Genomic DNA, 71,397 nt, shown 5'->3' with positions numbered 1-71,397 from the left:
CGCCTTTATCATGCACTTTATTTATCACTCCACTCTTCTTAAGGCGAGTTATTTGTGTTCGGGGCGTAAGGCTCCCAGGTTCATTTTAAATAGGTTTTGTAAATAAATGTGAAATTCAGCGTGCCTTGTCGTGCCCATTTCTCCAGCGTTTTGTTGACACCGTTTCTTCGAATTCTTCGTGGCAGCTCTCCTCTCCAGGGAGTACGCTGTTTTGATCCGGGGCGGGATAAACAGAAGGAGGGGAATATGAGGCAGAGGTAAACAGGCCAAAGGGCTGCTGCGGTTCTAGAGAAGCCTCCTCTCTCCTTTAGAAGAGAGTGAGCCAGAGTGGCCAGCAGGTGGCAGTACAGCAGCATCCCGCTCAGCAGAGAGAGGTGGGGGGGGGGAAACAGCAAAATGCAACACAAAGCAGCCCCTCACATGCATATTGAGCTGAGTGACCCACTCAGGAGACCTGGACAGTGATGCTCTCAGAGCAGTTCGACACTCGGCACACCGCTAAGTCACAGCTGCCGTGACAGAATCGGGTCAGAGGCATGTGTCGGACTAAAAATAGGCCTTCCTGTTTGAAGAGGCGTCGCTGTGATTTAAAAGAAACTCTCGAGTCTGCAGAAAATGGACGGGGCGAGAAAAAGGGGAAGTTGATCCTTTGGTGGGGGATGATGGAACGTCACCCAAAAAAATCATCTCTGATTGTTTCCCTATACTGGAACACTGCTAGAAATTAATCAGAACAACTGGACTTAGAATCAGCACAATTATTATTATTATTTTTATTTATTTTTATTATTTTTTTCTGTATAAAAAGAAGGTAAATTTAACAAAAAAAAAATAACAACAAAAACAGTAAAACAAAATAGCAAATTCATAATTAACATTAATTAATTAATGATTAACATTATTATTAACATTAACATAATTAACATTAATTAACAGCATTAGTTAAATTATAACTTATTATCAAAATTATCCATCCATCCATTATCCATACCCGCTTATCCATGTAAGGCGGTTATGGCTACAACAATACTTTATAGGTAGTCACTTTTAATTAAATTATGACGTATACAAATGTACAGAAGCTCATTAACAGCATTAGTTAAATTATAATTTATTATCAAAATTATCCATCCGTCCATTATCCATACCCGCTTATCCATGTAAGGCGGTTATGGCTACAACAATACTTTATAGGTAGTCACTTTTAATTTATTTAAATTGTGAAGTATACAAATGTACAGAAGCTCATTAACAGGAGGATAAGAGATTGCTTTCAAAAATGTCTCAAGCTAGAATGGTCTTCCTTAAAGGTGCATAGAGCAAGTTTTAAAGTTAAATAATGTTTATTCTCTTTCCCATACATGCCCCATATTGCCCGACGTGTAAAATGAGTTATCCTCTATTTACTGCAGTTGCTTCTATAGGCTGGATTGGTCCGTTCATGAGAGAGTGATTGGCGCCGAATCCTCAGGGCGTGCAGGTGGGTGTGATGCGCTGCACGTTCTCGTTCACCCGGCTACTTTGTTGAGTCTCCGCCGTAATTGACGCATTAGTGAGAGAACACGAGTTAACTTTAGTATTTATAACTTTCCTACCTCAGAAGACATTACGCCTCTAAACAAAAAAATTGTGCAGCTGCAGATGCTTTTTATGCTTAACACTGGTGTAATTTCCACTTGTCGCCAGAGGGGGGCAGACTTCTGCAAAAATCCCTAAACTTACGCTATGCTCCTTTAATATAGGCTCAGTCTGAAACTGAAGCTCAAACTGAGCAATAGCTACCAAGTCCAGCTGAGTAATAAGGATGCCTACAGTCATTCCTTTTCACCCGCAAGTTTTATTGATGCAGAGGATCCCTTCAACCACACCCTACGACTGTTTGTCCTGCTTACACCTCCTGCATTTTGCTTCATCAATTCATCCGTTTTGTCCTCCATGTTGAAATGAAATAGTGACTTAGGCAAATAACTTTTTAAAGCAATTGTACCAAAGTGTAATGTTACCCGCCGCTATTCTGACAATAGTTTTGGGGAAGTTTGAATCCTTCCTCCTGATAGAACTGCTGTCTGTCCCATTTTGAAGAGCAGCCAAGATGAATGGGACTCTGTGTTACCTCACATTTATAGCCCAGGGCATCCGCTCCACAACTTCAAACAGGTAAAGTTAATTTGAACAATGCTTCAGTTACATGTAATTAAAAGAAATTAACCGCCATGGCCAATGCAGATTTTGATCAGGTATTTCTTTACATGAGAATTTCTCCCAACAGAATCAATGCCTTTTAATCAACGGTTGGATTTTTTAAAATAAATTTTGCATTGTGAGATTTTGCTGCAAACAAACTATTGCAGCAATAGTAACTGTAACTCTGGAGTTTATTTTAAGGCTTCTAAGGTGGTGTCAACGAACGCAGCAATGAATTTTGCAGCATAAAATGAAAAAAAATAAACCTTTGTGCACTACATATAAAGTTTGGTGCGTCATGCAGCATCTTGGGACCATGCTTGGAACAACTTGGAGCTACATGAATATCAGTGGTTGTGGTTGAACGCTGAGTGTCTGGGCCTTGACCGACGCAGCAGCTCAGTTACCTCTGCCCATCCCTGTCACTTCTGAAACATCAACCCAGCCCGCCCCAGCTGTCTCCAGGCAACAGGGTAGCCACGGAGACCGAGTCCTTTGGATTAGCCGACCTGCAGGAAGTGATCCTGCGGTCGGACAAGGTAATTATGGGTTGCTTTCTTGAAGATGCTGGCTCGCTGTCTGGCTGTTCCTCAATGCAGCTCCACGTGCGCGGCCTCTTGTGGAGGGAAACGTGTGCACGCAATGTGCCCGGGCCTCCGTCCATAATGTTCACTTAAAAAGCCTGAAAGCCTTTTCTTCGTGTCTCTCTCTCTCTCTCTCTCTCTCTCTCTCTCCGTCTGTCTCTGTCACCCACTCAGTCACATGATCATGAAATCATTTTATTATGAAACCCGAAAACAAGGGAGATGTGACAGCAGCTTTCATGCTGAGCTTGGATATAATTGAAAGCGCAGCGGCTTGAAATAGCTGCGCATAAAAAAAAATAAAAAAAATGGCTGCACACAGGAATGCTCACACTTTTCATGCTGTTGGTAAACTAACAGCTTGCAGGGAGATCTGTGCTGTCAGACCACTAATAAGACCACAACCATGCATGTTGCCAGGCTTGTTTATGATTCTTAGTGGATTTTTTTTTCTCACACTTTGCTTTGATACCTCTAAATAAAATCTATGGTAACCAGTGGCCTTCGGAAGCCAATTATTTAGTAAATGTACCGCCCATGTTTCAATTGTGTAATTGATTCTGAGCATAAACCTCCCTGAGGGCCTCAGAGGTTCGTTGGAGAACGTTAGAGAACAAACAGCATCATGATGCCCGGGGAACACAGCAGCCAGGTCAGCAAGAACGTTGTGGAGATGTTTAAAGCAGGGTTAGGTTGTCAAACAATTTCCAAGCTTTGAAGATCTGACGGCTCTGGTCAATCCATCGTTCAACAATGCAAAGATCATGGCACAGCCGCAAATCTATCCAGATTCCTGTTCCACCTTAACTAAACAACCCATGGGAGAGGAACACTGGTCGGAGAATCGGTCAAGAGGCCCATAAGTCTGGAGGAGCTGCAGAAATCTCTTGCTCAGCTTCACAAATCCGGCCTTCATGGAATAGTAGCAAGAAGAAAGCCATTGTTAAGAAAAAAGGTCATAAGAAATTCTGGTATAAGTTTGCCTCAAGCCACGTAGAGGTCAGAGTAAGCATGAGGGAGAAGGTGCTCTGGTCAGATACGATCAAAAACGGAACATGCCAAACTCTATGCTTGGCAAAAAACTAGAGATGTCCATCACCCCTGGTAAAACACAGAGGAGGCAGCGTCAGGATGCGGAGAACCTCTTCTCCAGGAGCTAGGAAACTGGTCAGAGCTGATGGGAAGATGGATGGAGGGAGGAACAGCGGCATCTAGGCAGAATGCCGATATGACACTTTTAGCAAGACGACGTGCCTAAACCTTAAAGCCAGAGCTGCACTGGAATGGTTTAGATCAGTCGGTACCGACTTCTTGCACTTTGCACCAGACATGTGGGCACATTTGTGAAGTGGACACATAAACATATTCACATATTGGCACATTAATGCAAATGTACACATGTAGGCAAAGGCCTAACAGAAAACCTCACTAATTAAATATTTCTCAATTAGAAACATATTGCTTTTCCTTCCTAAACTAATAGCCTGTTACATTTATATATATATATATATATATATATATATATATATATATATATATATATAGATATATAGATAGATAGATAGATAGATAGATAGATAGATAGATAGATAGATAGATAGATAGATAGATATTTTTGTGCAGGGTTCCAGTTTCAGATTTTAGCAGCTTTTCCAGAGTTCCTTTTATATCAATATCCTGCTGGAATGTTTTACCTTCTCTCTCTGAAGCAGCAGGAATGCTCTTAGTGGAGGGGTGTGAGCAATACCGGCCAGTTTACACAACTGAGATAAAGGGTCCACACTGGCACCGGGGAGAGAAAATGTGCTAAACAGCATGACGTAATCATGCTGTTTTGCATGATTACGTCATGCAACCCCACCCCCAGTCAGGTCTGGATTAAACCATACCCATGTTTTAAGCAGGGTCCAGACATGAATGCCATTAAGAATCCAGGCTAGTAAGACTTTAAAAGCAAAATTTGGGGCTTGCAAAGCAAAGGAATGCTGGACAAAAAGGCATGCCACACTATTCAGATTTTTATTTCCATATTTCCATGCCTGTATCGTTTTTCTTGCGCTGCGCAATCATGCAGTACATTGTGTTGGTCTATCACATAAAATTCATGTAAAACATGTTGCAATTTAACAAAATATGAAACAGGTAACATGAATAATTTTAGAGAAGCACTTTAGTTTCTAGGTTTAGTGGGGAAAAAGCAGACATAATTTCATTGAGTAAGAATGAACGTGTTGAACATTTACTAATCCATAGATGTGCAGAAACACAGGACTATAAAAATCTTTCATGTGCCAATCATTCAGTCTAAGAAGAAGAAAAAAAAATCATTCACAGGAAGCCAACCCTCTGGTCTGATCCCAACCATCATAGTTTGCCTGTGAGTGACTGATGATATTTGCAGTCCAGGCGTTTATTTTTACCCACAAAGGAAGCAATCAGAGTGACATTTGCACAAAATAAGAGACGCGAAGGAGAGTTAAATCGGAGCCAAGTCATTCTTCCGGCCCACGTTCGTGATAAGTTCACTCATCAACATACCGCAGATCAAATAGCAACAGCCATTTTCCAAGAACTCCGAAAATGTTCTGGGGTATTATGCAGCGAGGGCCCTTCACAGCACCGTGCAGCTCTCGAATTACACCAAAAGCGACAGACTCTAATGATTGCAGCATTTAGATTCTGACTGAGTGCATCAGGAAAGGCTAAACAGTCCCACTGCCTGCCAGCTGGCTGCTTGTTCTGTGCAGGCACAGCGCAGGAAAAAAAAAAAGCTGTTGATGTGATGATTTCTCTTCATCTCGCAGGAGGAATGAAAAGAACCCAAGGAAGCGCTGGTGCTTTTCTGTGCTGATTCATAGGAGGACATTTTAAAGTGCTACTAATTAATAGAACCCTGCAGGGCTGGTAATTTCTCCCTCATTGCTGAAACTAACGACCCCACTGAGCTGACTCTGGCCTCTGAGCTACTTCCTTTCACCGAGCAAATTTCCATATTTGGCTGCTGATTTTTGCAGCATGTCCTTTGCCTCCTTGCTCATCAGATAACGTTTCAGACTCCAACGTACTTTAATCTGGCACCGCTCGGCCAGTCAAGGTTTGACTGGTTCGTTGGGATTCCTGTTTTCTCTCCTGTTTCCTTTTGGGGTTACTGCGAAACAAAACAAGAGCGGTGCAACATCAGGTGGTGCAAGAGTTGCACACGGCCAGAAGCCATTTGCAGACAGAAAGGGCGCAATTTCCTCCCAGATATCGCTTCAGAATTACCCTCAGTTGGGTAGGAAACCGACTCTCTCTCTCACAGGAGAGCTGGAAAAGTCATTTTTGGGTTGAATTGTCACACAACTGTGTACAGAGTGTGGAAAAAGTATTCACGCCCCTCACGCTTTTCCACATTTTTTTCCCCCATTGCATTCATTCGTTGTGTTTTTATGGGATATTATGAGATAGATCAACACAATTTAGGAGATAATTGTATAAAGTGGAAGGGAGTGGATTTACCTCCTCAGTGGTAGCTATTTTTTTTTTTCCAACAACCTGTTACAAAACTCATTCACCTCACTTACATCACCAAACATTCTTCTGGTGATTGAAGAATTATTTGGCTTACCAAGAGACAGATATGGGCTTTGTGAATTTCTCTGTTTTGACAGCAATGGCTAAATTGCATTTATTCCTTTTTAATACTGAACAATTAGTGTCCACAGACAGTTTTGTTCATGTATTTTCCTTTGACTAAAGACTCTTAGATGCTCTGACTGGAGTAAGTTTGAACAGCAGCAGGCTATTTTCACTTTAATCATCATTAAAAGGAGTATTTGGAAGAAAAAAAAAAAACAGTGCCTTGCAAATGTCTACCCTTCGTATATCATCATGTAACAGCCACGAACTCCTTTGTATTATTTTGGGATTGTATGTGCTGGACAACCAAAAAGTAATGCAGGTTTATTTATTTATTTGTTTTTGCAAATGAAATTTTGCAGTGGGACGTGCATTCGTCGTCCCGATGCCTTTGCAGATCCACCTTCGGCTGCAGTCACAGCTGCAGGGTTGCTCAAGCTTAGCCGCACCAGCTGGATGAGCGCAGAGTGTCCAGTCTTGCCACAGATTCTCGCTCTGCACTTTGACTAGGCCATTTTATCACAGGAACATGCCTTGATCTAAACCATTCCATTGTAGCTCCGGTTTAAAAGCAGTGTTGCTGTCTTCCCTGTCCCCGCTGAAGAAAACCGTCTTCCTACAGCATGATGCTGCCACCTCCACGTTTCATCTCAGGGACTGTGTGTTCAGGGTGATATGTTGTGTTACTTTCGTGCCTCTCCTGTTAGGATTTTTTTTATACAATGTTTTTTTTCTCATTTTTCCTCCATAAAGGCAATATTTGACTTTTGTAAGGCCCTGAGATGGGAAACAGCTTCAACAATGCCAGGATATACTCTACTGGACATCTTTATTTTTCTAGTGTACGGCAAAACAAATTCATCTTTATGTTAAAATCTTTCTGCTTCAGCGACCAGATGCAAAACACTGGAGGACATATTGTTTTTATGTATCTCACAATGTTTTGCTCCAGCTCTGTTTAATTCTTGAATGTATATTTTTCAGTTTCACACATGGATTTATCCTTCACATTCTCTGAAACATCGGTGATGACTTTTGTTTCAGGTTATCTCATCTCTCCTGTGTTAGTCTGCACGGCTGGCGCTCCCTGGCAGCCATTGAGTTCTCATTGTGTGGCATGAGCAAACACAAACTTCGCGTTAAACTCTGGCTAAACCCACGGTGTGAGCAAACGCCTGCAAAGAGACGCGGACAGGCGAAGCACCGACCCCTCACTTTGCAAAGTCAAATGTGGAAAAGCTTCATCAGGTGAACAACAAAGCCTGTTTATATAGGTTTTTTTTATTTGTAAAATATCTTTCAAAAGCCATGCACCATTTTCCTTCTATTTCACAATTTTGCAATCCTTGCTGGGTCATCACATACAATCGCATTAAAATACAATAGAGTCTGCTGTTATAAAGGGGCAAAATAAGAATAATTTCTGTCGACATGGTCACAAGTCATTACTCCAGTTACTGTTTAAATTAACTTATCAAGTCAAAATGTAAGTATTGAATGATCCAAAGGGCTTTTTTTTCCTCCCCAATTTTCGTTTTTTCGTCTAAAATGAAACATAATGACATTTAAAACTGGGGTTTAATGTATCTGGCATGTGTTTTTTCTCTTTGCATGAGCTTTATTTTATTTTATTTTATTTTATTTTATTTATCCACCGTGTGCAATCCACAAAGACATAATGTAGTTATGGTTGTTTGGAGCTGAAGCCTAATGCGTTAGAGTGAGAGAGGCTGTGTGCTCATTGCAAAAAAAACACAGTTTATGACGAACGGTACGACAAAGAACAATTTTTGTAGGAATTCAAAATGTGCAACCCTAAGGTTGTCATGATTCTCAGTGGTTTGATTTCTTACTTTTAGGTTCCTGGGGTTCTTACAGCACTGTTTGTGTTCTCTCACTTTATTTATTATCTACAGATTTGCGTTGCTGTCATTAGTTAGTTCTCTGATCCTTATGGTTCTAGTAGTTGTTCTGGTTTCTGTTAAATCCTTATTTACTTGCCTGCCTTTAGTTTAGCTAGTGCATTGTTTAGTCATATTCTGTTGATCCGTTGTTGGGTCCTGTTTCCCTCCTGTCTCTGCCACCTCATTGCTCCATCTCCCTCAGCTCGTTATCTCTCTTTTCTTTTTCTTTTTTTTAACGTGTCCTGTCTGGCTGTGTAGCTTTAAGAATTATTGTCTTAATGCCAATGAGAGTCCAACAGATTTTACTTTCACAAGTGGAGCCTTACTGCTTTTACCATAGGGCTCCGCTTGATTTGTATATGCAAGAAGCTTTATTAGATTTTATTTAGGGACTATTTCATATACAGTGGATACAGAAATGGGAAGGTAGAGGAGAAAAAAGAAGAGAAAAGGATGAGAAAAGGGGAGAACAGGTGAAAAAAGGGAGAGAAACAGGGGAGAGCAAGATCATTTTGCAATATTATATTGTTCTGTCTTATTTCTGTCAATTGGGCTAATAATTCCTCTATTTAACCTGCCAGTCTCCTCCCTTCGTCGGGTCGTCTGTTATGCTACACCTGTTTTTTCAGCTCCTTGTGCCGTGCCTGGTCCTTGTCCTCACATACATTGCTTGAAAGTGAATTTAATAAGTCTTGAGGCTCTCTAATATGCGGCTTCCCAGCTCTTGTCTGCGTTTCGATCATGCTTCAAACACCTCAAACCTGACAAAGGTGAACCGATGTTCAGCGATGTTTCCATCAGAACGGACACATTTGAGTCCATTGCCCTGAAACAGATGGTAAAGCTGCAATGGCTATTGTGCTTCTACCCACAGATGGTAATAAAATTATACTGAGGGAAGAGCTTATGGGAGCTGGTCATCATCTTTGGCTCCAGTTGTTAACTCGTAAATCCGAAACCAATCCTTAAAATGATGAGAGTGTGTCTACTAGTTTGGACTTTTTTGTTTCCAGAGCAGCACTTTGTCTCATTGTTCCAACCAGCTGGACTAAGTGCCACGAGCCAGGGGAAAAGGGTTGCTAGTGATTACGTCTGTTCAGCTGGTGCACTGTTCTGTTGAACTAGTCGCTCATCTAATTTTCTAACAAGCTGAGGGGTTTTATCTCTGTAGAAGTTTAATATGTAGACACTCAGCTTCCCACGTATAGAGTGCAGGCGACCGTCTTTCAGGAGGAGTGAATGCTGCAAGTCCATGACTCAATGCAATCTGATTTGCAGCATTCTGACTTTGGAAAGCGCCTTGAGATGACGTGTGGTAAAACTGAATTTATACCAAACTAAAGAAATAAAGTAGGTCCTCTGGAAGGGTCCTTCTTTGTTGAAACGTTTCGTCTCTTCTCCAAGAGACTTCTTCAGTCTGTGGAGTTGTAGGTAAACTCAGCCTTATAAGCAATACCTTCGCATAGTGGCTCAACTAGTTTAAGCGTGGCAGTCAAAACTGGCTGTTTACATGTAAAAGAGAACCATGACACTACTGGCCGATCATTACTGCTCTGAGGGCCACCAGGGGGCTGAGTCCTGCTCCCAATAACAGCATTGTAAGAGGGTACAGTTGGTCCCGGAGGCCTCCACCCCTGTTTAATGACGGGCGGTTTCTCTTCACAAAAATTGGCTCCCTTACTCCCTTTTTTTGGAGAATGTCTTCATCCCTGCAAAGGTACTGCTCATAAGGCTGAGTTTACCTACAACCCTTCCGACGCAAGACGTTTCCTGGAGGAGAGACGAAACGTTTCAACATAAAAAGTACCTGTCCAGAGGACGTACCCAATTTCTCTCTCTCTTTTTTTTTTTCTACCTGGATTATTGAGATGCATCAGCACAAAACTGAACTGAATACCGTTATTGACACAAAACATCCACGGTTTGCATCAGCTTCTGCCCACGTGCAGGAGCTGACACGGCAAGAATCTGCTGAGATGTACTAATCAGTCTGTCTTAAAGATGCATGTGATACAACTGAGGATGTAAGTGGAGATGTACCGATCCGATACCCGGATCGGATATCGGCTCCGATATTGACTACGTAGGTGTATCGGATATCTGATGACTGATGCCGATCCAGCATTCCGATCCAGTCATTTATTTATTTTTTATATCACACACAGCAACACCATTACAGCAATCTAGTCACTTCTATTCTATTCTATTTTATGTTTGCAACAGCGGCTACGCAGAGCACACAACTCAGCTAGCGGTGATCAAAACCAGAGCAACATGGAGCAGGTTCCAGACTGAACCAAGTCTGCTATTTGGAAACATTTCAAACATGATACGGTAACAAGTCCGACTGCAACATGCAGCATCTGCAACGCATAAGTTGCGAGGGGGGTGATAAGGTTGGTAAATACAACATCACAAACATAAATAAGCATCTCCAAAAGTATCATGTTAAAGAACATGCAGAACTTTTTTAACAATGTTTTTTTCAAGCCTGATAACTTCACTCACATGGCAAGGTACATGATTTATTCATTCAACAATAGTATCGGATATTGTATCAGGTATCTGCCGATACGCTTAGCCCAGGTATCGTATCGGATTGGATCGATGCATCTCTAGATGTAAGTCTGAATCTTTCAAGTGTATGATAAAAAAAAATCACAGTAGCAGATGCAAGCCTGCTCTACTACACCGAGACAAAACCCTTAGGATTTTTTTTTTATGAATAAAACATTCATTTAAGACAAACAAGCCTCTGGTTTATTACACATGCAGAAGAGATCTTTTTCATTTCCGGTGGACATTTTTTATCCACTCTTTCCTCTCATTTAGCCCTGTGCACCTACATCCGGCTCCACGGTTGCTACATTGCCACAATCTGCTTTGTCTGCAGTTTGTAAAGAGCGTTTTTATGTGCTTTCCACCGAATGCAGCAGCCAGCTGCCGGCAAAAGCAGCAGCCTAGGTGCAGTGGGAGAGAACATCTATCTTAGCAGATTTGCTCAATAATCCAAAGCTGTATCCATCACAAATGTCATGTTTAGCTCAGTTACTGGTAAAGCACTCTGATCTGGCTATTGCTCGGGGTTAACACATTGTGTTTCCCTGCAACTTTGCCAGCCTGATCCCAAGCATTAGCCAGCAAAAGACACAGCAAGGAAAAATTGCATTTCGCCTTTCCAATCTCTAAACTGTCTGTCATTGCCAAGCACATAGTTAGATCAGTAAAAGTGGGAGCGCTGCACACAAAAAAAACCTTGGTGAGATCAGGCAATTTGGCTGTGTTTTGCAGCTGTGAGTCAATTTTAGATGGATGGGAGGACCCGATTCCAGCACGTGCTCTGGTGCACACGTGACATCCTGTCTCTGACACCGTTCTTTCTGTGATCCATTCACAGTTTGGACGCCACATGATAAATCTGTAACCTGTGCACTTGTGTGTGTCTGTAATCCGCTGTGTGTTGTGTGGCCCTGTTAATGTATGTATGTGTGTGGGTGTGTGTTGTGTGTGTGTGGCGGTGTGTGTGTGAGTGTGTGTTAGGGTTTGTTGTGTGTGTGTGCTGTGTGTGTGTGTGTGTGTGTGTGTGTTCTTGTACTTGCAGCTGAGCAGAGCAAGGGCATTTTTTGCTCGTTTTATTAGCAAAGTGAGGACTTTGATGTAAAGTGAGGACCGAAAAAAGGTCTTAATTTGTTTCTGGGCTAGGGGTTAGGCTTAGGTGTGTGTCTGTGGGCCTGTGTGTGTGTGTAACATGGGTTTAGGTGTGTGTGTCTGTGTGCCTGTGTGTGTGTAACATGGGTTTAGGTGTGTGTGTCTGTGTGCCTGTGTGTGTGTAACATGGGTTTAGGTGTGTGTGTGTCTGTGTTCACGAGACAACCTAAGCTGTCATCTGGTGTGATCTGATTTCCTCCCAGCCGGCTGATGTGGGACAGTAGCCCAGATGTTGGAGAGATTACACTGCTCCCCTGTTTGAGGAGAGAAGCCCTGGAACCATTCAGGAAAAATAAGCCCACACAGATGTACTCATACACAGTGATTGTTTTTTTCCCCCCCTTTTCAGGCATTATGGTTCATGGCCGCCTTCGTGTGTTTTTGTACCTAAAGATACCAACTTCACTGCAGCTATGGCTGGCAGCTACTGCAGGGCTGGCCCAAGGTTGCATGGGGCCTTGAGCAGAATTTGTGTTGAGGCCCCTCCTCCCGTTAAGGGCAGCACCACCAGTAGCGTTTCAATACAAATTTGGTGGAATCTGGATCAAGGGACTAAGTTTGATTAGCTGAGCTTAAAAGCGATCACAAATAATTGGTTATTGTATGCTGAGAACAAACTGAGCTCAAACACAAAGACCGCTTAAACCCGTTGCATCTGATTGTAACTATGGCGCAAAAACTCTCTGGCAGCTGATATGGAAAGGAGACGGCGGATCCGTACAAGAAGAATAGTATGTCTAACGAGTTCATTTAACCATCTGCTTATGCCACTACAAGTGGAACGCAAACAGGTAGTTATGCAACGTGAATGCAGTGCATCGTTTTATTAAGATGATTTATCCCAGTGGTTCCCAAAGTGGGAGGCTTAGTGTTACTGGTAGTGTAATTGGTAGAAATGGACTGGAAAAATGGCCAATTTTGAGAGGTTATTTAATATATATATATATATATATATATATATATATATATATATATATATATATATATATATATGTATATATGTATATATGTATATATATATATGTATGGCAAATGCTGATTTCAGTTACACAGTATAATAATTAAACTTATAACAATTACAATTTAAAAGTGGTAGGTTTGTGATTTAAAGAAGCTTGCAGTTTATTTTATTGTTAAATGTTTCACTGCAGTTGCCTTTTTTTGTTGTTTTTCAAATGTCGTAAAGATTAAACGTTATGGGCATAGTTTAACATCCCCAGAAGGCGAAGGGCTGCTGTTTTGACGTATCCATTTGCGCAGTTGTGGTGGGATGCTATTGTTGCAGAAATGATTTGATCATTTGTGACAAACTTCCGGGTGTCCAGGGACTCATTCAACAATATAAAAGGGAAATCCTGGAAGAAAACCTGCTTGAGGCTGCAAAAGCCTTCCAGCAGGATCACAAAACACACTTTTCCTCACAAAGGGTTGAAGGGGTTGATTTACCTACGTGTGCATTTGTGTTTTATTGCTTTTTGCCCTGTTTCTGACTGCCTATTTAATGGACCTCCACAAGGATGGTTTGGCTTTTTAACCCCAAGATTACACAGAGAGGCTGGTATTTAGACAAGGAGGGCAGCTTGATCCTGACGAGTATCATGCGCAATAGAGAGACAAAGAATCAAAGACGCATTATGTGCTGTTTTATGACACTGTGAGGGTATATATGTAAGACAAGCGGAGAGAACAAACGCATGCTGGCATGTTTGTGTCCTCTCCTTGTATACGTGTTAATAAATGGCACCTGAATGGTTTTGTTCACTTAACTCTGGTTTTTTGATACTCGTTTTGCCACCACAGAGGAAGACAACTGCTGAGTATGACCAGAGTAACATTATCTCCACAGCAAAGCATGGAAGTTCAGACACTGTAATAATTTGCGGCAAAAGTAGAGAAAAGGGGAACAGGACTTGACTGCGATAAGAGGCCAATAGGTGGGGCCGCGTATTATAAAATCAACATGAACGGTCCTGCCTCAGACATCAAACTAAAGAGGGGATGTTGGTGAGACCCCCAGTGTAACATTGGCCTAAAACATACCACTAAAGAAAAAAAATGGATTCAGGTGATTACAGACATACTGTGTATAGAGCTGCAGTTGCCACTAAATAATCTTGTGTTATTTACCGCGTATCTTTGTGACGTTTTTGTTGTTTCTTTCTGCAGGTGTAGAAGCAGACTTCCAGCTGTTATCTTGTACTCCCCCTCTCCTTCTCTCCCTTTTAATGTGTCACCCCACCTCTCTCCCTACCTTTCTCCACTTTCATTTCCGTCTCCATGTTGATTTCATTTGAATAAATCCCAAAGCAAATTCGAATAAAGTTGTTTTGTTTTGTTTTTTCATGCATATATCAAGCGCCGCATTATTGCAAAAGCCGTAGTGCTCCACTTGTGAAAGTACATCCTTGGTACTCAAGCAAGTCTGAGAACAATACTGCCGGACAGGACACGTACGTAAAAAAAAGAAAAAGACTACAGTATGTATAGACAATATAGTAACTTAGCCTATTGCCAGACCTCAGTCCTTAAAGAAAATCTGTGGAGAGAGCTCCACAAATCTGAAGGATTTAAAGAGTTTCTGCATGGAGGAGTGGGCTAAAATGCCCCAAAAGATATGTGAAAAAATAAATATTTAAAAAGACGGTGACGAACATCTGCAATTACATTTCTTACTTGTGTGGTTGCCTGCAAAATTTTCTTCTACAAAGAAAAATACCTTTTCCTGAAGCTGTTGTCAAATTCATTACTACCTTTTCTGTGTAGCATTAACAAAAAGCCCCACCTCTACAAGAATAAGGGTGACCCTCTTATCCTCTGATATGAGAAAAGCCAACAGGTCTTAGACATCATTCACATCGTTTTATTGTAATAGATCTCTATCATATACATACAGTACAATATGCTTAAGACAGATTTTATGGCACGCCCATCGTACATTTTAAAGTTGCTGGTATTGCTGTGAGGTTACAGTAAAGTGACCACTTATATCCGTTTACTTAGGTAGAGACAACAGGTGGCTTTAACCTTGTGGGTAAGAAATGACGTTGCTACAGCAAAACACATGCACTGTCATCGGTTTATATATTCCACGAGGGGTGGGTCACACATTCAGTTACAAAGATCAACACTTGAGTGGGGGGAGTGTTGTGTTCTCGTAAAAACCCCTTTTGTTGTAGTCTTGGAATACGCTACAGCAGTGGCTACTGTGCTCCTGGACAAACTACAGGATGGACGCGGTTAGAGGATGCACCCAGAGTTTTTATTTTTATTTTTTATTTGTTTGTCCTTCCTCACATGAACTGAGAGTCACTTATGAGTTTCCGGAGCTGCATTTGCCGCATTTCAATTCCGCCTGATGTTCTTCTTCGGGCATTTAAAAAAACCAACAGCTCTGGGTTCACCCAAGACCTCGAGGATCCGGTAGGAATGATAGGATAATGGTGTACGAGGATCTAGCATTCAGGTCTCTACTGCGATACAACTTTACCATTAATACTACTGGTACAGAGTACTGTCAAGCTATTCACATATGTACAAAGTCTGCAGACATTTAACAACAACAAAAAACATTTAAAAGAAAGTCAGTGTTTCTGTCTGCAGACCATGTTCAAGATAAATAAAACCTCTAACGATGATAAAAAATATAGTGTGCCTCTGTCATGCTTAGGTGCTGTTATCTGTTCCCGCCCTGTATCTTTCCTCATTCGAAAGAAAACAGACATAACTTACATTTTCAAACAGAGTAATAAAAGATTGTCTTGAAAAATAAAAACACAATAAAAACAAACTGGAACAAAATCATGATATGTAACCCAATACTAAAACTCACCAGCTTTTATTTGTCAGCTTATTTTGGTGAACACTGTGTACGTACAGCAGAATCCGCGTGAAGAAGCACGGTTTAGAGTAACTCCTCTATCTGCGTCTGTTTTCTAACGTTACAGATTAAATACACCGTCAAGTTAAAACATCCCCATAGTGTTCTGTTCAATTTACAGAAAGTGCTTCACGTACTTACACACAGTCTCCTCCATGGAGACGTTTTCGTCTCCAATTGTGCAATTTTGGAATTCCCACCCAGCTAGCCACCATTAGGTGTTGGTCAAAACCAAACAAGAAAAACACAGTGTGAACTCATGACAACCCGTTCATGTAAGTTAAATAAAAGCTGGAAGAAAAGTGATATGAACGGGAGAGGAGGAGTGGAATCGATACAGCCCGCGGCACTATATGACCTGGCAGCAGCTGTGGGGGGTAGGGTTGCAGAGCAGACCCTCCTTGGGGCCTCGGTGGATGTTGACGGATAGTGTCTTCTCGTTCAGAGGCATCTGCAGTGTGCGGTTCTTTATGTTCCTGTGGTTTTCCCTGGCCAAATCCAGCTCTCCTAGTCTCAGGGTTCCCGGGCAGGGTCCGTCCAGCAGAGGATCTGCCAGCAGGTCTCCCAGTGGGGGCTGGTGGTAAAGGTTGCCCTTTGGTGAGGGCCCGCCAAGCAGTGACACTTTGTCTAGGCTGCCGGTGGAGCCCCCCATGCACATCCTCCACATGGGACGCTCTTGCGAGTCCGTTCCAACACTGCTGCTGACGCCGCCCCCACCACTACCACCACCACCAACACCACCACCACCAACAACACTCCCTCCTCCACCTGTCAGGTTGTGGAACTGAGAGCTCAGACACAGACTCATGAGTTTTAGGCTTTCCACAAGCCCACTGGCTGCTTTGGCCGTAGTCTTCCCCTGTACTGATGCCGATCCCGGACTGGCAATGTTGGGGGGACTACCCTGTTCAGCCCCTCTTTTCTTACCGCCTGCTTTCCTCTCTTCTCGATCGTCCTCTTGTCCCACTACAGTCAATGTATGTGGCTTAAAGTGACTTCCTGCCTCATCGTCACTGGTCTCTGAGCTGGGAGTGAGAGTGGCATTTGTTGGCGTCCTAGGAGAGGACATTAGCGTTGAAGGTGATGGTATTCTAGAGTTCAAATTCAGGCTAAGACTGGGTTTAGGAGGACCAAGTCCATGTAACTCTCTACTTTCCTCCTCTTCATCGTTCTCTCTATCTTCCTCGTGAATCTGGTTTAGAACTGGGGCACTCATTCGAGAAGTCATACGATTACCAGAAGAAGACACCGATGAAGAGGAGCCGGAGGTTTTGGAGCGAAGCACGACTTGACAAGGCAGAGCAGAAGGGGGCAAGCATTTGTCGTCTGCTCCTTCTTCTTCCTCGTCCTCCTCCACGCTGAAAAGACTGGGACTTCGTGGTTTGGCCTGACTCACTGACCCAAGAGAGCCCAACCTGAGGGGGTTGGAGTGGGGCTTTCCCAGAGGCCTCAAACTCTTTTCCTGATTCTGTCGTGCAGGCTGTTGTTGGCTGGAAGATGGAGTCAGGTTCTCCTGCCGCTGACTGAGGTCCAGCAAAGCGGTTTTAGGCCTGGGACCTTTATGGAGGCTCTCAGCACTTCGGGCAGGGGACTGTGGTCCCCCAGGGTGGGATATAGCAGGACCTCCAATGCCGTCACTGACTTCCTGGTGAACATCTACTCTGGTCGGCCAAGATTGCCTGTAAAGGATTGCACACAAAAGCCCATTACTTGGTGAGACGTACACAAAAAGAGTATTGAAACCATAACTGCTCAGCTGGAGCTCCATCTAGATGCTATGTCAGTCTGATTTCAAAACTTTGGACTTATTTTAAATGTCAGCAAAACAATGTCAGTTTGTTTTGCTTCTAGGTCTCGTCCTCTGGAAAACTTGCACTTGACAACAAATGGTCGAGATATTACACAAGTTAAATAAATTAAATACCCGGGCCTGGTTCTAGACTCTCATTTATCATTTGACAGCCACATTAAAAAGATTATGAGAATAGCCAAAGTAATTTCAAAATTATAAGACACTGTTTATCCTTCCATGCAGTAAATGTCTTCATCTCTGTATAACCACCTGGTATCAGGCTACAACAACAATTAGACCAGTGAGAATGATTTACAATAGAGTGCTGAAAATATTGACAGAAATTCCATCCGAACACAACATTGTGAAATTTCGCAGAGACTTGATTTTCTTAGTTTTGAAAACTTTGTAAAGTTATCCAGTTTAAAATGAATGTATAAACAGACGTGGGTAATAATTAGTTACGTACATTGACTCAGTTACATTAACTTGAGTACCTTTTTGAACAAACTGTACTTTTAGGAATAGTTTTACTACACTGTACTTTGTACTTTTACTTAGGTCATATTATTACTCCAGTACCGCTACTCTTATTTAAGTATAATTTGTGGCTACTCGGCATATTGTGAGTAACTTCATTAATAACAAACATACTTGTTCTAACAAAAAATGCACTAGAGACAAAAACCTAGATTTAGGTTGTAATGAGACTTCTTGTTTGTACACAACCTTTGTTATCTTAATGTTGTCTTCTATCTGCTGAGCTCATTGGGCCATTTGGAGGTCAAATGAATTTACAGTAAACAGTAGATGCTGTCATTGGAAGTACTTTGCACTGTTTCAACATGCTGTATAAACATTAATTGCTGTAAGTATTGCTTTGTAGTTTAATGTTGACATTTATTTTTGAAAGGTGTTTCTTTTGTCTTTAAAATACCAGAAATTGCACATAACCTTGTATTTTTGTCTGTCCAATTACATCATTTCATCATCACTGTGTAGGATTACATCTACTCAGTACTTGAGTAGCCTTCTTAATGAATACTTTTTTACTCTTACTTGAGTAATTTCTCGGTTGACAACTTTTTACTTTTTCTTGAGTAAAAATATGTTGAAGTACTGTTACTCTTACTTCAGTACAATTTTTGGCCCCTGATGTCCTCAGACAGTTCATAGTCACACTCAGATCAAGGCTAAAGCTAAATAAGTTGTTTTCTGGCTTAAGCTCCTAAATTTCAGTTCATACAAAAACAAGAATTCATGTGTAAAATAAAAATGTTTGGAGGGTCTTTGTTTATTACTATTAATATTATTTGTCAAACTATTTTTTTAACAGTGGTAAGCTACTGCCGCTGCTATTTCTGCTAAGGTATGCTAACTAGCTGTTAGCTGCCTTTCAAATTTCCTTCTCTAACATTTCATTTGGTGGTATTAATTGAAATTAATAGTTACCTTTTATGTCCACCATTAGGACAGTTAATGGTTAAAGCTAAATTAGCTTTGATCCAGATCTAGCACCTAGCCTTGGTTCAACGTTAACAGAAAAACAAGAATAAATTTGTAAATTACAAAACTTCAGCTCCTATTTGGGGAGTTTTCCATTAATAGTGGTATACATATATTTTGAAAATCTAATATTTAACAAAAAGCACTAGTTGCAACACCCAAAATTAATGATAAGCTCCGCTAACTAGCTGGTTTGGTGCTTCTTAGCTTGAAAAAAAATCCGAACCTTATTCCACAAACAAATTCTTTATTGCTATTAATAAAGAAATCAACAAATTTATCCTATTTTAATCAATTAGGCAAGCTCAGACCGTATTTTAAATAAAAATATCAGCTATATTTTATTCAGCTTGAGGCTGAATTAAGATCAGTGCTTCATTATGACTTTCTCACTAAATGAATGAATGATTTTACTGCTTCTCACTATTTTTCTAGTAATACATCACTGACACAGCTGCAGCTCTTCATGCCCTGTTCAGCAAAATAGTTCCGCCTAGCCATCCTCTGTCAGATTTACTTTCTGGAGATTGACGATACACACAACATTGGAGAGACAGCTTTCTGTCTGCTCCATGAAATGTTTGTAAATGTGTGTGTGATGAGCTGGGACGCATATTTACCTGAACTGGGCCTTGCTTGGGCTCGGCGACCGTGTCTGGCTGTGCTGCTCTTTTTCTTGTCTGTCCCTCAGCATCCTCTCCGCCAGCAGAAAGTACGTAGCGGTGATGTGGTTGTACTGGTTTGACTCCAGAGCCCTAAGACAATGTTTGCAAAAACTGAATCAGAATTAAGCTTGCATATCAACGTCTACTTTGGATAACCGCTATAACCAAGTTTATGGATAACAAAGAATATTGAATTCAACATGGCAGCAAGAAAAAATATTTGCAGCCATCTGCTCCTTAATGGTGTTTTAACAGTTGAGAACAGTCAATTAAGCTTTAGTGGGATGTGCGAACCGTGACAAACGTTCAGCAGTCATGCAGGACTGGATAAGTTTGTGCTGAATTATATATGTGTACATATTTATGTGACAATTAAAGGGAGACACGTACTCAGTTATGGCATCTCTGTCTGCGATGCTTCCCAGGACCATGCGTTGAATGATGGAGCCGTGCTCCTCCTCGGATAAACTGCGATACGACACCAGAGGGGTGGACAGCTTGGTGGCCGGGGAGGGGTCGACACCTTGAAGCCATTCGTGGCTCTCGATCTGCTCAAGAGTAGCTCGTTTCTTCGGGTCTCTTTGCAGCATATGGCCTATGAGGCTGGAGGGAGTAACACTAAAGATTAGCATCATGGAAAAATGTTCAGAATCTGGTCACTGCTTTATGAACATGAAAAAAAAAAATTTTTTCATTTGTAAATATATAAAGTTCTATACAATACACGTCAAACAAGGAAACCATTAAATTATCATCACTCAGCTTGTGAGTTCTTGTAGTTAGACTCAACAACTGGCCTTCTATTTCCATCTGACTAATGGATTTATAACCAAAGTCTTTGCTCTTTAGTACAGATTAGCCTTTGCAGAGGCTTCAGTAGCTTTTGAGTCTGTGCCGAGGTTCCATAAAGTCTTGAAAGGCCTCCCCAGAATTGCATGTTTGAAGAATTTAATAATGAAAAGAATCTAAACCTTTGAACTAGTTGTGACATCTTAAATCCATTTTATTAGCCGGGTAACATTGCTTTGTTTTCACACCACTTGTTTGTTTGTTTTCTTCACATTTTGTGAACCACAAATTTTAATTTATGTTATTAGGATTTTATGTGGTAGGCCAACACAAAGAAAAAATTTAGATACATGATTCTGAAAGGGTTTCACAAATAGAAATCTAAAAAAAGTGTGAAGAAGAAGTCGAAAGCTATGCATCGTTTTCCTTCCACTCCACAAATATGCACTACTTTGTGTCCTAGTCCTAGTAAAATACATTTATATTTGAGGTTATGTGATAATATGCAGTAAGATTCAACCCTTTAGGTTTAAGCTCCACCTCAGAGGAACCAGACATCGTGGTGTATTCAAGCCAGAGATCATGTGTGATCTTAATTAACAGATGCAGCAATGATCTTTGAACCTTATCATCTTGACCCAAGCAGCTCATAAATGAGCCAGTTATTATTCAGGCGATTATAATTTAAAGGGTCTGCTATGGTGGCCAAACGACTAAGCTAAGACTAATGTTATTTTACGAATGTTCTTTTACATTAGCGGTTTTGAGTCTGATTATTCAAAGTTTCTGCTCCGACGGTTTAAAATCCGAAATCATGCGCCCATCTCTCTAACCTGACTCCGCCAGATGGATTTGCTCCGCATATCCATCTGGAAACCTTCCGTTAAAGTAATTTTGGGAAGGGGCGAAAATACGGGTTAGCTGATTGGCCTCTGTTGGTGATAGACGGGACAAATAAACCAATCAGATCAACGAAGCATATGACGTACTCGTCAACATGCTTCGTCGTCGCTCATAACAGAGCGACGACGAAAACACAACCACAAGCCAAGCTACTCTTGCTGCTGCAGGTAAAGGCTCGTTAGCTCAGCAAAGAAATACTCTGTAATGCCGATAAAACTTGCTCGATAGCCACGCTAACGCTAGTTTCATCGGCTGAAGCCGCCATGTTCTTTAGACTGAACTGTCGCGCTTCTCGTTGCGTCACACCTCAACCCGCCTCAAAGCCAACGCTGATTGGACGTTCGTTTGGTGAACGGCTCCAAATTTTCTTTAACGGAAAGTAGCCAGACTGATCTGCGAGTGAAACCTTGAAAGCTTGCGAGATCAAGATGGTCTCACGAGGCTACCATCTCTCTGGCAGATGTTCCCTGACCAAATTGTTCACACAAGTCGAGACCAATGTGCTTTCTGAGCTACGGCTGTCCAGAAACCATTCTGTTCGGATGCAACGTTCAGCCCTGGCTGTGCTAAAAACAGACCGCCGATCTGAAAGCGGGCGCATTAGTTCCGCTTAACGCAGCGCAGCAGCCCTGCTGGAGCAGCTCGCTGCGGCGGATGAGTGAAAGCAGGACGACGGAGAGCAGCAGTACAGACAGGCCGCACCCTCGCTTCTCCTCTTCACACGTCTCCCAACATGAAATATGCAGCACCTGCAGAGTACTCTGTCCATCTGTGTGGGCTTGTTTGCCGGGGTATTACTCACTCTCTGCAGGCATGGGAGATGTGCGGAGGCACTGTGTATCTGCAGTCCATGATCATGGTCAGGGTCTCGCTGTCGTTGGCCTCCTGGAAGGGGGGCTGACCGCAGACCAGCATGAAGAGGATCACCCCCAGACTCCAGATGTCTGCGGACACACAAGAGGGAACCCTTTTTCAAGTCGGCAACAATGAAACCCAGAAAGATAACAAATAAAAAAAAAAAAAAAAACATACAAATCACTGCCCCACAAAAGCGAGGCACACATTCCTCGCCTGCTCGGTGACCTAGATAAGATTTTCTATATAAATAAATATTCACACATATGAGTCGTCTCCTCCCCGAGTTTAAACGGAGCGTGAAGCACATCCGATCAGAAGCGTTTCCATAAATATGCTCAGGACACGCCTGTCCAAGCGGAGACGAGGCTCTGCAAGGCCGCCTGCGGCCCGCTCGCATGTCGGCGCACGCGTGCTTGCACAGCCCACTCAGACACACACACACACACACAGAGTCGCAGGAAAAGTGGGTTAACGTGTTCATTCCCTCACAGCTTCATGCAGATTCAACTTTCATGCTACAGTTCTTTTATTCCAATTATTGAAAAAAAAAAATTATAATAAAAGAAGCACAACCTCGCGTGCTCCGGGCTGTCACTGCTGCTCCGGTCAGCAGGATGCTCCACTGACACACATACACTGACTGCAAGCTGTCACAGAGGCGCACCGTCAGCGTCTGTTCAGTCAGCGTTTTGGCCCCCGCTCAGCAAAGTCTGACTGATTAAAAGGGGCGGTGTTTTTCTGCTTTAATTAACTAAAGTGCTCATTCTTGAGTAGCTGTGTGAACATAAAGAATTCTGCGTGCGTCGAGGCTGACCGCCCGCCCGGTGCATTGAAATTGCTGCGAAAGACTTTCTAGCAATCGTGAATGAGGTCGCAGATGTTCTCCTGATCTAACACGGTGACCGAGGCGGAGGCTTGGTTCTGTTAACTTTCACCCGCCGCTTCCGTTTTAAATAGAAAAATGTTTCATGTGGGAAATAAATTATTCATCAGCTGAAAGATAAATGGGATTTTTTTCCCCAGGTTCCATTAATTGCTAAAAACAATGACGAAGCAAAAGGGAGAGAAGGTTTCTGCGGCTGCAAGTTGTTACTTCAGTTGTTGAGTTCAGATTGAAAAAGAGGAAGAAGCGTCACATTTGTAGTCATTTCTAAATATGGGATGTCTAAAAACAAACATTGTGAAGCGATAATTAATACTGATTAAGAACAAGGCTATAAAAACGATTACATTGTTAAGTGTTTATGGTTACAGTGCGTCGCAAAGATTAAATCGTTTCACATTTTGTGTACAATTAGCTGAAAAGATTTGTCTGATAGAGATGGAAACGTTTTATTTTTATTAGGGTAAAATGAATACAGACCTTAAAACTGGAAACGTTGGGTACAACACAATGTATTAATCTTTCAATAACCACACTTTTTAGATTCTATTTAATTTCATAGTAAATACGACCTCTTCTGTCTAAGAACTTTAACTCAGATGCAAACTTTTGTGCATTAAAAGCTTTTTTTTTTTTAAATCATTTATTAAAATTAGCACGTTTTTTCAAAGAAATACTGGCCTAAATCCTGTTCTCATATTGCTAGACCAAAGATAATTCAGTTTTGTTTTTCTTATCAATTGAGTCTAATATAACTTGCAAAATGGGTGATCAACTTTTAATAAAACAAATGTGCAAAACCCTTTTTTAACTATGGCTCTACAGTGATTTAATGCTATTTTCCTCCAGAAAATCAGAATAATTAGTTTAATTGGCATATAAAGCAGGTAAAAAAAATTCACATGGTTTTTGGGTTATTTTTCATTGTTATTTTTTGGCCTTCGAGTACTTTTGACTCGAGAATTTCGGCCCACGTGGCAAAAAGTTTTAACACCCCTGGTTTAGGGTGATGGAGTAACTGGGGCGGAATAACAACTGCATGCTGCCTTTTTTTCCCCAGATTTTTAAGTGTGACAAAGTGGGAAAACCATACCGACACTTTCCTTTCACAAATTCTGATTTACTTTTGTTTTGGTCTATCACATAGAATTCCCAACGCTCAGCACCAAGATATGCAGACAAACATTTGTGAAAGAATGAGCTCAGTGAATTCTTGGTGCATGGTGCCTTGACAAGCTGCCAATATTTCACACCTGACTGATAGCGGTATCATAACAAAGTGGAAAAAAATTACTCAGTCATGGAAAAAACTGCACTGTGGGGGTCAACGAATGCTAAGTCACATAGTGCTTAGAGGTTGCTAATGTTTTGCACACAATAGCTTCAGCCCTCTAAACTTCATGTGGGCTTCGGATTAGCTTAGTGCAGAAAGATGGGGATGTAGCGTGGAAGAACTTGACTGGCCTAAATAAAGTTCAGACCCCAACTCTACAGAAGACCGGGATGAATCAGAGCGTCTGACTGTGAGTCAAGATTCCTCATCCAACATCAGTGTCTGACCTCACAAATATGCTAAAAGAAACAAACGCCTTAACCTTATGGAAAGCCTTCCTAGAAGAGTAGAAACTGTTTTAGCTGTAAATGGTGCACCGATAGCAAATTAGTTATTTTCTATTCAGGAGGGGATGCCAATAAAGTGAATGTGTTTAAAAAGGCCAGTAACCCTAGACTTTAGGCAACAGAGAGGCAATTTATTGAAAAGTTACAACATAATTACCACTTACAGCTGGATACCGTGAGCGTGAGATGCGGATGACCTTAAAGCAGCAACATCCCTAGCTCAATAAAAAAAAAAAAACAGGAGCGTAGAGGTGGCAATGAAAGATGGTCTGCTCTTCACGTGAAATGAATGAAACACCAGGTAATGATCTTACAGAGTGCATTCATTTGATTCACAGTGAATCACAGTGAAAGCTGCTTTGGTTGCCTTTCAAAAGAGCCTCAAGAAACAAACATGATTGTTTTTATTCGTTAAACATGCGTGTTCAGTCATGTAGACGGAAATGAAAACGGAGCCAGAGTGATGGCTCTTTTAGAGAAGTTGATTAATCAATTGTTTTCTTGACAAAGCGTGTGCTTTTGTAACCTGGATCGGTCTCTAAAATGAAAGAGCCTAAGTGGATTCATCATCCTCGGACCCCTGGTGATTTATCTTTACGTGTCTCTGCTTCGCTCCGGTTTGCCAGAACACGTCGCAGGATCCAATCTGCTGGAGTAAAAGTGTTGCTTTACGGCGAGCAGCGGCGTCTCATTCTGCTGATGGAGGGAGCAAACGCTGCTGCAGTTCCCCGCCGCCGCCTTACCCCCTCAGCAGTGTAGCCTAGCAACCCCAAGACCCAGTATCCCCCCGTTACTTGCGTCAGCTGTTCGCCCAACTTCCTTCAATAACTTTATTTATAAACCAGATGTTTAACCCTGAGCTCAGCTCCCCGTCCTGCTGCTTTAAAAAGGGCAATAAATGTGTCGGTTCCCCCGTTTAAAATGTATGAAAACGCTTCAGTTAAATTTGGGTTTATGGCAGGAGCAAAATCCCACACTACAGAATTTAGTCCATTTATTCAGTGTGAGAAAAGAATGCTATGTTGAGAAACATTTTTTTTTTTAAGAAAATCAAACAAACTTCTCGTTTATAAGTCATATATAACTGAAAAAGGAGAAAAATGGGCCAAACCCAGAAGCCAAAGAAGGGAAACTCCAGCCTGATTTTAATATGAAACATTTTAGCCACAGACCTTCATCGGGTCTACCAGTGATCGCATACTCCCTTAAACAGGAAGCGGTTCTAAGTGTCTGATAAATCACATGCAGCCACCATCAGAAAGGGATACAAAAATATATAGATAGATTAAAAAAATCTCTACGCTTCATGCCCCATCTCTAAGGGGGAACTCGTTTCAGCCGCTTGTAACCGGGATGGTGCTCATTCGGTCTTGATCCACATCTCATGACCACAGGTGAGGGTTGAAGCACAGACGGACCAGTTTTGGTTTCTAGCTCAGCTCTTTCTTCACTACAACAGACCAAAGCAGCACCCAGATTGCTCAAATCTATCCATCTATTGCTGAATACCACATCAACATGTTTGAACTCCTCTGCTTGGGGCAGAGTCTTGAGGGAAAAGAACAATCTACATTTTCTGGTTGACAACGGTAGCCTCAGACCTAAGAGGAATTGACTCTTACGCTCATCTATCACTCCTGAATGCGAATGCTGAGGCTGCCAAACCAGACACCCTACTCTCCACAACTATGCCTTAAAATCCTGTCCATCAAGGCTACAAACAGGGTTGAGGACCAACAAGCACTGGCAAAAAGCGTAACTTAACAGAGAATGAGGACACGGATCTTGCCATATCCATACGGGGACCAGAGACCCCTTCATTACAGCCTCTCTTACACCCCCCTAAAGCCATGGAGGCTGAGAAGAGTGATACTTTGATAGATTGAACACACCCTTAGGTGCCCTTTCTTGAAAATAGGAAAAAACACCTTTCTGCTGCTGCATGGGTATTGTCTGGGGGCCTTCAGCGAGTACAGAAGAGACATGCCAACCATGACAGCCCCACAGTGTCCAGAGCCTTCATTATTTCAGGACGAATCTCGTCAGCTCTCGGCAACCTGCCACCAGGGAACTTTTTGACCACTTCAGCAACCTCTGTCATTGTAATGAAAACTCACCCCCGGGTGCTCAGACTCTGCCTTCTGGGCAGAAGACATTATGACCCCACCGATGAGATACTTGAGATTCTCCTTCCACTGGCAAACATTATCCCTGAACCGGCTTTGCAGTTCCCCTCCCAAACCAACCAGAGTCCACTGTTTTCCCTTTCTGGGTAGTCAAAGGGCTTGCCAGAATTCAGCGCGCTGTTCTTTCTCCCTAGCCTCCTCGAATTCCTCCATGGCAGGAGTTTTTGCCTCGGAGTCCAGAGGCAAATTTATACTGTAGTGTTAGATCGGATTTTCTAGGATCTGCCACGTGGTATTTCAAATCGTTCTGAGATTTCTGAGACTGGAGTAAAAATGCAAAGTGTGTGTGTGTCAGCAGACCATTTCTACTGGTTACTGGCCACAAGGCTGAGCGAGAACCCATATTTATCTTGCCAGCATTCACACTGAGCAGAATGGTAAGGTTATAAGAGTGGCACCTTGGCGGTCACCTAATCTCCATAACACCCATTAAGCCCTATCTACAGGCTAATATGTCGTTCTGAATAATGCCAGAGAAAAAGACTTATTTTTCTTCTGCTGTCACAAACACAAATGTGTTCCAGATCTACCATCTCTACGGGAACTTTATCTAGAACCATGCTTGGGATTTATAACAATGCACAGTCCAGGCGAGTCTGGGTGCAAAACAAAGGATACATGTTTGCACCCCCTGCTTATTGTTAAATATGTTGGAGTCTCTGGAGAACCACTTCAAAGTGCAAAGCATAATGAACTCTTTGAAATGTCAGAAGCTGTTTAATGAGAAGTTGGAGGCTGCTTACCAGAAAACTGAAAGCCGATTGACTTTGGGTCTTTTAACAGCGTATCGATCCAATGCATGTGGCCAAATCAACACAGAGATGGTTCACCAGATCCCAAATGAACATTTGTTTTCCATGATCATCAGTCCCCAGACCAAAATTTAATGACAAACTGTGAGGTGAGCTGAAAAGAGAGCATACGACCCAGGACTGTGGATGATCATGAGCCATGGTTCCCAAACTCTGGTGCATCTACCAAAGATAGTGGAAACAAATTTGGAAGATTATGTAGTGCCTGCAAAATAAAAGCTTCTTTTATTTTGAATTTCTTTTTGTATCTTTACCAGAGATAAGTATAAATAAATGTGCCCGGCACTGTATTATGCAACACATAATGACACAAAATAGCCTATTTTATACATAGGCGCACCCTGAATGATGCATGCGCCTTGCTTATGTTCTTTGGGAATACTATTAGGTAACTTATTATTTTTAAGAACAGCTTGAGCTTTTTGAAGAGGAGGAGAAGAGCTAAATTTAACTTTCCATTTATTGGAGACAAAAAAAAAAGCCCACACTGCAGAGAACATTAGAGAAGAAAAAGCACTTATCAGTCTGACATCATCAATTCAAGTAAAATAAAATGCAAATCTCCAACTTCCTTTAAGGTTTCTTAGAATAATAGGGTTACAAATGCTTAAATTTAATGACTAAATCCTAGTAAAAAAAAAAAGCGATCAATCACCTTGGTTATGCCAAAAGCTGCAACATAATTATCAAGCAGGTAAGTAAAGATAAAAAACGAATTATTAAAATGATGATGGAACAGATTCCACAGCTTAATATAAAACAGAGGGATAAGAGTTATCTCCAGAACGAACAGCAACCTCGCTATCAACAAATGCGTCTCAAAGTCTACAACACCATCTTTAAGCTTTTGACCAAGTAAGTTAATGATGAGGAAAACTAAAATCATTATCAATGGGGTGAGGGCGCAATCAAAAGTCCCCAATATTAGCTTTTGTCAAAAACAAATAGTAAAGATTAGGCAACACCCCTGTTCTTTAATAGCTGCTATTTAACAGTGAGTCTATAAAAGCAGTCACACTGTAATCAGGGTCCCTGACGCATCATCAACACCCCCTCCTGGCTTGTTTGACTAATTGGAGCAAGTCCAAACCTGCTCCCTGATGGGTTTAAGAGTGTATTAGTCCCAATTTCCTTAAAGATCTTAGAATAAAAAAAAAAACAAAAAAAACAGCAAGCACCAGAGGCCTCTTCTCATTATGAGACCTTAAGAGAGTCGATCCATTTTGCCACAGGTATACAAGAATGGGATCAAGCCAGAGGAAAAGTCTGAACTGGGTAGAAAAGGAACACAATAGTTGGCTGTACAGCATCAGAGCAATACAACTCTAATCTGATTTTTGGAATTACAAAGGGAGTAGTGGCGCGGAGGGGCATATTTTTGGTCAACAATATTTTCCAAGATTTTCTTTTTAATTGTTTCTGAATCTTAATTGGATTTTCAAAGCTCCAGGTATGTGATTTATCCTGACACCGTGCGGTTTTACAAGGTTTGCAGGGCTTTCAGAAGAGGGAGAGGCAGACAGTGGGCCTTCCATAAATCCTCCTGTTGGATCACGCTAAATCCACATGGAGCGTTTGATCCTGAAAAGCTCGCTGGTATTAGTCTCGTCCGACCAGAGCTCCAGTTGAAGTTGCAGTAAAGTTGAACAAACGCCACGTGTTGTTCCTGGCACCAAAGCTGAATGCCTTTTTTCCCCGTTACTCCGGTGGTTGTTTTAGAGAGCAGGTAACCCTGAGAACCCACTCCTTGCTGTAATTCTCGAACAGCAAGTTTGGGAGATTTATTTTCGGTTTGTTGGTAAAAAAAAAAAATAGTTATTTCCTAACGTGGCATTTTTATCCCCCACTAAATGTGCTAAAATTAAATGTTGGAGATTATCAACCGAATGAAGTCTTTGCAAGCTTTTTACTCATCTTGACCACGGGAGGCAACAACCTTAACTGTGTCATGACTTCTACATATGTATTGTTCAGCTTTGACTAATTACTCCGTTAATATAAACTCCTGATTCAATGGTCTCGTTTACTCAAGGCGTTCCTTACCCAACCGACAACCTCCAAATGATCCCAGCTCGATCAAACCGAGTGTTAACAGCCTCTTTATCTCTGCAGCAAACTGGGCTTTGTGCCACTTGGCACGGCTTCAGACAGACCGGAGCAACCTTACAGACCGTCAGCGTTGCTGCTTGTAAACCCCTTGAACAGGTAACCTCTCAAATGTCAGGACTGCCGGCCTCCTTTTCAGACCGCTCCGCGTCGGGCTCGGCCGCCGACGCGGTGGGCGCATGCCGGCTGAGTGGATAATCCGAGCAATCAAAACATCATCATCTCAGCCGAATGAACAATAACGCAGGGGCAACGCAGCTGCTCCACGGCACAAAGCCCACACACGTGCACTGACAAGCCACGAAAACAGGTTCTCAGAAAGAGCTCACACAGTCATACAAAGAAAAACACACACGCGCACACACACAACCGGAGAGCGCTATGATTACACCGCTTTTTAGAACATGGAAGATGCTTGGCACAACGGGAGCGAGAGACAAGGAAGACGGATGGAAATGGCCACCGCGAAGGCACTCAGTCAGAAAAACAGAAACTGCTTTTCTCTTGCTGCTGCCTTTTCCCTTCCCTGCATTTGCTCTGACGCAGCGGCCTCTGGGCAAGACACAAGAACTGCTGATGCCTCTTCTCGCTCCGTCTATTTGCCTCTTCTTCCCTCCGCCTCTCTTTCTCTCTCCTCTATTAGCCGTGGTCTGCGATGCTTCTGTGTTGATTTGGTTTCTCGTTACAATGTAATTTGATATCCAAACGCTGCTTTCTTTGGGAGCGGTGCATCGGTGGGGCAAGCATCGCTGCTTCAGGTGCACGAGGAATGCCAAAGAAATCTATTTCATCCCAATCAGGTAGCGGGTGCTAGTTTAGGTAGACAGGCCACTTCTGTCAGGTAATGCAAATTGCAGACAAAGATGAATTGCAGGTGTAAGGCTGCCTTGGTGCTGATCGTCTACTTTCTGAACGACAAGGTTAACACGCACATTCTGGATCCTGAACACCTCCACCCTTGTTATCAGCTGCTTGATAAGCTGCCAGGAGGCCAAGTTGTCAGCAGAGTCCATCCATAACGCGGAGTAGGTCAAACTCTACAGTCAAAGCTATTACTCTGGCTCATTTTTCATTTTCACAAAGAACATATTAAAGCGTTTCTTTCAACAGGCTGGTGAAATGAGACTGACTGCCCACCGGCCGCCTAACCCGGATCAGACCTACCGACGGCAGGAGCGTCGTACTCGTCCCCCAGCAGTATCTCAGGCGCCGAGTAAGCCAGAGAGCCGCAGGACGTGTTCAGCGTCTTTCCGGGCTGAAAACGGTTGCTGAAACCAAAGTCGGTGAGCTTGACGACGCCCTGCTTCTCGAAGAACACGACGTTTTCAGGCTTCAGGTCCCTGTGAACCACGTGGAGCCGGTGGCAGTAGGAGATGGCGTGGACGATTTGGGCAAAGTAACACTTGGCCACCTTGAAAAGATGAGAGAGAAACACAGTCAGACACTTGTTTTGATGGTCGCCTTTCAGCTCAGCTGGTGGGCATTAAAAGCACCCGAAATCAACCATATAAGCGCGAAAATATGCTAAACAGCTAGCAATAGTTAGCCAGTTAGCAAAAATAAATAAATAAAAAACATAGTCACAGTCAATTTAGTGGTTGGAAAAACCACATTTGTAAGACCATTTAGATAATTAGTACATTTTCTGTAATCCACACACCCAATTTGTCCTTATGTTGCAAATTTGCCCTTACTGTACAATGTCCTATTCTTAGATTTATTTATTTGCCTGTTTGTGTGTATCTACATGATTCAATTTGTTTCACTTTGCTGCTGAAACATGGGAATTTCCCCACTGAGACACAATAAAGTTCTTTTCTATTCTATTCTACATCAGATCTGCTGTGGGTTAAAGGTTTTACCCCTTCCCAGACTTTATTCCAAGCCATTGTCAGCTAGTAAAAGATTTATTTTACAGTATTTCAATGATCATCTGTCTCTTTATCTGTACCTACTCTAAAACATGTAGGAACAGCATATATCCTGCAAAAATTAAACAATAAATAGTTCATTAGCGCAAATAAACTTTACCCTCTTTCAAATGCTAGTAAAAAACATTCAAGCACATAACTTCACTTTAACAAATGCTAAAGTTTTGACTTTCTTAACGTAAAGTTTGCTGTAGAAACAAGATGTTTTACTGTGGACACTGTACTGAAGTAGCTCCAAGATTTCAGTGTGAATCAAACTAACCAGGTTCAAAAACAGCATGGTTAAACTTTGGCAGTAGTTACAAATACTTATAGCTTTGTTAGGGTGACTAAACGTCCTCTTTTGCTCGGACATGCCTACTATTCACACTCTGTACGGGGCATCTGAATGGAATAAATGAAAATGTGCAGTTTTTCATCGGACCTATAGACATGTACTTAAATTGACTGATAGGATGCCTGAAATATGACAGCCTTCCTTTCCTCGTGCTGCGGCTATGGGGCTGGTTTTCTCTGCTCAGATGAAACAGAACTGAACTGCTGTTCATAAGATGTGAAAGTGAAAGTGTAGTTTTAGAGATGAACTGCAAAAGAAATGCCCCTCATATCATCCTTTTTTGGACTAGTGGGTGGTGACTGGGATATGCACGTGCTAAATAAGTGCATTTGAGAGACTAATACCTTTGATTTCTACTATAACATAGAAAGTAATCAAATAAATAATCAAATTTAGATTTTGGTTTATTTATTTCAAAAGTGAGCTATTACAGATTAATTTTCTAAGACAGTAGGGCCATTGCTTCTCTACTTATTTAACCCTATAGATTTTCATTTTTATACTTTTTGATTTATGAAAGCTGATTTGAAGTTTGTTATTTAACTATTCTTTCTAACCACACTGAGCAGACACACTTGAAATATGATCAAATTATAAGCCTTCTTTAAGTAAATGTGTTTCACGACTGGGTAAGGGGTCCTTATTTTTGCAAATATAAACATGGTCATACTAAGTCATGTAAAACAACTAAAGTCAGGGAAAAACAAGTGTGAGCAAATGTCACAAAGTAAACCATTTTTTTGATATTTAAATGATCGTTTAGTCCATTTATTCGGGTGGACTTTTGAACCTGTCCAAAAACAAACAGTAAGAAAAATGAAAAACATGCTAACTAGCCAACAGCAGAAAGCTAACAATAGTTAGCAACAACTATATTTTAGCATGGGGGGTATCCAGAATGTAATTTTTTATTTTAGAGTGATGCGTCTAAAGTAATGACATTCAGTATACAAAGTTTTCTTTAGAAACAAGTTGTAAGCTCTGTTTTGACTTTGCTGAAGCAGCAAAACATCTGGATTAGAAATAACTAGCCCGGTTCAATTATAGCATTGGAAAAGTTTAAGGGAGGTTTTAAATAAATAAATACATTCAAAAAAAAAGTTCCCGTCCCTCCAAATGAAAGTGTCAGGACTGATTTAAGCATTTACAGCTATTTCTTTCCAACTTCATTCCACGCTAATGTCAGCCAGTAAAGGAATTCTTTATATGGTCACAGACTCTGGGTTCGGCATACCTACAATGTAATGGGAGTGCAGCTAATAGTGCTCTAAGGAGCACTGCAGCACACTCTTGGAAGTTAGCCAGTCAGGAGAAAGAGGGCTTAGGTGGAGGTAACCCATCAAGAGGCAGAAGCTAAAACACATTGCTTTAGCAAGAATATCAACTAAAAAACTGTACAACTCTAAGCTTAAAGAATAACAATAAAACACACTTATTAAAATCATATATTTATGTTCCACTATAGGAAGAAAGCAAATTATTTCACATATTACTTGAAGCAATAATAATTTAGTTCTAAGTATCTGTCGGCACAATACATTCAGGAGCCCCAGACCAACATTTCACTTCGCAACACTGTATCCCTCTGAAACATCTGTCTCACCAAAATCCAATTTGCTGATTCTCATCCTATCTGAAGATAATCAGCATTAAAACTGAACTTTCACAGCTGTTATTTATCTTGCTGAATCTTGCGGAAAGTCCAAGGTCCTATGGTGTCATTAAGGGGTAACAACACCCCTCTGCACATTCATCTACTGGCTAATAGGTTGACCAGCTCTATAAAGTCCAACGCCCTGTCTTCTACACCCGACTCACCTCTTCACTGAGGCCTCCGTCGTGCTTCATGATGCAGTCATACATGTCTCCTCCATCCCCCAGCTCGAGAATGAGGTAGAGTTTGGTGGCTGTGTCGATGACCTCGTAAAGGCGCACCACGTTGGGATGCTGCACCATTTTCATGCAGCGGACCTCCTGGAAAAGGTGACCCCGTGCCACTGGGTCCAGCTTAGTCTTATCTATCACCTTTACTGCAACCTGGAGGAGTCAAAAGTAGAAGTCAACGAACCAGTTGCTTGTGTGCAGTGCAGATAGCAAAGGTATTTTTATGTGGTACATTGTCAAGTCAGATTATAAATGGTTTTAGAGGCAACATTATCAGAGAAGAGCTTTAAATTCCTCCACTGAAGCCAAGATCAGCTAAATTTAGTGGCTAATCAGTCCACTCAGTCCTGCTTATATATGTTTCTAGTTAGTTCTTGGCAAGTCAGCATCTAAGGTTAAGGGTGAAAACCTCAGCAACAGCCACCTGAAATTATGCTCCTTGAATTGAAGCAATGCACTTTCATTGGCGCACACAGACAAGCATACCTTCTCTCCGGTGAATACATGGCGTGCCAGTTTGACCACTGCAAAGTGTCCTCGGCCCAGTGTCTTATCAAGATCGTACAGCCCTGCGACCTTCCCATCATGATGACGCTTAGGCCCTGACATGTCTAGGGCAGACTGGTGGAAGAACAGCCTTTTGTTGCCTGCTAGTCTTCAGTTGTCAGTTCTCCATTTCCCCTGAGCAGGTTGAAGTTAGGTAAAGTCGTTTTGGGAGATTTTCTTGTTCCTGGATCAGCTGTGTAACTTTTCGGGGTAGTCTTACAGAGTCTGAGGATAGGATATGATCTCCAGCCTTTTGTGGTAAATATTCAGACTTGTCTCCCTGTGCTCCAAGTGCCCAGCTTAATTCAGTCCCTTCAAGTCGTGATCTGAGGGTGAAGAAAGTAAAAACAAGAATATATATATTAAAATTGACTTCCTCAAATGTAAATGTATTTTGGAACTGTTGAACAAACTCTTTTGAATTTGATCCTGCCAGATCATGGATTCAAATAATCAGTCATGTTTCACTCAAAGCACAGGAATCTAGAGATATGCAGATATAGCCGATCTTTAAAAAGACTATGTCTGACACTTTAATATTTAAAATTTCAACAAAAAGTTTATCATTCTTGACCTGCTAATAGAAACAAAAGTATGCATTTAAAAAAAGTAGTGGGTAAAAGTGCATAATTAACCTTAGGCTAAACTAATCAAATATGCAGATGACTCTGTATTATATTTGTATTATATAATTAGATATTATAATAGTAAGATTTGTTTCAAGATTCATATTGCAAAAAAATGATAAATATCACATTAATACCAGAGGAAGCATTCTCAATTTATTGTATTGACTTAGCCTGTATGTATCCATTATTGTGGTAACGAGACTGGTGTTGGCACTGCTGATTCAGTCGCACAGTTTGCTAAGATTAACTCAAAAGACAAGCAATCACTTTTCTTCATAAATATCAGCTCTTAATTATAATAAAAGAAATAATAAAAATTAAAATACGACCAAACAGGTTTTGTTGGCTCAAAGTAGAGCCTTAAAATGCAACTGTTTGACCAAAAGCCCAGAACTAAGAAACCCAATTAAAGGAAATGCATAAAGTTATCACATATGTCGATCTGATAAAAGCCAATACTCTCATACTTCTTGACTAAATTACCGGGATGTGTAATTAAGTCCGGTCTAGAGGTCAATTTAAAGAAGGAAACCAAAACAATAAATTCCTCAAAGCTAACATCTTGCAAAAATGTTGTGTATTGACAAAATACGTGTCACAAATATGATAAGGAGAATTAATATTTAGTATAAAGACTTATTTGTTTTTCATAAATGACTTCAGTTGCATAGTGGAGCAGTTGCTGTTGCCTTGCATTTTGTGATGCGTTTAAAACTGCATTTTGCAAATGCATACACTTAAACCCATCAAAAGTTTCCACGACACCTCATTCCAACACTTTCTTCTATTCCATCATCTGACGAAGAGAAGAGCCTTTTACGGCCACAATATTGCTGTTGTGGCAAGGTGAAATACCTACTGTGTCATTTTAGAAAGCTAAACTGAAATAAAGGCTGTGTTTGGCAAAGTAGTAGGTTACTAAATAAAACAGTTCTACGACGATTTACAGCAATTTCCAGAAATATCTCTTACTTGCATCCATTACAATCGCAGCCAGTCTACATTTCTGTAAAACAACTCTAACCATTAAAGATATTCATCATTGTTGAACGTCAGTCCAGTTATTGCTTTGTCATATTTCCTTTCTTAACCTTTTCATTAACTCTCTTTTTTTCTTTTAAGTTGCATGAATGCATATTTCCTCTCAGGGATGACTCAGCTCTATGTTCTTTTGAGACGCTGCCTTGCTCGCTTCTAACCTTTCGCGTGGTTCATTCACGTACTCCCATCGTACGGCATGCGGCTTCATCGCTCTGATGGTGAAACTAAAAGCCTGCTGGGCAGGGATGCCATTCCACTCCCAGGAATCTACCTTCGTGCCAAGAACAAAACTTAAACCGCAAACCACAAGGCACCAGTAAGGAACATTCCAGGGAGGTGAACCTTTCCTAGGTGTGCCCCCTTTTCAACATATTTTATGAAGACAACATAAAAACTAAATAAAGGTTGCCAGGGGAACACACCTAAGGGCATAACTTGTGCAGTGGAGGAAATAATAAAAACTTATCTGCCGTCTGTGGTTATAACGAAACTGTGGGGGCTTTAAGGAAACTATAAAAAGGCTCAAAAGCTTAAGTATGATCCACAGCTGGAAAACCCTAACTGTGAGAAAAGAGTTTGCCAGTTATCTGAGCTAACATCACGCAGACAAACACATTTTGACATTCAAAAGTTTAAAAAAAACACAACACAACCCCTGAATGCTTTTCCCTCTTTGACACGGGCAACAAAAGGGTGTTGATTTTTCCAGTAACCGAGGCAATGAGAGGACAACACACTCAGGCAGAGAGCTGATGATAGGGCAGGCCAGGTGAGATCAATGCCGGCTGTGGTGCATCGCTCAGCGGCTGAGCTGGCCTGAGTCAAACCTGCTAGTTATCTGTGGATGGCTGATCCGCTGGTCTAAATTCAGACTCCTTATTCACCCAAACAGGGAGGGTTAAATCACTCGATGGGTTCAAAGCGACTAATTGACCAAATCTGCACGCTGAGAATGAGCTTGGGAATTCTTAATTACGCACCCTTTACTAGTCTTCTATGACATGTCTCCAAACGGCACATCAGTCCACAAGCCATGCATACCTCAGTGCTGGTTGCGTAACCTGCTGGAGGTACTGTATTGATTTACAAAGGGAATTGTGCGAGCCTGCGTGCACAAACATGTGAGGTCAAGGACCTGTTTTAATAGCTGCCCCGCTCCCACGGCGTCGGACAAATTCGAGATAAGAGCGTAATCTGACTGTCAAAATGAGGTTCCGGGTATTTGATTTGTGCAAGCAGAAACTTTGACACACACACAGGTGATGGAGCACGGCAGGGATGTTGCCTCAGAATAGCCTTTGGCTCCAAACCTTTAGTTCACTTTTAAAAACACTGCACCTTTTTTTTTTTTTCCCACTGTTTAGGTATTACTGTACCTGCATGTCTGCTAAGCCAGCAGCTGCAGGCATTTCCTATTAAACCAGCTAATAACAGGTTTGCATAACTGTATATCGTTGCTGCTATCTGTTTTAAGTAAAAGCTAATAGATCCTGTTGAACATTTTGGTTTAAAAGAACTGTGATAATTACACTTTTACCGTGAGAATCTCCAACTGGCACATGCCTTATCACTTTTATAGATCTGTCTACGTCACTGGAGACGTGGATATTGCTTCAGGATATTTTATGATCTAATATATGGCTTGATAAATCTCCTCGAGGAAAGGAAATGTGATTTAGTGGCCCATAATGCTTTCTTTTTTTCCCCTCCAGTGAGCTGGATAACCTTAATTAAGTACAAGCATTGCCTGAACAATTCTGTCCACATTTTTATTGCAAGGCTCCTTTAGACTATGCCTCCTATCTTTATCATGCATCCAGCATCGTGCGCATGATGGATTCAAGTTATCGTTGCAGCAACCAGGCTGATAAATGACTGCTCCTTTAAAGCAGAATTTGTGATTTCACGCCGATCTGCTGCTGTCCATATGAAAGCCCCCCCTCCTGCTGTCAACATGCCTGCTGGCCGCATCCACAACAACATGACAGCGCAGAGAGCAGCCGCAGCCTGCGCCAAACGGCACGTCGGGCAGCGCTGGAAACAACGATGCACTAAAGAAACACGCACCATCCACCAAAAAAAAAAAAATAAAAAATAAAAAAAAAACACTAAACAACCAACCTTTACACAAAACATCCCGATTCTGCCTGCGTGCACCAGTCCGACTTACCACGGAGGAATCCGAAGCAGCGTCGGGCGTCCTGTCCGGTCCATTTCAACGCTGCGGGGCGAGCGCGTTGCTCCGGGTTGCGGCTCTGTTACCGAGGCTGGAGTCCGTCTCGGTTCCGTTCAACGCGCCTGCTGTGTGGCCGCCTGGTCGGCTGCAGATGGCTCCGATGGATCCCGGAGTTAATCTGTCGCCCTGTCAACTCCAGCCTCTCTGTTTCCCTTTCGCTCTGGCGTCGTTAGCTGCGCCAAGTAAACACAGGTAGCAGGATGATGCGGAGCTCTGGCCTTTCACAATAAAAGCACTCGATAGATAAATAAATAAATAAAAAAAAAAAAGAAAGGCTCGCTCTTTCGTTTGTCTTAATTTAGCTGTCCACAATCTTAAATACCATTAACTTGAATTTCACATCTACTGTATCTTAAAGATTCAAATTCCAGCTACCTGGGGTGGTTCTTGCAAAAATGTTCCCATTTTGCATCCCCTCCTCCCTTTGAACCACAAAATTGCGGAAACCCCTTCTGGGGTATAAACTGAAACGTTTTGAGCTTTTTATTCATAATCATTGTTGTGTTTAACAAAAATAATTTTCCGTACAGCTAAACAGGGGTTTTGACCAGTGACCGCTTGCCTGTTAGTAGTGCCTCCCCCTTACCTTTTGCCCCCAAAACACCCCTGACCTGTAGAGGATGACCCCCGGCCGTGTGCTGTTGCATTTGGCACTACAATGCATTAACAGCAGATTCTGAACGCCATGGCCTTCATGAATTCAGTTTATATCAATCATGTCCCAAGAATGATAGAATTATGATTGCCCAGATTGATAGCTGGGGAATATGGAGGTTGAGTCAACACTTCAAATTCATTACCATGCGCCTTGATTCCTGAAACCTTTTTGGTTTGTGAAAGGACACGTTATCCTGAGGCCACAGCCACCGATGAATGTTCCTATGACAGGGTGTATGTGCACATGGTCTGCAGCAACGCTTTGGCAAGGGATCTGTGTCAAAGCAGCACCCATTTGTTTCCCAGCAGAACATTTCTCAACACATCACAATGCAGCTGACAACTTGTCGCGTTTTCCCCAAAGCAAGAGGCGCACACGCAAACCAGTGGTGCACCACGTGTTCTGAAGGAAAACATGATTCACCAGGTTTTTTCTTATTACCCCCTGGTCCGGTTCTGATGCTCGCATGGCCTTCATTTTTTGGGTGTTGGACAGAGTCCAGCATGGGCCCCCTGCCTGGTCTGAGTTAAGCAGCCTCAGCCGTGATGCACTGTGCATTCTGACACCTTTCTTTCAGATTCAGCAATTACTTAATTAATCAGCATGAGCGACTGCAGCTCCTGCCGATTCATCAATATCCCTGCCTTGGACCCCTTTCCAGAGATATTGACCGCTGCAGACGGGAAACACCCACGTCTGCAAGAGCTGCAGTTCTGGAGAAGCTCTGATCGGGTCACAATTTCTTACCTGCCAAACTCATTTAAACCCTGACACTCTCCCCTGCCTACAATGCATCACAGTAACTTTGAGAAAGAAATAATTCTCCTGCTGCCTAAAAATCCTGCCCATTAACAGGTGATGAAACAATAATTAGTTATTTACTTCATCTGCTGCAATGTTAAGCTTGATGAGTATGTTTAGACAAATATGTGTCTAGGGACGTTTGGTGTTACAAAAAAAGGGAGAGAAATTATCTAAAAGAACCCAAACTCAAGGTAGAATAACTCAGTCCACATTTGAGCAGTGTACATATTTCAATTTAATCACTCTTGCCTCAGTCTAATGTCAAAAATCCCAAAATAAGCCTTACCTAATCACTCAAGCTTCATGAATCTTAGCTTTGTAAATGCTCCCTGTCCAGTGTAACAAAATCCAGCTAAGGCTTGACCAGCCTTGGTGTTTTAGATTTTCAACAAGCGATGATAAGATTCCTTAAAATAAACTGTGAAAACTCCCTAAATCGTTAAATAATATGAATTGACTTAGCAGTTAATTGGTGGTATCAGGCAAACTTTATTCATTATTCAGAAGTTGGAAAGATAAAATGATATACACTTAATATTTACCTAGTATATATGACACCATTTTTCTTGTTTCATTTTACATATCATGAATTCTCACCAAGACATAAAATAACATTTATCCCAGAGAAAACGTTTTAATATCTGGAATATATTCAAGGAATTAAAGGGTGTGTCAAGACAACATGAATAGAACTGGATAAACATGCTGACACAAGGCCTTAACTGATTTAAGGCATTGTGTCCAGACTTTTTGAGGGGAGTGCTGTCCGAGTGGTTACAGCACAGAGCTTTGGTCCCAGAGGTTCTGAGTTCAACTCCCACAAGCTGCCATGCTGGGTCCCTGAGCAAGACCCTTAACCCACAATTGCTCCCAGGCGCCGCACAGTGGCAGCCCACTTCTCCCCAAGGGGATGGGTTAAGATGCAGAAGTGAATTTCTCCATTGTGAGATCAATAAAGTTCAATAATTATTACATGGGCCAAAGGAACTGTAGGGCAAAACATAAATATTTTTTTACCTGCTCTACAAAATAAGATCTTTTTTATTTATTTATTTTTTTTAAGAAAGGGTTTTGCTTATTTGTTGTATTAAAAGAAAATCATCCGGATTGCAAATTATTTTTGAACAATTTGACTCTTTAAAAATAATACACTTTACTTTTTTTGGTTTAGCAATATAAGAAGAGTATTTGGGTCAGTCTCCATTTGAGTAATTAAATGTCATTGGATAGATGCTACTATGAAATTAAAGAGAATGTCAAAAGCGTGTTTATTAAAAGATGAATACTTTGTGTTTACTTAACATTTTCAATAATAGGATTTTAACTTATCTGTAATGATTTTGCACTAATCAAAAATTAAGAGCTTCCATCTGCATCAGCCACCTGTGCTGGTGGAGCAAAACTTTCTTTGAAATGCAGTTAGGTGGGGGGTGGGGGGGGGGCGCAAAAATCAGTACAGGGGCCACACTTTAAATTCAGAAAACTGAATGACGTTCTCCTAGATTATGTTTTTCATGCTAAATTTGAAATGGCTTCTGTGCTTTTATCTTGAAAGAGCAAATGCCACCATTTCCGGTCTGGTGCCTATGAATGACAGCTCCGTGAGCTCCGACGTCAGACCTACACACCGCAAACAGCGCGTTCATAGCAGATTTTCCATTCGTCCCGTTTCCTTTCAGCCGAGCGACCTCTGTTCGCGTGTCGGTGGGTCTGCCATGAGCGGCTGTGGGACTCCCACGGCGTGACGGTGACGCGTGGGTCCAGTTCCAAAGCTCGGGTGGATGAAACTCCTGAATGAGAAGCGCCTCCAGCCTTCCTGCTGTAGTTTCTGAGGAAGTCGCCGCCCGGCTGGCGGTGGTGACAGAGGAGGGCGTGTGTTGGCATCGCTCCTTGTTCCTGTTCTCGTCTGTGAACCAACTGGCCAATGTTCAAGTTATGCAATATTTACCAGCCCGCTTCCGCCTCAGACCTGCACAGCATGTTACTGCCTGTAACATCTGTAACAGGACCCGGCTGCAGGGTCTAGAAATTAAACACACCCAGATACTTCCTCCCATCAGGGACTTTGGATGGTGATAATCAAACACGAATACTTAAAAAAAACGTTTTATTTCCTTCAGGTTCTAATGTAAAGTATTGCTTTGTTTTTTGTTTTCTCTTTGGTAACAAAGATTCACCGACCGAGACTGCCACCTAGTGGACATCTGACAGAACGACGCGGGTGAAGACGTTATGAAATTCCTGGCTTTTGTCTGATTCAAAGGCTGTTGTGCTTTAAGAACCAGAAAATCTCACCATTTCTCTTACTCCAAACAGTTTTACAGAAAATATTCTCTACTGGTGGTTGTTAACATGCTGCTAAAATAAGATAAAGCAGGGGTTCTCAAGCTTTTCGTGACCAGGGAGCCCTTACCAGCATGCTAAGCTGTTACTCAGCTCAACCCAGGGGCATCCTCAGGCCCCACATGCATTTCACAGACCCCGCTTTAAAGGCAGCTGACCTAAAGCATGAGGATGGAATAATTTCAAATGTATTCCTAAATTTATCCCCACAGGACACCAAGTTTCACATGGATCTCTCTGCTCTGACACGGCCTGTCTCAACCAATCCGTTGAACTGAACGTCTTAGTAGAAATTAATAAATAGCTGTAACCAATTCCTTTGAAAGGAGTGGGTGGACGCAGGGAAACCTGTAATGCACACAGGACAGCAGGCCTCAAAGGACCAGGACACATCAACCTATCAATCAGACAGAAACACAAGGAGTCTGCTTATTTTACCAAATTTAATGATACCAAGTGATGTTCGACCGATAGAAGTGACATTAGTTGTGAGAGCTTTCCATTAAACTACTGTATATTAAATTCTGGTAATCTAACAATAAACAGAAGACCCAGATGAACAGCAACACATTTATTTTGTGAAAGTTTTTCACTTCTTTGCCGCCTCCTTTTGGAGCTTCATCACCTCGTGTTTGATGATCTTGTTTCTCTGCACAAAGAAAGAAAAAAAATGCATCGATTCAATATTAATCACATCCACTGCACCATTTCTAATGAGTTCCCTTTAGCTGCACCCAGACCTGGACAGAACAGCTCAAATGACGCTCCTCGACCGTTCTGAACTACCAGCCTTAGATGTGTCTGTGCTGCAGGAAGCGGGACAGAATCTGACTCAACTAACCCGATGTATGGGGAGCACTTTGTTGGATGGACCCTGAACTACAGCCGTCCCGTTATGACGCGATGCTAAACGATCAGACTGGTTGAACATTCCCAGCATTTCCCAGACTATTCTCCTCTGCAGTTCACATTTACTGTTCAGTTTAACAAACATTTTAATCTGGCCCCTCAGTCTTTCAGACTTTGCCTCAAAATACATTGATAAACTCCAGCCTTATTGGAAATCATTTAAAATGCGGACCTCTGCCGTCACACAGAGAAATGCTCCGAACAAAGCATTAAGACATTATAGATGGAAAGTTTGAAGTATTTCCGTGTTTACATTCTCAGACAGATTAAAGCCAGCAGCTGCTCCTGGTAGTAGATTATTCGCCCAGTTTAAATTCGATGCTCTGCAGCAGCAGTTCCATCGTGTTTCTGTGCTCATTAGTCTTACGACACATCTGTGGATATCTACAAATGTCTGAGTTTAAACTGCTCACAATTAGAGCTCTGCCATTTCCCAGCAATCAGGATGGAGGCAGCTCATTTATAATCCTTTCCACACATTCAGTGGCAGTACGTGGCTTTGAAACAACCCGACAGGTTAATGTCGTGTTGGTCTGACTTTGTTGGTTGGGACTGCCTCTGGGACTCTTATTGAGGTTGACACTGTGCTCCCAGATTGGAGGAGGAGCTACACATGGGTGTAAAGAGCCAGCTTTATGAGCCCAACATGGAAATCCACACAAGAAATGCTCCAAGTGTATAAAAAGCTCCTGGTAGTTGCAGAGGAACTTCTGTCTCACTAAGGAGAAGTTCCTGGTGGAGGAAGCTCAGCGTTGTGTTGTACTCACCATCCTCTTGGCCTTCATCACCTTGTAGCGGTCAAAGTCAGACATCTTGGCCCTCTGAAAACATGAGAAAGATTGAAAAAGGTCAGACAGGAGAATACGTTCCTCACGTCAAAACTTCTTTCTTTCTTTTCAGGACTTGTCCATTTTAAGCCTATATTTACTATTTATAGGCTTTCAATACAGCAAAGAACAGATATGGGACAAATCCACTAAAGGCCAACTTCCTAGTCAAAAGGGTTGGGGGGAAAAGAGCTGGAAACAGAAAATGTCTTCAACAAGGTTCCATACTGATCCAGATGGGGGGGGGGGGGGAGCTTAAATCAGAACCCAGCTCTGGCTCAATCGAGTACGAAGCAAAACTTTGGGATTTTGGCTCAGACTGTGGGCTGTGCAGCAGCGTGGAAGACGGCTGGGTTCCTGCCATTTATAAACGACGCCCAGCAAACTCGCACTGAGGCACATTGGTACAGTGAACGTCTTTAAAGCCTGTTAGCCTCCCGTCACTCCGAGGGTGTATTTACTTTTTCAACAAGCCAACAGTGATGAGTTTTTACTACTATGAAAACTATTACCGATCGTGAATTTATGGAAACCATCTTCAAAAACGTCCAAACCAACCCTTTAACCACAGGCTTGAGTTTAAAGCTTACAGACCAAGAGTCAACCTTTGATTGGATAAAACTAAAAACGTAGCAGTCAAGCTAAATTAATTAAAAAAAGAGAAACCAAATCAACTAACAGATCGTAGCATGAGCTTTACCTTCTGTCTTGCCTCGATCTTCTTGGCCCAGCTGCTCTGCGACCACTTCTCGTTGACCTGGGCCTTCTCCCAGGCTCGCCTCACAAACTTCTGGCGGGCGCTGCGGACCATCACAGAACAATTAGAGACGACAGAAAGCGAGCTGTGCTTCAGGAGCAAACAACAAACCCCATCAGCAACAATGAGCTGGGTGTAAACAGAAAAGGACTGAAGGCGCATAATGTGCTACCAGTAATAGTGCATGAGTCCCTGTTGGCTGGGCGGGGCTGGATTAGTTCATGCAACTCTCTTTATCTTCTGTTCTGAAACCATGTGCCCCCACCGCGGTTTTAAATGCATAGACAGATTTCATTCCTGCAATCTTCATAAGTCTGCTAACTGAAAAGTTAATCTGTGGCCTGCCAGATGGGCAAAACATACCCAAATTTATCTGGGTGCCAACAACCACCTACGGGTGTTCTCATGGATGGAAAGTTGTGAAAAAGCCAAGGTAAAAAAAAAAATAATGTGGGCCTTGGTTAAGCAGGAGCCATAGTCCTACTCTTCGCAGTGTTTTCAAGTTTAAAAACACGATTTTAAGTTAAAAGTCTGCTACAATTATGGCTGGATATAGAAAAAGCATATTGATAAAATAGAAACTATATTGGATTGATATCGATGATCATCAACAAATTCAAAACATATTTTAAGTGCAGCCCTGGCCATTTTCTGCTGTTTTAGATACAAAACACACAAATACTGATTTCAAACTCAACTAATTATCCTATGAACTTTTTTTACTAATATTTCAAGTTTAAAAAAAAAAAAAAAAAGAATGCGTGGTCACTGAACTCTCTGAGGGGGCAGAGCTTGGTTCCTGGGTCGGCGTTTATGATTGGTTGGGAGGATGTAACGACTAATATTAATCTACATGGCTAGAATACAAAAGGAACAACTGTTCTTCTATTGAACTTTTTATTGGCCCTTTTTTTATATATACACATCTATTGATTGATACATATTGTTACTGAATTATCGTCTAGCCCTATCTACAATACTCCCTTAGAAGCTCACAGACACAAAACGCAGAACTTGAGGAAAACAGTTGCACAGGTTTAACAGTGGCTCTGGGTCTCTAAGGAGCAAACACAACAGTCCTACAGCTTATGCTCGCAAAAACAAAACTGAGATGGAGTCCAGCCCAACTCAACCCGATATTGAGATCAACACTTTGAATTAATGTCCAATGAGTGTTTACTATGCCACTTCAAATAAAGCATCCGCTTGATACAGTGTTCCTACAGCATAAGGAAAGTTAAATTCAAGACTTTTTAAGACCTTTTAATGCCACTTGAAATAAAAAGTTAAAACCAACTTCACGATAAACAAGACAAACCTGGTTGCGACAACTTCACCCAAATGTTTATTTTAACATAAACCATTATTTTCTGGCCCAGTAGACATGTTTAAAATTTTGCAAAACATTCCATATAGGAAGAAAGCTAAAAAAAAAAAAAAAAAAAAAAAAAAAAAAAAAAACACACACACACAAATTACAGATATATTTTTAACAACTACTGAACTGAATTCACGAACTTTTTGTTTCCTACTAAAATAAACTATAAATCAGTTTTAAGAACCACAACATAACCAGTGCCAACTGTTTTTCGCAGCTATGGTCCGGCCGCAACAGTTTTTATTGGTTCCACTATCGGGACGGAACCAATAATGGTTACATTGAGCCGTTTGGTAAATTTAAAAATATATAATTGTGTCAATTATTTTACCGTTTGGTAAGGATTACAAAAATAAAATCCTATTTATGACCTGGTAACAATTTTAAGACCTAAGAAAGACTGATTTAAGACATTTTAATGCCAATTAAGGCCTTAGTTTTATAATACAAAATTCAATGCCTTTTAAGACTTTTTAAGGATCCGCGGGAACCCTGTGATAACTATTAATAAAAAAACTTTCCGTGTCAAAAAACGTGTAAAATGGAAACAGTGATGCATTTATTAAAAAAAATGAAACACTGAGAACTGCAGGATACTACACATAATAGGACAAATGTTAATATTTCAAGCTGCTTAGACATGCACACTGACCTGTGGGGTACTTTGATGACGTAGTCCGTGAGCTGCATGCACTTGAAGGGCATGGCTTGCCTCTTCACGCCTGTGCAGGGTCCATCTACAAGCGCCTGGGAAAGAGCCAGGCAGAAAAAGCAGAGTTAGAGCACCTAAAGCAGCGGCCCCCCGTTCCCATCCGCCGCTCTGCTTCAACACAGCCCAGTCAAAAACAATCCGGCCACCTGCAGGACTGAGGAGAACCTGACAGCAAGCCGTGTGTCTGCCCACCCAGGATCTAAAGCATCTCCGGTCACTTACCCTGTTTTGGTCGATAACGTCAATGATGGCCACCAGCTTGCCGGCATGGGGTCCAAACGAGATGTAAGCGACGCGGCCGATCTCGACGAATCGTTTAAACACCTGAAAAGACACAGCAGATGTTAACTGGACCAGGAGCGGGAAAACCAGAGTGGCCGACTAGAAACACGTTGATTATGAGTAGGCGGTGATATCCAGGTAAAAAAATATAGCGTGGTCGCGCTGTGCAGCTTAGCTAACGTCTCCATGACACAGCGAACCGCGAATTAGACACATTTAACCAGAAAACATAGGACGCTTAAAGAAATCTAAGTTTTAAACGCTGTACTGTGTTCGACCATAGGACGGCTTCGGGCCTACACAGCCTGGCGGACCACGTTGTGTTGCGGCCAGCAGCCGACAACACGCTTCACCCCGGCAACAAAACCCACAGCGGGCTTCATAAAAGGCTTCGATATACGTCTATAAACACGTCGGTAACGCGTGTGGCAGCTCGTGCTCCCGTAACAAGCGCTAAACTAGACGGAATTTGAGTTATAATTTCTCCGACTCTCATGGCGAACTCACCATGATGGCAGGCTGAGAGCAGAAAGGACGTCACGGCTTCCGCTCAGCCCTGAAACGACTTCCGTTCGCTTCACGCATGCGCGGTTCTACTGCTTCGAAACGAGTCGACAAACGACGCAACATGTAAACGCATTTTATGCTACATTAAACATATAGTTATATATACATAACTGGGTTGATAAAAATATTAATCTGATAAACCCGTTATTCGACAGTAACGGGGAGTGGTATGGTTAAATGCACAGACATCATATACGTAGACGCGTCAGTGGTCATAGGGCGCAGGTTCGCACGTAAACGTCACCGCCATATTGTATGTGGCAGTAAAAAGTTGAGTTCTGTTACTGTGAACGTAAATCAGAAAAGATGCCTTATTCCTGTGCTGCATGGAAATGTATTCTGGCTGATTTCACTACTTGTATCTGCCTTCTATAAACTAAGGCTGCACCATGTTGCAAAACTGGACACACTAAAGCTGCAGACTGGCAACAAAGGCTCTCTCTCTGTCTGTCTGTCTGTCTGTCTGTCTGTCTGTCTGTCTCTCTCTCTCTCTCTCTCTCTCTCTCTCTCTCTCTCTCTCTCTCTCTCTCTATATATATATATATATATATATATATATATATATATATAAAATGTGTGTGTGTGTGTGTGTGTGTGTGTGTGTGTGTGTGTTAGTGTGTATATATATTACTAATTGGGTCAAATATTTTTTTATTTAAGATTTTGCATAGATATTATCCAGTTAACATTTGTCGCTTCTATCCAAGTATTAGCAACAATTGCTCGTTTTGTCAGGGTGAAGGCCTTGAGTATTGAACATTTTTTATGGAGTCTTCTCATGTCATAATACTTCGGTCGGAATTGCAATGAATCCTTACAGAAAAAAAATGGAAAGAACATTGTTTTATCAAAATTGCAAATATTGCTAATCTTTAACAATTCTGTCTTTTCTTCAGATAAAATATATCTCATTATAAATCCAAGCAAAATATTATGTATACAAGATGAAATGGTATGGCAAAATCAACTCATTTAATAATTTTAAAGAAACTGACTTAAAAACATGTGCTGCATCTTTTTTAAAAAAAAAAATAAAAAATTTTTTACTATCAATGACTCTTCAAACAAAAACTCTTCTTCAGAAATGTAACTTTATCTCACACGCAGATCCCTCGTTTATATTTTTACTTTTCTTTTTGCTGTAACTGTGCATTTATCATATGTTTTATATGTAGTTTTGGCACATTTGTTAAGAAATTAGTAGGTACACAGTGTTTCATTTTACTCATTTATGCATACGTTTATTTTACTTTTACTTTTTATATTCTACTCTGTAGACTGCAAGACCTAAACAACTGTATTGTCAATGTTAATGTTTATTTTATGTTATATTTATTATTGCATTCTGAAAATTGCAATTGTGTTGAAGGTCGACTTTGTAATATTATTTGTTCAAAATAAAGTTGGGGAGACAAACCAGAATAAAATAACTGTCAACAATATTTTAAATAACAAAAACACATCTCTCTATGTTATGTGTCTGTATTCTACTATGTACACGCAGGCGCTTTAAAATGCATTTTCTTCGTCCTTGTTCCTGTTGCCTTCACGTGATGTTTAGACTATTCAAACATAAGCTAAAACTCACTTCAACGTAAAACTTAAAAAGGATGCTTATATACCCAAGCATTGCCAGTAACAACCAATTGACTATTTGTTCAAAGTGAACGGTTTGAAATAAAACTGGGAGCTTGTTGGCAACACAACGCGAAAGTTGAGCTGAAGAACAGTAATTTACAATATTCCGCCACTCCCTGAAGGCGGCATCAGGGTGAGGCGAACAACTCATCCGATCACGCGGATTGCGGAAGTTCATTATTGTGAACAACAAGCTGAAGAGATGGCTCCCTTTACGAAGGTAACGAGCTTATTTTATTTGACTTTCTTAACAGACATTATTAGCTAGAGATATGTGGGTTATTTAATGGTTTGATAGTTCTTTATAATTATTCAAACTCCGCGTTGAGTCCAAAACATATTAAGTCCACTTTCGAAATACATTATACACTAAACATATAAGGAGCTAAAAAATGAGAATGGTTTTAAACTAAAAATACCTCAAAATTTGGTGGTGTTTTTGAGATTTTTCAGGGTAATTATTAAAAGGTTAAGATTGCAACGATGGGAGCGTTTCATCGCTTCCTCAACAAGAAACGAAAGCTAAAATGGCGTTTTAATGAACGCCCTGTTTGTGGTGCAGCACGAATTTTCTGAACACACACCCAGACTCTGTACGTCTGTTTTGTTCCCTACATCCTTATTTGATAAAATAATTATTTCAACGCAACAGGAACAAATGTAGACACGTCAAAAGCAAATAGTTCTGGATTAATATATTTAGTTTTGCCTTAACCTGCCTTGTTCTGTCTCTGGAAAATAAATAATAATAATAATAAAATCTGGGACTTGATGGCAAGGCGATACAGTAATAAAACTAAGTGCTTTTAATTCTTAATTTTGAAAGACACAACAGGATAACATTGTTTCTTTGAACAAGTTGTCTAGGTAAAAGTCAAACTGCTTACCTTGAACAGAAACTTCGGTTTTTAATATTCAACAATACTTACATTTATTACAAACAATAAATTTAGTTTGGTTACATTCAGCTCTGTTCACTTAGGCCTTTATTTTGGCAAATCGTCTGCAATTATTTTATTTTTCATTCTCAAAGCGCATTCATAGCACTTATTGCACGTTAAACGATGAAGGTTTTAATAAAGCCATTGTCGTCAGTAAGCAGTTTACATTTGTATGTATGTATGAGGAGTTAGAAAATTATTGTATTTATTTGTTTGTTGTTTTTTCTCAATTGACAGAAAAGCAGAAAGGAGGAGCTTACCCCGTAAGTATCAGTTACTTATTATGTATTTAGTGAGTCATAACGATAGTTTAAGCATGTGGTGAGTCTGAGTCAGTGTGGAAAATTTTCCACTGCAGCCGTATACCAGATTGGCAGGATTTGTAATGTGTGTGAGTGAGTGAGAGAGACAGAGAGAGAGTTTGCTGTTGAAAGTAAATGGTCCTCCTTAGTAAAGTGGCAAAATGATCCCAAAGGTTTGATTTGTACCTTTTCATGAAGTCGTTCAGCTCTTCTTCCTCCAACACAGCCTTTAGCTCATGGGACACGCCTCGGCTTTGGTAACTTGTCAAAGGCGGAAAAATACCACGAGAACTGGCTGCTGCCCTGCAGTGTCAGAGGAGAGTTTAAAGTCTCTACTAAATGTTTTTTTTATGGATGAATTAAATAGAATTGAGTCCTCATCTGAAATTAGATTTACAAAATAATTCATCTAAACTTGGAGAAAGGAGTTGAGAAACGCCGCGGGAGCACTCATCGTGTCTGCGTTTTGAAAGCAGTCGGCGGATTTAGTTCGGCGTGTAATTTGGAGCCGGTTCTTCCTCGGGAGCTGATCCTAGGACGTCAATCTGGGAAGAAGCCTAAAGTTTCATCCCAAGGTTGCTAACAGGATATGAGATCTGACTTGAATAAAGCCCCCAGGAGCAGCTAGAGATCAATGCTGAGGAGGAGGCCAAACTCACCATTTCCCTACAAAGTGATATTATTGATGGATAACGGAAAACTGAATTTGCGGCGCAGTCAGATTCTTTTTCATTTCCTTTCCCTTTTTAAGCGCTCGTGCCGCCCCCTTATGCGTCTTGGAAAAAAATGTTCCCTCGGTCGGTAGCCCGGTCCGCCCGTATCAACAAGCACTACTGTTGTGCTCTCATGTCGTCCTGCTGTTCTTTTCACGAGGTACGGAGGTAAAGGACCTTGCTGCTCTCGACACCTGAAAGGTAAATCGACTTTGAATATTGACACTAAACTGCAGAGACAAAGACAAGTTGGTTACAGAGTGTCTAAACGTAAATGAAGATGAGGAAATTAATGGGCTGACGAGTCCTAGCTGGCAAGACGTCAGGGAAAGAAGAAACGAGGGGAAGAAATGTGACGAGCGACCCAGGCTCCCTGAGCACCTCTATGCCACGCTGCATTGACGCAGTAATTAATGCTAAAAGAGCCCCGACCAAGTATTGGGTGCATAACAATGAGCATGCTTTTCAGACACCTGAGTTTTCTGTTTTAAAATACCTGTTCTTTGTTGATCCTTTGTAATACTGTAAAACACAACATTTTGATCATCAAAGGTACAAGAAATAAAGACTAGAAATATTCCACTCTGTGTTATGAGTTTCACTTTGTGAAATGAGTGACGGTGTTGTAATATGTTGTGATGCGCCTCTACCGTACTCCGCCTGCTTCATAACGCTGCAACCACAGGGTCGGTCTGGACCACCACCGGCTCATGGAGACCCCCCCGCGTGCCCTCTGCATCGCTGCCTACAAGAGGAACATCACCGTCAAATTGGCAGGTTTTGATAAGGCTCATCTCCACGTCCAAGGCTGAGGTACATCTGTTAATGCCGTGTTGCGAAGACAAGTGGCTCCTTGATTTAGACAAGCCCTAGTAACTCTATCCGGACACTAGGAATAAAAAAGATGATTCAGCCTCAATTATTCCAACAGCCCGGCTATGGTTACACATTTTTTTTTCTGGGACATGACAGAACATTATTGCAAACACCACATTTCTCCAAGACAGCTGGTTGCCTCCCATCGTTGCTCCATCGAGCTCGTTCCCACATCCCGCCTCTAGGAGATTTTTTTTATTACCTCTGTGTGGCAGGAGAGACAAAAACTCCAGAAGTCATAAAAATGGCCCAGCAAGTAGTCCGCAGCTACTCTGAAGTGAAGAACTGCACAGTGTCCATTCCCTCGTTAGAGGTCAGAAAATCCTGCAGGAATCAGCACACCCTGGACATTGTTGATATTTTTACTGCTGCCATGAGGCAGATTGAAAAGGACGTTAACATCCAGGCCAAAGCTGCTAAATACTGGCGCCCTTGGCTTCATCCTGTAGTAGAACACGTGACTCATTGCAGATCTGTTTGAATTTTAAACATGATGGCCTATCATTGTTATGCAGTGTGACGATGACTTTCCTTTAGCTTGTTTGCTAAATAACCGATGCAAAGCGACTCCAGGTAGGTACACGATGTGGTGAATGCTTTGGATATTTTCCTGTTGGACTCCAAGAGCAAACTTTGTGGCTGCTAATTTTTTAAGGAAAAAAAAGTGATTTCTATACTAGTATATCCATTTATCGCCTAGAATCCCTTAATCCTATTTCCAGCGGTCTTTGGACCAGTCCATTACAGGGACACCAATATCCTCGCATGCACTCACTGTTAAGGTGCGCTCACATCGAACATGAATTTGGCAACAATGTCGAAACTTTTGCTTGCTGTCGCTAGCCTGACATATCGCTGGCCGTTCACATGGCGGGCGACAAGCCAGAAATACAGCAGTACAGTGGCGTTATCTAGTGACACTTCCACTGACCTGTCACTCCAGTGTTCTCACTCACTCTCCTCCCGGCTTGGTACTTTCTGGACGTATCGCCGGCTCAGGACCTTTCCCAATGCCCAGCCAGACGCCGCTGCTGCAATCGCACCAGCTGGAGCTGACGTCATCTCTCTTCCCCTGGTGAGTTTGCCGGATACAGTTGCTCCTGCTGCTCAGAAGAGTCTGGCCATGGCACCTCGCATCCACGAGACCCAGCTGTGGGACTTTTTTTCTACGGGGACAGAGACGACCTTCTCCCAAGTTGGTCCATCCAGTAGGGTCCGCCGCTTGCCTGTGACGCGGGGACCCAGGAGGGTCCGCCGCCTCCTGAGTCCTGTAGCCCGAGGCCTCCTAAACCAGTGCTGATCACGGCAGTCCGGCGTCCATTGGCGGGTGCCGAGCACGGCAGTCCGGCGTACGACGCAGGGACCCAGGAGGGTCCGCCGCCTGCTTGTGACGCAGGGACCCAGGAGGGTCCGCCACCTCCTGCACCCTGTAGCCTGGGGCGACCTGCTGCTGCTTCTGCTGCAACCCCTGCACTCCAACAACTCTCTCTGCCGTACCACCAGCTCCACCTCAACCCCATTGCTACCTACCTGCTCTGTAGGCTTCCTGGCTCCACAGCGCAGCACCCGCAGTCCTCCTGTCCTCTGCACATCCACCTGCTCCTGCCATCTCCTTCATCCTGCTCCAGTCCAGTATAGATTGTTAGTCTCATCCTCCATAACCATCTCTTTAATAAAACCTTTAAACGCATCTCTGTTTGTGGTTGTGTTCGGGTTCGCTCACAAAGCATGACATAAAGGTAATCTGCTGGGTTTTCTTCGATGGGAAAACTTTTTAATCTGACTAGATGATTTGATTGAAATTACTTCGTAAAGCGCCATCAGATGACATGTTATGAATTGACGCTATTTAAATAAATAAAATAAATTGAGCTTGAAATCTGAAAGACCTGACAGACAGCTAGAGGGGCAAACATTGGTGCTGAGAGTAAAGGGGAAAGCCTAACCTCTGCTGAACGTGGAGCCATAGGGTTGGTGATGCCAATTCTAAGCAGGACAGGCAAGAATGAAAGAGAACAATTGTGAAATCTATGCTGCTGACCCCAAAAAAGAGCCTCAATAAGGTTGGTTACTTGACTGGGACATTTTTTGACATTTTATTTCCCGTTTTTTTTTTTATCTCTCAGTTTGAGAACAAAGAATTTGCTACGCAGCAACGGTATAAAAGGTAAGTTACATACATCTGTATTGCTTTCTTTTAAATAAAAGTTGTTTTTGTTTTTTTTCTTCACAATTTCCTGATGTCTGTGATGTGCTTCAGGTCCAGAGTATCTGGCGTGGGTGTCAGAGACGGTTTCTACAAATAAATCCGAGAGGTTCAGCCTAGAGAGTCCTGTTGGGGCCATGCTGACCATAGCACCTGTGGAGGACACGGAGTACAGGGACAGACCTGCGGTGGTGAACGCATGGGGGAAGTTCTATCTTCCCACCACCGTCACGATGCAGGTCATCGGTTACGTGACGGGAACCTCATACCCTTGTGACCAGCTTGTCTTGATGACATGCGAGGACCAGAAAGTGTACGGCTTCGATGGAGACGAGCTGCATCTGCTGGCCTCCAGCCCCAAGCAGTTGTCTGAGGAGGGAATAGCCTGCCCTCCATCCAAGAGCTATTACCATGGCGAGGCCTTCAAAGACATGGTGAGCCACTGACCGGGAACGAGTGAACATGCGTTCTGACGGCCAGTCTGGGACTCTAACGTTTTGGTGTTGTCTGTTACGCTTAGACCAGCGAGGATTGGGAGAAGGTGAAGCAGAGCCCTGTGGGGAAACGGTTGGATGAGGAGCATCACAATCTGGTGGCTTCTCACAAATCCTCCCTCCTGAAGAATCTGAGACTCAGCAGACAAAAACAGAGGTGGGTGTCCTTCCATTAGGTCCCGACTCAAAAAGAATGTTGAAGTGTAATAAATGTTTATATGTGTAAAACAAAATCTGAGTTTCAAACTAAAAATGTCATAGTCAACAAGTTAGCCTGACTTTAAATATGCAAACTCTGTGTGATTCATCTGTATATCTGACTGTAGCAGTTTAGGTTTATTGACTAAACTGCTAGCATAGTAATCCTTCTGTCCTCTTCCCTGTAGCTGTCATCAGCAGTACGGCCGCTGCCTCCCTAATGACGTCTTGACCCAGCTGCAGAAAGGTGGAACGTGACCATGTTTTTAGCAATGGCTGCAACATGGACTAAAATAGGAAAAAAAAAACAATGTCTGGTTCATGACATGGTGGACCAAGACCAAAGGAGGCGTGGAGCCGGACGTGGACGTCCAGGGTTTGAGTCCCAGGTGCTCCCTGAACGGTCCAGATAGCATAGAGGAGTTGTTGTTGTTTTTTTTATTTTATTTTTGTATAATGACTTGTGTGTGAGAATATGTTTTGCACATTTATTAGTCAAATAATGACTTTCATGTAAACTGCGTATCTCTTCCAGAGCGGATGCACAGACCTGTGTGTGTGTGTGTGTATTTGTGTATTTGTGTGTGTGTGTGTGCAGTAAAACCTGAATGCTGGCTCAAGTTGAGCTAATTGTAAGCTACAGCTGATCATCAATGTGGAGGTTCACTCTAATGAGCATCAACAGGATAATCCTGAGGGACTTTCACCTGAGCTACAGTCAGACTAAAACCTCTGGCTATGATGAAAAACAGTAATATCCCTCCCTGGGAGCTTCTTGCTGGATTTCCAATCCAGCTTTATATATAAAGCATTTTAGTTTATCAAAGGGCTCAAAGTGTTGTACAGAATTCATAAAAACATTTAAAACATTAAAACTCTATAGTAAGGAAAGAAACAGTGCAATACAGAAATGGATTATTACTAAAATACATTAGCGGCCGTGCAATAAAAAGATTAATAAAATAAGCAGAATTAAACATCGTCTTGCGTGGTGTCAAAGGCCAAGGCAAATGAGTTTTAAGAAGAGATTTAAAGTCAGTGATGTAGCCTGTGATGTTCAGAGGTAGCCCTAACCCTGTTGTAAAATGTTTTAGCCATTTTGGCCAGCCAAAGGAAAATAGTTTCTTCACAAGTGGACTAAAGGGCTGCAAAGATGGCATTCAAAACAGGTTCATTAAAGGAGGAACAGATGTACAGAATAAATTTAAATGAAATGCTCAGATAGCATAATTATGTTTCTAGGTTCTTGGCATTAGACTAAAAATGAAGAAAAATCCTCTTTAACTGTGTTTCTGTTTTTGGAATGTAAGAAATTGCAACCATTTATCCTCAGGTGTGGAACATTGTGAGAGTGTAACATTTAAAAATGTAATTAATGCAGAAGAAAAAAAGATTTCTTTGACCCAATTGTTAACATAATTTCTCCAACCTTAAGAACATTTTTTCTCAGATCAAAGGAACTTTTCTAAACATCCCAAAATGTAATTATCTCCTTCAGCAGAAGGTTTTCGTCATCAATCCTAAGCTGTTTCTTTCATACTTCAGCTAGTAGCAAAAAGTAAAATCACTGTTGCACACATGCCAGTATCTTCTCACACACACATGCACACACAAAATAATAGATGTAGCAAGTGTTCAATAAATGTACAAAGTTCTAAAATAAAAAAAGTATTAAAACCGTTAAAAAAAATCTAAAAATGTGAAAAAATAAAACTTTTAAACATGAAATCTTTGTGTGGATATTGTTTTATTACATGTATTTCAAGTGATTATCCTTAAAACAAAATGACAAAAAAAATGATTCTCATTTTTGATCCACATATGCATGTGACTCATGCAGCTAAGGGTTAGAAAACATGTTCTTTAAGTCATTTTGTTCCTGTATGTTGTAAATCACACTGTGTTTCACCCAGAATTGACTGAAGCAGCATAAAAACAGACAGTCTGGTTTGTCCAGGCCTCGTCTTTTCTGTCAGGCTACGTAGACGGCATCTTGAACACCAAGCCAGGCTGAAGAGGAGCAGCTGAATCAAGTCAGGAAAGTAATGACAGGTGTCTGCCTATAGCAGTTTATCAGACAGGCTCATCACTGGTGGTGATGGAGAAAGCTAGTATAGCATCATGTGAGAGGTTGGAAATTAAGACTTTTCAGTTAGAAACATTACAAAGATGTAATCTTTGAAATCTGTGAAATAAACAGTTGTATATAAAATCTGAGTTCTAGTTTGAATTCACACCAGCTTGGTTGAATGTAGGTGTCGAGTTCCCAATCACCTCCATGCCATGCCGCATTGATGCAGTAATTCATGCGAAAGGGCAGACCAAGTATCAGCTGCATAGAAATGAGCACACACACTTCAGAGACATTTTTTTTAATTGGAAGCTGAAAACGTCCCAGTTCTTACCGGCAAACTCATCGGACATGTCACCCATTGAGCATGTTTGGGATGCTGTGGATCAGCGTATACAACAGCGTTTACCAGTTCCTGGCAACTTCGCACAGCCATTGAGGAGTGGACCAACATTCCACAGGCCACAATCGACAACCTGATCAACTCTATGCGAACGACATATGTTGCACTGCGTGAGGCAAACAGTGGTCACACCAGATACTGCCTGGTTTTTGAGTCCCCCCCCCCCCCAATAAAACAAAACTGTACCTTTCAGAGTGGCCTTTTATTGTGGGCAGTCTAAGGCACACCTGTGCACTAATCATGGTGTCTAACCAGTATCTTGATATGGCATTCTGCATTCTTAGATCTGGCATATTGCTGCATCTTCTTTATAATAACTCCACATATTCTATGGGGTTAAGGTTGCTTGCTCTAAAGCTTCCTGGTAGACGGCTGCGTTGACCTTTGACCCCAGATAACACAGTGGACCAACACCATCAGATGACAAGGCACCCTAACCATCAGAATCAGAATCAAGTTTATTGCCAAGTAGGTTTGCATTTACAAGGAATCGCTGACTGTGGAAACCCTGACTCCAGCTGCAGTCCACTCTTTGGAATCTGCCCCACATTATTGAATAGCTTTTGTTTCACAATCCTCTCCAGGGTGCGGTCATCCCTATTGCTTGTACACTTTTTCTACCACATATTTTCCTTCTCTTCACCTCTCTATTCATGTGCTTTCCCTTTCAGCAGCCTTCCCCGTGATTGTGTCGCCTACATAGCTAGACCGAGAGACAATTTAAAGGCCTTTGCAGGTGTTTTTTAGTAAATGAGCTGATTAAAGTGTGGCACCAGGGGTCTTCAACATTGGACCTATTCACAATATTCTAGTTTTCAGAATTACTGAATTTGGGGTTTTCATTAGCTGTCAGTTATAATCATCAAAATTAAAATAAATATAGCAGTCTGTGTATAATGAGTGAATATAAATGATAAGTTTCCTGTTTTGAATGGAAATACTGAAAAAAAAAAAAACTTTTTCATGATATTCTAATTATATGACCAGTACCTGTACCTGCATGTGCAGCTGGAAGTGGTGGGGAGGGTGTTGGCTATGCTGTGTTTGTTTGGGTATGTCGCAGTGATAAAGAGCTGGACTGTGGGATGCTGAAGCAGTTTGGTAATTTTTTAACAGTGTCAATAAGGTAGAGAAATTTGAATACTGTATAGAATACCGGTAATAATCAGTTATCAGCCATAACAGCAGTATCAATATTGACATGGGCCCAAATGTTTATGTCGGTGCATCACTAGTTATCAGCATGACGCTGCCACCACAGTCCCTCTTTGTGTCCATACGGCTCCATACGGCTTATTTCCTGATTCCACCCTTTCTATTTCCTAGTGATTTAAAACTGGCTTCCCTGTGGACACTGGTGTTCCCGCAGTTTCCAACTCTTGACAGGCTCGGGCCATAGTGGTTGGGGGGGGGGGGGGTGTTACCAAACAGACCAACCAAATTGCTTTCATGTGAGGAAGATAGTTTGGGATTTCCCTTAGAGCTTGGCCAGATGGTGACGCAGGGGGGAAAAGTAGACTTAGGTCCAACTATTTCATCTTTGTATTTGCAGTAGAAATTATTTACAACTTGTGTAAATCTACTATTCTCTCTACTATTCTGAATTATGGAGACTTTCCAAATGTTGTGAGTTTTGGTCAATCTAATAGGGGCTGTCAGAGAAATCCCATTCATGCTGGCAAAACAGAGACTTGATGCTGTAAAACATCTTTACAGCTGCAATAATCCTTCAACCCTGGAAAATAAAAAGTTTATAAAAAAAAAATCCTTTGAGCCCCCACATTAACATATTTTGTATGATGACAGTACTACAAGATTAATCTGCTATTATGTTGTTGTGTTTTTGCTGTATTTCCATTAACTTGTGCTGTCTTGTCCTTTAAATATTCTAGCAGAGGAGTTTTTGCTGTGTTACGTCTTGCACAACTTTGATCACATATTGCCTGCCCCGTTTACAAGTGTACAGACATGCCCCATGGCAGAGCTCTCATGGTTCTTTCAGTTCCGTATTAAGATCTAGGGTTGGGCCTACGTCACACAGGAAACCAGTTTTTTGAGACAAAGGGGAAGGGCTTTATTCTTCTGTTAGTTTCATTTATCGGGAAGCAACGATGGTGAGTGGCAGCCTTTATGTGGTTATCTTTGTTTTCATGTTTAGGTTTATCTTTATCTTTAACACTTCTTTGCTGGTGTAAATAGATAGCCATCAATTAAATATGCACTATTATAATGTATTTATTATATATCATTTACAGGCTGCTGAGCAGAATAAGAGGTATGTCAGTTAGCTTATAGAAACATGAAAGATTACGTTGTCCCTTGATTTTTAATTGTCCTTAATTTCACTGTTTTTCTTATTCACTTAGAGAGGAATTCCTAAAATCTGATGTTTTCAAAAGAAACGCCTTCCAACTTATTTATAAAATGTTGGAAATGACTACAGAAACCCGGGAAGACACTTCAGAACTGGTGGATGAGGTTCGTCGTGTGATTGTGATATGATGCTTCACACTCAATGCACTCTCATGCAAATAGAAAATCATATTTTTATGTTTGTTTCTCATTTTCTAGATTCTTCACAGCATTTTCTTTTTGGGGAGGATTAATAAACCAGCATTTTCCCCCAGAGAACTTTTGGATAATGACGATGAGATACTGGAATACTTAAAGGAAGTCCATCCCGAGCCTTTCAGATGGTGTTCCTCTCGCCTGCCAAGACGGAGCCCGTTTTCATGTGTGCTGGACATGGTGAGTCGTTTTCATTTGGTGAAGTCCTACATTCAGTGTATTGCTGAATATGTAAGTCATACCCCTACACTTTATCATATCTTGTCATTTTACAACCACAAAAATAAATATCACAGAACAACAGTGGCGAATGTAAAAACCTGAAAGCTTTGGTGTGCGTTCGTACTCAAGCCCTTTTACTTTGATTCACCCAAATAACATCCAGGTCCAACCAGCCGCCTTCAAAAGTCACTTTATCAGTAAAGTCAATGCCTGTGTGTAGTTTGAAGCGTGTTGCTGGCTTGTTTGTAGTTTGCTGCCACTCAGGTAGGGGCAGGGGTGAAAGTAGTTTGTGGTCCAGTCCAGTTTTTTTCAAACAGACGGCTGACTAAAGATTTTAATCTATGCTTTAATCTGTTTTTAAATGTCTTCATGGCCTTGCTTTCCGGTAACTGTCAGACCTGATTCATATGCACGCTCCCTCTAGTTTGATCAGGTTGGCAGGTCAGTGTTTTTAGTCATTTGAAAAACAAAGAGAGTGCAAAGATGTAACGCCATTTTCTCATTGTTGCACCAAAACTCTGGATTACAGAGTTTACATATCACGCAGGCCATTTCACTTTCTGTGTTTAATGTTCTCTTAAAACACATCTTTTCTTTTTTGCTTTTAACCCAGTTTGAGATGTTAGCTTTTGTCGCTTTCAGTGTTTGTTTTTGTGTATCTGCATTTTATTGTACGTTTTATCCTATTTGCTGGCTTTAACTTTTTATGTTTACATTACTAGTTTTTAGATTGTGTATATAATATTGAGCTGAGAAGGTTATTAGTTTTTAAAAAAAAAGGGGAAATATGGTTGTTTTGCAAACAGAAGTTCTTCAAAAACAGCTCAACAACAAAACACAATTATTTTCCACCTGACTTTAACGAAAGGTACAATCTGAATTATCAGATTCACATCCATGGAATGAAACACCCCAGATTATCATTAACCTACGGGTTTGTTTATCAATCTAGGCCTATAATCTAATTTGTGACTGGCTTTCACCAAGCCCCCCTATGGTCAAACATTTTCCCCTCAGCTGCCACACTTGGTTCACGCTGCATCTTTTACGCATAATCCAGCTGCTGTTTTCACCCTTCTTCTCAGATCCATGCACTTCTAGCCTGTTACAGTTTATGACCTTTTTTCCCATCACCTTTCACAGCGACAGGTTTATCATCTCAGTCTCCGCCCTGACCAAACATCATATCTCCTCTGTTGCGCACGGCACCTTAGTGCGTAATTACACACGCCGAAGGTTGAGTTAGAAGTTGCTCTCCGAGCACATTTTGTTTGCGGTCCAAAATTTACATTCTGCTTTGCTTTTAGCCTTCTGTTACGTCCCCTGGCTTAGTCTAGGGGGTATATGGGACGGACATAAAATGAGAAAGTGGATTGAGGAGGCAGAGTTGTCTTTTAAATATTTATTTACTACTAGTATTTCAGTTATTTACAATTTAGGCAGTTAAAATTTCAGGGAGAGCCCAGGCCAACATAACAAACAAAACAACCCTAACCAGAAAATAAAAGAACTTACCAATGAAAGCAAAACAGTACAAACCTACGAACTAATCTAAACCTAACAATCACATAAACAGGAGAAAACTGGGGTTAAACCAAAAGGCAGCTCTCCCCCACCAACACAGTCTGACCAAGTGTACATAAAAATAGACAAGACAGGCATTTGCACTGACAACATAGGCAAGAGGTGGTACAGCAAGCAAGTGGCCAAGAGGCACTAAGGTGCAGGATCACAGCCTTTAAATAGGACACAGGTGATTGCTGATTGCATGGGACTCTGGAAGCCACACCCACATCCTGGAGAAGGTGGAGCCTAGCACAGGACAAAGAATTAGCACACAAAAAACAACAACACATCTACCTTGGAGATGTAACACCTTCTAATAATGTTAGAGGCTGAAGCCTATAGGAAATAGCGATTTCATTTATGTTTTGTAATCCAAGATTCTATGAATATTCGTGCAGCTTTTCAAACCCTGTGCCTCCATGGTTCCATGTGACAGTAGGAAAAAAGCTATTTGGGAGCGGCTTGTCCGGTCCCTGCATAATTTATTCTGCCGTGTTGAGGCAGTGAGGTGGGTGGATTTTTTGAAGAAAAGAATATTCTATTGGTGTGCTGCAATAAACTGAAATAAACAGTGGGAAAACATGCATAAATAAAGATTTTAAAGGGCTTCTTTAGAGGGAAGAGGAGTTATGGGGGGTCTTAGCTGATGCCCCCAATATAGTCCCTCAAAATGCCCCTTAAAAGTATGTACCTAAATTACGTGTGACTTAATTATGTACACCTGAAGCCTTAGCGGTACGCAGTACCGAAACCATACCTGCTTACTTTCACCCCTGGGTAGTGGAAGTAGCAAACAAAAGTGCTCTGGTCAGATGAGACCAACATGTTTTACATTAAGCCATATGCATCATCAGAAATGGAATAATAATGTGAGTTTTTGCTTTTTTGTTTGATTCTTTTTGTTTGATCTCAGGTTGTTTCTCTGAAGGGGCAGGAGAATGAAGATGTCATAAGAACGACGCTGCAAGAAATCATACATGAGTTGATGGAAAACGCTCCCAAAAAACTGTTGTTCTCCACCACCCTCTGCGTCTCTCGTGTTCATAAACATAAAGATTGGGTGAGGCACTACGGAGTCTCCATGTCCACCACCGGGCGTCCTGCTGGCCAAATCCTGGTTGCTGCCTCCTGTTTGAGCTTCTGGAATGAGTATGTGGCCGATGCTGTGATGAGCTACTATCCTCAAAAAAGGAGGAAGGAATATTTTAACGGCACCATCCAGCTTCCTTCAGGTGCAAGTTGTGAGGCCTTTAACATCAGAGGGGGAGAAAAAATAAAACCTTGCCTTTCTTGTAAAAATCTGTTTGGCTTGGACACGACTGAAACACAGTGCTGGCCCTATGGCAACTGTGCTGAAGTAGAAAGTTTAAGCAACTTGCTTAGAGAGGAAGAAGAAGCTAGAGAGAGAGTACGAAGAACTGGAAACTGGAACGAAGAAAACAGGGAAAAGGTTAGACGGGAAGTTTCCAGACATCTTATGAATTTACTGAAAAATACGGATGGCTTTGCATGGGATGAGAATTATTACACTCCACAAAGGGCCAGACCTGAAATGGAGATGATGATGAAGGGCTGATGGTTTAACTGTAAAATCCTATTCAATCTCTGTGATATGTCTTATGTCAACGGTTTGGGGATAGAAAATATTTTTTAGTAATTTCTTTTATGCAAAATGTGTAACAACATTTCAGAAAAGTAATATTATTACTGAGGATAAAATGTGACGTAATGTGCATCTTTAGCCTCGGTGCGTGCCTTTTATCAAGCATAAACTCAGCTGTCGGTGTGCCAACGCTGTTGTAGGCCTTAAAATGTAAAAACACAGAGCTCTTGAAACACAGAGCTTTTGTGTCTATTTTTAAATTTATGCCATGTGCCTCCTGTTATTTTCTATTTATTTCCTTTTGTTTCTTTTCAGCTCTTTGGGACAGTTTGGTTGTTTAAAGAGCTTCATTAATAAAGATGGATTGGGCTTTGTTGGATATGAGTAATAGTATGTATATAGCAAAATGATTTATGACATACTGTAAATCTATCTATTGAAAATCCAATAAATCTTTTATGACTTTGTTTTTTTGGTCTCGTAATCAATGCTTTAAATTTCTTTATTGATTTTTCGGTGTATGCAATATTCAATATACAAAGTTGTAAGGTTTTGTGTACCGAACAATCAGACAAAATTTTTTTTCAAAACTATGTCCACCTTTAAAGGTGACATCTATCTTACGCAACTTAAAAAAATAAATGTTGTAGAAGGAAAAATCTAAAGAAAAAAAGCTGCAAACTCTGCTTGCATGAGTGTGCTTACACTGTTAAACTACTCCTTTGTTGAAGCACCTTTTGCTTCAATTTCAGAACTTGGTCTTCTTTTTGTAAAAGAGGACATGGCTTATTTACAGCAAACTTCAGGCGTCACAACAGATTTTCTGTCAGATTGGGTTCTGGGCTCTAGCTGGGCCATTCCAATACTTCTTTTCCTCCAGTGAAGTTCATGTTTTGTTGACATGAATGCATTGGACTGAATGATTGGACTCACTGTGGTGAAATAGAAAATCCCTCTTCACCTTCAATTTTGTGGCCGAAACCTGAAGGATTTGGTTAAAAACCTTTTTGGTTCCACTTAAAGAAAAGTCATCCTATAGCATGATGCTGCCTCTGCCATGTTTTCTTTTAGATATACTGTTCTTTTAATGCAGCTCAAAGTTATGTTTATGTTGTTTGGAATTGTGAGCAAAAGTTCAACTTTGGTGTCTGAAGACCATAACCCATTGTGCCACAATATTTCAGAACTCTAGCCAAACCTGAGTGTTACAACCCTACGTCTTAGCCCAGCCTATGTGAATGCAGAATGTAAAAATTAGGAAAAAGTCACATTTCTTTTATTTAACTTGAAAGTTTAATCCACATCTAAATGTTACATCTATTGATATGTTACATGTATTTCAATCCTAGCAAAATATTATGTCCCCAAGATGAAATGGTATAGAAAAATCCCCTCATTTAATATTTTTAAAGAAATTGACTTAAACACATATGCAGCCTCTTTTGAAAAAATACATTTTTACAATCAGAACTCTTCTTCGGAAATACAACTTTATCTCACTAGCAGTTCCCTCGTTTATATTTTTTACTTTTCTTTTTCTTTTTGCTGTAACAGCCCTTTTATCGTATGTTTTTAAATGTATTTTTGGCACTTTTGTTAAGAAAATAGTATTTATAGACTAAAAGGTACTACTTTGTAATGTTATTTGTTCGAAATAACGTTAGGGGAAACAAACCAAAGAAACATAATTGCCAATTGTTTTTTGAATAATAATAATAACAATAACAACAACAACAACAACAATAATAATAATAATAATAATAATAATAATAATAATAATAATAATAATAATAATAATAATAATAATAATAATAATAATAATAATAATAATAATAATAATAATAACCATCTTGCTGTGTTTAATGTGTACATGTCCCTACAAAAATTTTGGACCAACCTACTTGTCCCTACCAATAATTCGACCTGAATAATATGTTTATAATTTATAATACAACTTTGTTGCAGCAGTAGCTTCTTTTCCTCTCGCAGCTCCGCTGCCTGGCGGCTGCGGCTGCTACTGTCTGCCTGCCTGCCCGGTCTTTCCTGTCCCTTTAAATGTGCAGCACACGTGACTGTGCTGTGTGCTATTAACCTCTACTCTCATTGGTTGTTCTGCCTTTAGTTCCGCCTACCCTCTTCCTGATTCGCTGGTTTCTAGTGCGTGCGTGTGCGCGCGTGTTTGGAGCGCGAAATTTAAGTTTCATTCGTACTGGGATACTGTGGTTACTACGATTAATACTAGGCTACGAAAAAAAGCCCCAATTAAAAACACTAAATACTATCAGCACTAAAATAGGTGAAAGCTGCTGAGTGCAGTTCTGTGAAGAAGCAGGAGAGTGTTTTGGTTTGTGGAACTTGAGAAATGTAAGTAACCAACGTTAGCATCTCAAAATAGCATTTAATTCTGAAGTATTATACCTTTCATCAACAAAAACCTAATCTCTTTTATAAATCTCAATCTGTGTAAGGCAAGAGTTATGAAGACTGCTGGAAAGACTGAAGAGCAAAGACTGTAGGCTATTAAAAATTCAGATTCTTAGCCACAGCTGCCTGAAAAAGAAAAGGTGAGGGTTTCCCTTTTACCCATATTTTGTTGCTATTATTGCTTTAATTTTTTCTCGACCCTTTGAGGCATTTCAGGCATAAATAGCATAGCTTTTACATGATATACATTATAACAACACTAGATGCCACCTTAACAACTTCTATTTTTTGTTTAGACTTTTGCTTAGTTATAATAGCATATTTGGGTTCCACAAAATAATAATGCTATTTATTTGACTATTTATACTTCTAGAATTAGGATAAAGAAAAATATAAACAAAGGAACACTATTTACATTGGTTTTATTGTACAAAGATTTCCACACTGTCCATAAATAAATTAGTTCAACCAGGGGCGGAGCTAGACATTCTCATCACCAGGGGCTTAGTCCACAAAATATTACATCATTACAAGAGTAATTTGGTACACCAAAAAAGTAAGAAATTACTTAATCTGTTGATGTGGTCGCAAAATTAATTTAATATAGGCCTTTACATATGTTAAAGTTTAATCTGCTGTTCTTTAATATTCGTACTAGTATATATATTATTATATTATATATTATATTATTATATATTAATATGTTCTCATTTCAATGATGAAATGGACAACCACTCATGTGACAGATCAATCTTGGTGTTATCAATCTTACTCAAAGTACAGTATTGGGTCTTCCATGATGCTTATGTGTAAAGGTTTATTGCACATTTAAACATCATTGACAATTCAGTATTGTTAGGGAAATAGTTAGTTGTCTGAGAGGATGTAGGTAAGGAGAAGCTATTATCTACAGATATATGATGTAAGAAATGTGTTAAGATAAGTTACATGAAATGGGCTACAAAGTTACAATGGCCCAGTTGTACATTTGTTGAAATTTGAAGTCAATATTTTAAATGCTGTCAGTGTCAATTACACTTTAATTCCAGTGCAGATACATTACAATACATGTATTTGCGGTCTCTTGAATGTATCATTTTGTTGTTTTATGATACAGAGAGTATGTTAGTTAAAACAAAATAGTTTGGGGTTTACCTTGGCGCATTTCTATATCTTCAAAAGAAAATACAGGATAAATCTACAGACAACAGACGTATTATGACTATATTTGATTAAATAGGTAAGTATTTACCGTCTGTCTCTGTTGCTGGTAGGTTTAAATGCAAACCTTTTCAAAGTGGAAAAAAAGTCCCAATTCGACATTCATCAGAGCCGGTGATGCTTTAAACATTGACAAACAGCATCTAGTGTGTTTAGCGCTTATAAAATTTTAAGAAATGTAGCAAGAAATTCTACTTTTCTTTTTAGACCACACAAAACGCACCCTGACGCTCAAGTCAAGAAGCAAAAAATAGGAGCATTCATATTGAATAAGACCAATGACATCAAACCAATGAAACTTTAGACCAATAGGGTATGGAGGACCAGCTCTACCATATTTAAAAATAAATACATAAATAAATAAATGCTCAATAAATAAATAAGCATACAATTAATTACCATCAAAATACAATAAACAAATAAATGTAGGTAGAAATTAAATTATACAGTGAGACATAAATGTATAAATCTCTTTTAATTAGCTTCTTTATTTATTCGCCTTTGTAATAATTACCTTATTTATTTATTGTGCGTTATAATCTTCAACTTTATTTATTAATTACTTACTTTTTAAAGTATTTATTTATGTGCATGTTATAATATCTTAGTCTGTTTTATTTTTCCATTGTATTTTTTTACCCTATTTATTTCTTCGATGCTAGATGAGACACACATGAAATTAATTTGATAATAATCCACCTCTCATTGGTGACGCTGTTGACTATTTCTCTATGATTATTTTCTGGTGATGCAACAGGCAAAGGTATATAGGGGTGGAGCAGTTCAGATAAATAGGAAGGAGCTTTAAATCCAAACGGCCAGACGGCTGTGTGAAGAACGAGGAGCTGCTTGCGTAAATCTTTTCAGTTGCCCATGAGTTGTGAATGAATTTTTGAGTCAGTGTGTGAACTGCTAACACCTAAAAGAACATCTAAAAGTCTATTTTAAAATCTGTGGCTATAACGCATCTTATATCTCACTTTCTTATTTCCGCAGATTTAATGTTTATAGCCATGGGTTTTGGATTAACTGGGGGTTGGGGGGGACACTTGCTACAGAGCCCCTTCACACTGTAGCAATCAGCTTGACTCTATCATGGAAATTCTCTAAATGGTCATAAGGCCTGGGATGAAATTAGACAGACGGACATTAAATGGAAACCAGACGAGTACCACCCATCACTCCTTTTAAGACAACGCTGCTTTAGAACTTTATCTTCACAAAGATTTATTCGGGGTCATCGGACTAGTTGAGGTGCTATACGAGTACAAGACATTTACCATTTCAGCCTGTCTGATATAGCAGACTGCAGGCTGGCTACCTAAGCAGACAGACCAATCTCCATAAAGAGATTTAGCACAAAACACATATTTACTTGAGAGTAACATTTAAATGTAGGTGTTTATCTATATTTTTGAAGGGATCCTAGAGTAATAATTAATCATAATTATAATAAAAATAATTAATCAATGTGCAGAACACATTGTTATGCTCGTAATATCGACCTTAGTGGTCTGGATGGTTGATACACTGATAACAAGTCTGTGACATACTTAGATGCTAAGCCATTCAGGGATTTATAGACTAACAGAAGTATTTTAAAGTCTATTCTCTGAGATACAGGGAGCCAGTGTAAGGACTTTAGAACTGGGGTGATGTGCTCTACTTTCTTAGTCTTGGTGAGGACGTTGGCAGCAGCGTTCTGGATCAGCTGCAGCTGTATGATCCTGGAGATGATAAAGGTAAAGTTTCATAACAGTCCTAATTTGTTTCCATCTGTTTATAATTAATTTTATTTTATTGTTCTGTTACAAATGACTCGAACACCCAAATTTTTACATTTTCTCCTCATTTTGCTGATATCAGCCTGCAGACAAACGCACTGGTCCCCCTCATCCACCACAACCCCTGCTACCAGCGAGGCTCCAAGGGTTAGAAAAACCTCCAGGTGGCATCGTTGGACACTTCATAAAAAGGTATGTTTAGCAGAGCTGATTATTTTAATAAATAAGCAGCAAAGAAAAGGGGTTGTAATTTGTCAGTCTCAGCACAGTCTGAGTTCATCTGTGTGTATTTAGAAGAAAAAGAAGACCCATCACCCACAAAATGTAGACGTGGTCACAATCCTGTCACTCTCAGTGATTACTATATCGCTAATTGTTGCTATGGGAGGCCTCAATAATTGTGTTTTCAAAAATGTACACAAATACACTTGAAATCACAATGTTTATTTTTGAACAGCATTGCTAGGTTATTATGCATCTGTATGATGCCAAAATGATTACATTCAAATATCAGCAGTTCAAATATCGCTTGCAAACCCACTTTCGATACTTTAACACGACAGGAAAGTACTTGGTTAAATTTATCACAGTTTTCAAGTTATTTTTTCAATAAGTGTGAAGATGTTTTGCTGCCTTGGAAAACAACGAAAGGTATGAACCTGATTGTTTGTGTAATCTGTTAATTTGACTTAATGCACTAAGATGATTTCCACTCAATTTGATTGTAATTTAGTTTGACTTGTTGCTACTTATTTGTGAAAAGGTAACATTATCATACTTAAATGTCTGTTTTTACAACTTACAAAGGGGTTGTAATTTGTGAGTCTCAGTACAGTCTGAGTTCATCTGCGTGTATTTAGAAGAAAAAGCAGACCCATCTCCCACAAAATATAAACGGGGTCACAATCCTGTCACCCTCAGTGACAGAAAGGAGGTAAAATAAAACTTCATCAACTGCAGTTTTATATTTTATTATCTATTGTTAAACCATTGGACTACAATGTTGAACAAATGATGTTTCAGTAAAACAGTTTAACTAGGACAGTCACAGGCAATCCTAAACTAATGTGTTTTTAATCTTGATTTAAAAGAACTCAGGCTTTCAGCACTTTTACAGTTTTCTGGAAGTTTGTTCCAGATAAGCGGAGCATAGGAACTAAATGCTGCTTCTCTGTGTTTGGTTCTGGTTCTACGTATTCAGAATAGTCTGGAGCCAGAAGACCTGAGTGGTGTGAGGGGTTGATACACTGATAACAAGTCTGTGATGGATTTAGGTGCTAAGCCATTCAGGGATTTATAGACTAACAGGAGTAGTTCAATGCAAAATTTGGAGAAACCGTAGCTGGTATGAAAATACTGTTGGCAATTTAAAAAAATATGACGTATTTTTCTAAAAACAGAAAGTTAAACCATGTTAACTCAAAATGTCAATATAAAAATAATTGTGTTTTCAAAAATGTACACAAATACACTTGAAATCACAATGTTTATTTTTGAACAGCATTGCTAGGTTATTATGCATCTGTATGATGCCAAAATGATTACATTCAAATATCAGTAGTTCAAATATCGCTTAGCAGATATTTGCAAACCCACTTTCGAAATCCTTACACGACAGAAAAGTACTTGGTTCAATTTAACACGAGTTTCAAGTCATTTTTCTAAATAAGTGTGAAGATGTTTTGCTGCCTTGGTAAACAACGAAAGGTATGAACCTGATTCTTTGTGTAATCTGCTGATTTGACTTAATGCACTAAGATGATTTCCACTCAATTTGATTGTAATTTAGTTTTACTTGTTGCTACTTATTTGTGAAAAGGTAACATTATCATACTTAAATGTCTCTTTTTACAACTTTTAAACAGAAAAGTCCTCAAACAGACGAATGCTATGGAGATGGCAAAAATTCAAGTCTGCAGAAGAGGTAAAGATTTATAATAATCCTAATTTGTTTCCACGTGGTTTTAAATAATTCGATTTTATTTTCCTGTAACAAATGACTTGGACACTCAAATTTGACATTTTCTGCTTCTTTTGCTGATATCAGCCTGCAGACGGATGCCTGGTCCCCCTCATCCACCACAACCCCTGCTACCAGCGAGGCTCCAAGAGTTAGAAAAATCTCCAAGTGGCATCATTGGTCTCTTCATAATAAGGTATGTTTAGCAGAGCTGATTCCTTTTAATAAATAAGCAGCAAAGAAAAGGGGTTGTAATTTGTGAGTCTGAGTTCATCTGTGTGTATTTAGAAGAAAAAGCAGACCCATCTCCCACAAAATGTAGACGGGGTCACAATCCTGTCACCCTCTGTGACAGAAAGGAAGTAAATTAA

The 71,397-nt window shown here is 40.8% G+C and overlaps 5 protein-coding genes across 5 annotated transcripts in view; 3 read left to right on the top strand and 2 right to left on the bottom strand.

The window, feature by feature from the left end:
* LOC105931984 (1-acylglycerol-3-phosphate O-acyltransferase ABHD5) overlaps positions 1-123 on the top strand; it is a 3,663-nt gene extending 3,540 nt beyond the window's left edge. Inside the window, exon 7 of the mRNA XM_012870937.3 lies at positions 1-123. This exon is cut by the window's left edge and continues 170 nt beyond it. The gene's annotated coding sequence lies outside the window, so the exon portion shown is untranslated.
* A 14,714-nt stretch (positions 124-14,837) lies between these two features.
* On the bottom strand, positions 14,838-38,796 carry LOC105931961 (SNF-related serine/threonine-protein kinase). Its single transcript, XM_012870903.3, has 8 exons — positions 38,534-38,796; positions 34,634-35,019; positions 34,082-34,300; positions 31,160-31,406; positions 22,333-22,474; positions 20,229-20,441; positions 19,794-19,928; positions 14,838-17,554 (listed from the first exon to the last, which is right to left on the bottom strand). Exons 2-8 carry the CDS (start codon positions 34,754-34,756, stop codon positions 16,225-16,227), a joined length of 2,409 nt encoding a protein of 802 aa, XP_012726357.2. The 5' UTR covers positions 34,757-35,019; positions 38,534-38,796; the 3' UTR covers positions 14,838-16,224.
* Positions 38,797-42,833: 4,037 nt separating this feature from the next.
* On the bottom strand, positions 42,834-47,887 carry rpl14 (ribosomal protein L14). Its single transcript, XM_021320662.2, has 6 exons — positions 47,777-47,887; positions 47,210-47,311; positions 46,928-47,022; positions 44,841-44,940; positions 44,081-44,134; positions 42,834-43,053 (listed from the first exon to the last, which is right to left on the bottom strand). The coding sequence occupies exons 1-6, from the start codon at positions 47,777-47,779 to the stop codon at positions 42,994-42,996; spliced, it is 414 nt and encodes a 137-aa protein (XP_021176337.1). The 5' UTR covers positions 47,780-47,887; the 3' UTR covers positions 42,834-42,993.
* A 1,714-nt stretch (positions 47,888-49,601) lies between these two features.
* LOC118565175 lies at positions 49,602-56,932 on the top strand. The gene is made up of 6 exons (XM_036144919.1): positions 49,602-49,694; positions 50,653-50,678; positions 54,433-54,473; positions 54,567-54,946; positions 55,033-55,163; positions 55,393-56,932. The coding sequence occupies exons 1-6, from the start codon at positions 49,677-49,679 to the stop codon at positions 55,460-55,462; spliced, it is 666 nt and encodes a 221-aa protein (XP_036000812.1). The 5' UTR covers positions 49,602-49,676; the 3' UTR covers positions 55,463-56,932.
* A 2,845-nt stretch (positions 56,933-59,777) lies between these two features.
* LOC105931957 lies at positions 59,778-64,104 on the top strand. The gene is made up of 5 exons (XM_021320661.2): positions 59,778-59,792; positions 59,934-59,953; positions 60,045-60,156; positions 60,250-60,426; positions 62,948-64,104. Exons 1-5 carry the CDS (start codon positions 59,790-59,792, stop codon positions 63,608-63,610), a joined length of 975 nt encoding a protein of 324 aa, XP_021176336.2. The 5' UTR covers positions 59,778-59,789; the 3' UTR covers positions 63,611-64,104.
* Positions 64,105-71,397: the final 7,293 nt, after the last annotated feature.

Source organism: Fundulus heteroclitus, chromosome 13, assembly GCF_011125445.2.
Source record: "Fundulus heteroclitus isolate FHET01 chromosome 13, MU-UCD_Fhet_4.1, whole genome shotgun sequence".
NCBI classification, from domain to species: Eukaryota; Metazoa; Chordata; class Actinopteri; order Cyprinodontiformes; family Fundulidae; genus Fundulus; species Fundulus heteroclitus.
Note: the sequence above shows the minus strand (reverse complement) of the source record. Positions and strands in the feature narration are given on the sequence as shown.

Coding starts and splice junctions, on each gene's coding strand:
- LOC105931957 (XM_021320661.2), top strand. Junction 59,954..60,044: donor GCTGCTGAGCAGAATAAGAG/GTATGTCAGTTA, acceptor TTATTCACTTAG/AGAGGAATTCCTAAAATCTG. Junction 60,427..62,947: donor TTTCATGTGTGCTGGACATG/GTGAGTCGTTTT, acceptor GTTTGATCTCAG/GTTGTTTCTCTGAAGGGGCA.
- LOC118565175 (XM_036144919.1), top strand. Junction 54,947..55,032: donor GCGAGGCCTTCAAAGACATG/GTGAGCCACTGA, acceptor TGTTACGCTTAG/ACCAGCGAGGATTGGGAGAA. Junction 55,164..55,392: donor CTCAGCAGACAAAAACAGAG/GTGGGTGTCCTT, acceptor TCTTCCCTGTAG/CTGTCATCAGCAGTACGGCC.
- rpl14 (XM_021320662.2), bottom strand. Junction 44,941..46,927: donor GTCATCAAAGTACCCCACAG/GTCAGTGTGCAT, acceptor GATGGTCCGCAG/CGCCCGCCAGAAGTTTGTGA. Junction 44,135..44,840: donor AGATCGAGGCAAGACAGAAG/GTAAAGCTCATG, acceptor TCATGTTTTCAG/AGGGCCAAGATGTCTGACTT.
- LOC105931961 (XM_012870903.3), bottom strand. CDS start 34,756: ATGTCAGGGCCTAAGCGTCATCATGATGGGAAGGTCGCAGGGCTGTAC. Junction 31,407..34,081: donor ACGGAGGCCTCAGTGAAGAG/GTGAGTCGGGTG, acceptor CATCTTTTCAAG/GTGGCCAAGTGTTACTTTGC. Junction 19,929..20,228: donor GACAGAGATGCCATAACTGA/GTACGTGTCTCC, acceptor ACATTGTCTTAG/GGCTCTGGAGTCAAACCAGT.